The 72,089-nt window shown below is 35.8% G+C and overlaps 1 long non-coding RNA gene across 1 annotated transcript; it reads right to left on the bottom strand.

Annotated features, from left to right (window-relative positions):
* Positions 1-43,772: 43,772 nt before the first annotated feature.
* On the bottom strand, positions 43,773-52,227 carry LOC105375372 (uncharacterized). The gene is made up of 3 exons (XR_927708.2): positions 51,898-52,227; positions 50,783-50,904; positions 43,773-43,927 (listed from the first exon to the last, which is right to left on the bottom strand). It is a non-coding gene; the product is annotated as an uncharacterized LOC105375372 (long non-coding RNA).
* Between the last annotated feature and the right edge of the window lie 19,862 nt (positions 52,228-72,089).

Raw genomic sequence — 72,089 nt, 5'->3', positions numbered from 1 at the left:
CATAGTTAAAATTATGCCTTTATTACGCAAAGAAACTACAAAACAACTAGAAGAAAATATGGATGAATATCTTTATGGTCTTAGAGTTGGTAGAGGTTTAATGAAAACAAAATGAAGAACCACACCAATCATAAAAGAAAAATAAGTCCAGATTAGATTAGATTAAATTAGATAATGAAATATAATACTAGGTTAAAAGTCAAGCAATCCATTAGAAAAAGTTTACTGGCATATGTAGCAGACAAAGTAATGTCATAAAAAATATATTTTAAAAATTCCACAAATACATTTTTAAAAAGACATTTTTAAATATAAAAGTGAATGATATAAAAAGGAATTTAATGGAAAAAGAAACTCGTAAGGCCAATAAATATGTAGGGGAATGCACAAACTTAGAAAAATAAAAATACAATGAAATAAAATGCTCTAATCACTATATTGACATTAATTGGGTTGATTAATTAATATTAATGTTAATTAGCATTATGTTAATTACTTAAAGTTAATATTAAAAAGTCTGGTATCATTACAGTTTGGAAAGAATGTGAGTAAATATATATTTTCTAGAAATAGTTTTGAGATAACAATTAGTTCAACTATTTTAGAGAGAATTTTGGCAGTAAAATATTAAAATAGTTTATACTTTATGAACTAATTAGTTTCTTCTATATATGTGTTACAATTTTTTTTTTTTGGGGTGGAATCTCACTCTGTTGCCCAGATTGGAGTGCAATGACATGATCTCGGCTCACCGCAACCTCCGCCTCCCGGGTTCAAGCAATTCTCCTGCCTCAGCATCCCAAGTTGCTGGGATTACAGGCATGTGCTACCACGCCTGGCTAATTTTTGCATTTTTAGTAGAGACAGAGTTTCATCCTGTTGGCCAGGCTGGTCTTGAGCTTCTGACCTCAGTTGATCCACCAGCTTTGGCCTCCCAAAGTGCTGGGATTACAGGCATGAACCACCATGAAAATTTCACAATATTAATTGAAGAATTAGTCATAAAATCAAATAATTTCAAACAATCTTCATACATATTGGAAAAGAAATGGATGTACAAGCTGTTACATAATGGCAAATGGAAAACATAAATAATATTCTATTTCTCACATGTATTTCTCACAAAAACATAATGCTGGATTGATAAAAAGTGTTTTATAGAGTGTATAATCTTGTGTATACTTTAAAAAACATGCACACAAAAAATGCTATATTTAAAGGAGAAGTATGAAATGTGTGTTGGAAGGACACATCAAATACAAGATAGTATGTCCATGGGTTGGGAAAGGGACTAGGGCACAGAACAGAGATAAATAAGACAAAAATTAATAATGCCATAGTTGGATAATTACGTACCACTAGTATGGGACTGTGAAATCATATCTATCCAACTATTAAGATTCTATGTGCAGAAAAGAAGAAAGAAAAAACTAATTCAATGAAACTATATATTCAAAACAGTGTTTAGAATATAAAGGACGTACATTTTATTTTATTTCATACCATTTTCTATAAAATTTGGTTGAATTCAATTCTAACCTAACGTTCTTCAGGTTCGTAAGTTAATATTTTCCCTGTTCTACACAGAATGTGCATGTTACACTGATGCTGTAAACTAGTGTAAGTGGGAAATATGGAATGGGAAAGTCTTCACACTTTTGAAGGGTCAGAGTATTTACCTGTGTGAAGAATTTCCCATTCCATTGAAGATCCTTCTAATTTGGTAATCGCAGCTCTCCAGCTTTTGGTTTCTATGACCGTAAGCTTCCTTAGTCAGTCGTCCACCCAGGGTAAGTGAGTGAGATGTGTAAGGGATGGTTATTTGTAAGCATATTGGGCCAGTGTTGGGGAAAAAATACTTCCTTACATCCCTTCTGTGTTTTCATCATTCAGGTTTAATAAGGAATCTCTTTCCTGATTTTTCTTCTATGTTTAATAAAGAATCTCTTGATCTGTTACAGAAATGGCACAGAGACAATTCCTACAGAGTATGAGCATACTCTGAGATACCTGAAAACCTTTTAAGAGACACAGAGAAGAAAATATTAATGCTTTACAGTAAAGAACTTACTATACATTTCACACATTTACACTCTCATACAAAATTGGCTGTGTCCCAATAATACTATATATAGAATTCTAGTATTTTATCCTTTAGACAATTTAGGCAAATGTTTATATTTAACATACGATGAAACCTAAGTCAAGTTAATAAAGATTACATAGCATATCTCTAAGATTTCTGATCCAAGGTCCAGTAATTTTTCCATTTTTTGAACAACATTCCTGACATTTTTGCCAGGAATAGTGTTTGGCTGGGGGATTAAAAAAGCTGAACAGAATATACTACTTTATTGGACAGAACATAATTCTTAATCTAGAAGTCATCATCTTTAGCCCACAATATATATATATAAATATCTACATAGGGAAGTTATTGTTACTCAGAGAACTATCTTCTTTTATCACAAACTTTACTGCTATGCAGACCAGCTGTCCTAGAAACCATTTCCCTTTGGTGATAAAAGAGAAACATAAAAATATTCACATCTCCACTAATTTAAAAAATTTATTGAATTCTCATATTTCAGGCATTGTGCTTGACATTTGGGGGATTATTAATGAATGAGGCACATTAATTTCTATGTTTAAAAACTGCTTATAACTCTGAGAGACTGACATAAAAATATTTTTAATGTAGAAACAAGAAAATTTGATAAATTTTAATTCACTAAAATAAAAAACCAAGCTGCTAATATTTACACGAATAACATGCATGTCAACCAAAATTTCTAGGGAGATAGTACGACCAGGAGTGTCATGACATTCAGGTGAGTGGTGCTGAATTTTAATGTCATTCTTCTCTCACAATTTTGCTTCCCATTAATCCTAAGAAAAATCTTAAGTGTTTCAACACAAAACTAGCTTGGATGTAATGGATTTTTGTATTTGACATACCTGTCTTCATGTTTAAATAAGATTCAGAATATTCTACATTGATATTTCCATATTGAAATATGTAGAGATACATACCCCTATCAAAATTAGAACTAATGAAGCAAGATAAATAAGCACATAATAGATAAATAAATAATGACAAGGTCTTCCATTTTTAGTAACATGATAGATTATATTACACAGTTGTTCCCTCTTATCCACAGCTTCTTTTTCTGTGGCTTCAGTTACTCATGGTCAGCCACAGTCTGAAAATATTAAATGAAAAATTCAGAAATAAATAATTCGTAATTTTAAATTGCATGTTCTAAGTAGCAGGATGAAATCTCCTGTCATCCTGCTCTATCTCACCTGGGCTGTGAAATAATGCCTTTGTCCTGCATATCCATATTGTATATATTATCCACACATTAGTCATTGAATAGTCATCTTGGTAGTTATCTGATTGAAAAATATAGTATATACAGATGGTCCCTAACTTATGATGGTTTGATTTAATAATTTTTGACTTTTTGATTGGTTTATCAGGATGTAGCCTGATGCATTTTGATCAATTATATTTTCAATTTATGATGGCTTCATCAGGACATAATCACATCATAAGTTGAGGAGTATCTGTATAGGGTGTGGTACTATCCACGGTTTCAGGCATTCACAGGGGGTCCTGGAACATATCCCCGTGGATTAGGGGGGCACTACTCTATGAAAATATTTCCAGTAGAAAACACTTAAATGCTGTATAAATTGTAAAACATTGTTGTAAATGAATAGGAGCTTGAAAGAAAGAAATCTTTAGGATCCAAAAACAAAGGGAAACCTGAAGACTAGGCTAGTGATCTCCCTGCTCCGGAGGCATTCACTCATCTTGAGTTAAAAGCGGCTTGTGTTTTGAGTCCATGTGGAGCCAGGAAATAAAGCATTAGGTTTAGGATAGATTGGTGTTTGGACTGAAAACCCTGGATAAAATCGAGGCCCACAAAGGGCCACAGTGAAAAGTTCTGTTAAGAAAAAGTGACCACCAAAAATGGGAGTCTAAGAGAAAACTGATTTGCCTCAACCTGAACCATGGAATGGGGATAAATGTTTTTGAGAGTTTGTGGACACCTTCCTGTTCTCACATCTGATCTTTGTCAAACCTGAAAAAACAAGAAGTGGAGAAAGGATTCCCTATTTAATAAATGGTGCTGGGAAAACTGGCTAGCCATATGTAGAAAGCTGAAACTGGATCCCTTCCTTACACCTTATACAAAAATTAATTCAAGATGGATTAAAGACTTAAACGTTAGACCTAAAACCATAAAAACCCTAGAAGAAAACCTAGGCAATACCATTCAGGACACAGGCATGGGCAAGGACTTCATGTCTAAAACACCAAAAGCAATGGCAACCAAAGCCAAAATTGACAAATGGGATCTAATTAAACTAAAGAGCTTCTGCACAGCAAAAGAAAGTACCATCAGAGTGAACAGGCAACCTACAGAATAGGAGAAAATTTTTGCAATCTACTCATCTGACAAAGGGCTAATATCCAGAATCTACAAGAACTCCAACAAATTTACAAGAAAAAAACAAACAACCCCATCAACGAGTGGGCAAAGGATATGAACAGACACTTCTCTAAAGAAGACATTTATGCAGCCAACAGACACATGAAAAAATGCTCATCATCACTGGCCATCAGAGAAATGCAAATCAAAACCACAATGAGATACCATCTCACACCAGTTAGAATGGCAATCATTAAAAAGTCAGCAAACAACAGGTGCTAGAGAGGATGTGGAGAAATAGGAATACTTTTACACTGTTGGTGGGACTGTAAACTAGTTCAACCATTGGGGAAGTCAGTGTGGAGATTCCTCAGGGATCTAGAACTAGAAATACCATTTGACCAAGCCATCCCATTACTGGGTATATACCCAAAGGATTTTAAATCATGCTGCTATAAAGACACATGCACATTTATGTTTATTGCAGCACTATTCACAATAGCAAATACTTGGAACCAAGCCAAATGTCCAACAATGATAGACTGGATTAAGAAAGTGTGGCACATATACACCACGGAATACTATGCAGTCATAAAAAATGATGAGTTCATGTCCTTTGTAGGGACATGGATGAAGCTGGAGAACATCATTCTCAGCAAACTATCGCAAAGACAAAAAATGAAACACCGCATGTTCTCACTCATAGGTGGGAATTGAACAATGAGAACACATGGACACAGGAAGGGGAACATCACACACTGGGCCCTGTTGTGTGGTAGGGGGAGAGGGAAGGGATAGCATTAGGAGATATACCTAATGTTAAATGATGAGTTAAATAGGTGCAGTACACCAACACGGCACATGTCTACATATGTAACTAACCTGCACGTTGTGCACATGTACCCTAAAACTTAAAGTATAATAATTTAAAAAAAAGATAAAAATTTACATTATTTACATTGGCTGAGGTACCACAAGCTGAGAAATTAATATTAAGTGGTCACATGTAACACATTTGGGTGCATCTACAGGAAAACAAGCTAAGAACACAAAACAGAAAATTACAAAACATCTCAGGATATAAGCCACCATAAGCAAGTGTTAGCAAAAACAATAAAGAGCAGGATAAGAACCCTAAGATTTCAAGCAAATAGAGTTTCAGTCTAGAGACCTACTGCCCAGTAAAAATATGATGTAAAACACATATTTAACTTTACATCTAGTTAGTAGCTGTATTAAGAGTAAAATAAAAAAAAGATTAATTTTAGTAATACAATTTATATCAAATATGAAGAATGTTATTTTAACATATAATCCATAAAAATGTTAAGTAGATATCTTATTCTTCTTTCTCATACTAAGTCTTTGACATTTTCAGTACATTTCAATTCAGACTAGTCGCATTTTAGGGGCTGACAAGCTTGAATGTGACCAGTGGCTACCATACTAAACAGAGCAGATATACACTACAAGTGTTGTTAAAATTATTAAATATGCAAAACATGAAATAAAATATGAAAAAGAAGACAAAAAACAAATAGAAACGTAGAACTTTAAGGCATTACAAATAGAGCCAGGCACAGTGACACAAGCCTGTAATCCCAGCTACTCCAGAAGTGGAGGCAGGAGGATTGTTTGAGCCTAGGTGCTCAAGACCATCCTGAGCCACATAGTGAAATCTTTTTTCCAAAACAAACAAAAAATATACTACAAATATATTAATCAAATTTAAAACCCAGTAACTTTGAAAAACAACAGATTAGACACAGCCAAAGAGGGAAGGGTGAATTAAAAGACTGCATAGAAGGAGGAGAAAAAGAAAAATCTGAAAAAATTACAAGATAAGGAAGATAGAATTAGAAGATCCAAGATACAGCTAATTGGAATCTTAGATGTGGAGAATATTAAGTAAAAGAAAGGGAATACATGGAAAGATCTTGCCTGAGTATTTGCCAGAATTAATGAAAGATGAGAATCCTTAGATTCAGGAATACGATGAGTCTCAAATTGAATAAATAAAATTCTATGCCTATACATATCTAGTGAATCTACAGAACAAGAAAGAGAAAACTAGTAAACTAAGAGATAAAGATAAATTACAGTTATCTTTGTTATTTACAATAGTTATATTCTGTAAAGTTACCGTGAACACTGAATTAACAAATAGGAAACCATTTTTCCTAGGGGAAATACAATGTTAGGTTCTTGTAAGTTTTGGGTCACAATATTTTCACCAATTGATCAATATATAATCTTATTTTCTATGTGTTCTGTTTAAAGCCACACTGTTTAATGTAAATATTTCTTACAAATGACTAACTGCATGATATTACAATGATTTCAAGTCAGAAGCATTGGAGGCCATTTGTGTTATACAGGCTCATTTGCTAACATTCTTATTAAAGATTCCAGTCTCATCAGCATCAAAAACCTGTTTTCCTTATAACCCCTTTTCTGTATTTAAAAAATTATTTCACAGGCTTCTGAGCTGCAGAACATGCCTCACCAGCAATTTTAACATGTTTTACTCCTATTGCCTTTTTTTTTTTTGAGATGGAGTCTTGCTCTCCACCTCCCGTTCACGCCATTCTCCTGCCTCAGCCTCCCGAGTAGCTGGGACTACAGGCGCCCGCCACCACGCCCGGCTAATTTTTCTGTATTTTTAGTAGAGACGGGGCTTCACCGTGTTAGCCAGGATGGTCTCCATCTCCTGACCTCGTGATCCGCCCGCCTTGGCCTCCCAAAGTGCTGGGATTACAGGCGTGAGCCACCGCGCCTGGCCTCCTATTGCCTTTTGAAACGTAAGCTAGACAGGACTAGCTGAGAAGGGTTTTACATTCTCCTGGCCTTTAACAAGACTGGAAACTTCTTTTGCTTTCAGTCTCACAACAATGCTATTCACTATTTTTTTTTAATGTGGGGGATTTAGTCTTACTAGATATTAAAACTTATTTCAAAGTTACTGTAATTATGTAATGTAATATACCAATTATTCAGTGGAGTAGAAAAAGCTCACAATATTTACAGATAATCAGTATATTTAAATTGTATGGGAAAGAATATTTTATTTAATAAACTAATGCTGGCACAATTGACTAACAGGCATCTGGAAAAAAAAGAGTTGAATATTTACATAACACGCAAAAACAAATTACAGATGGATTTAATATATAAATGTACAAAAATAATATTTTAGAATCTTATTAAAGGTAAAACATTATATCTGTAATTTAGAAGTGGGTGAGAATATTGTTATTAAACTCATAAATTGAACTTCCTAGTTCCATATTTACAGACTAGAGAATTTTCAAAGATCAATTCTGGTCTAATGGGGGTTTCTGGTTTAGAGTATTACACTTTATCTCCAACCTCTATCACCTTGCATATACCTAACTGTATTGTAGTTAGACTGTAACCCGTCTCAACTAGCTATCTGAGCATCTCCTGAACAATGTGTGGCTGGTCCAGGGCCCTTATTGTTTAAAATAAAATTATCCTTTTGGGCAGCCTTTTGGGGTAAAGGGTGGTTAAAGATCTGCTCATGCTTTTACAGTATTAAAATGCCTTTGTATTGTTCTTGGTATTACTGGAAAAAGAATAAAAGATGATAGATCTAAAGCTTTAAGACATGACTCTGCCTACTTGCCTCAGGAAACAAGTGTTCAATCTTGGGCAGTAAGTACATGCACCATCTACCTCCACACCTACTGACAGGAGGATATCTGTGCTGATGCTGTCAGGCTTGGAATTAATAAAGAACCCAAAGACTAATGAAGAAAGAAACATAAAGTAGCCAATGTAGACCTGTGGATAACTTTTAAAAATTTGTGCTTTTAAAATGTTTTGATAGAAACAGTTGACTATCAAAAGAGTTTAAATATCTGGAAGAATTGTATATGCAAAAAACATGATTTTATTTTTGGAGAAAGATACAACATGATCGAGTTTTCTAGTTTTTATGCATCAAAGTTCATATTAAGAAGTAATTAATTTCCTAAGAACAGGTAGAAATACATTTCTTTTATTAGGAGCTCCCTTTTAAACAGAGTAATGCTGTTTTCTCATTAAAATACAGTATAGATATAGACATTCAGCCAAAAAAGTTTTGAAAAATTACTCTCAGTAAATTAATACTGAGTGTGATTACTTGAGCTGACAGGAACATAAAGAATGAGTGATGAGAACATCTGATCATTTAGCAGTACTTAATGAAACAGATGCCGGATGCTGCAAAGCTCATCTACAGGAGAACTTTCGTCTTGGCAGAGGAGTCAAAGGAACTTAGTTTTTTTTCTCCCCCAAGCCTCATGACATTTAATTTTCAACATATAAATCCTGGAGTATCATAATTCCAGATACAAATAGTTCTCGTCAAACAATTCTGTAAGGCTTGCTTACCATACGTGCCCATTGAGCACCAGATCCTAATTGGATAGGATTGATCCAGTGTGATTAATTTTAAATAACAAATTCTAATAAGATGTTTTATGAAAGCAATAAATGATTTGATGACAAGGACTGAAAAGATAATGTGAAATTAGAACTATCTGTTTCTGCTATATATGTAAATTAAAGTGTAATTAAATACTCCAGACCAAGGTATTTAAATTTGATATCTTAATCAAGAGGCCATTTAGGGATTAGAATTCTACCTCAGTTTAGGATTTCTGGAAAATAAAACCCACTCCTGGATCCTGAGTTATTGATTCCTCCTTTCAGATATGTAGATTATCTATTATAGATGCCTAAAAAGTGAGTCAGGAATTAATTGGATTTGTTTTCTAGGATAAAAACAGTTTTTATTTCTATGTAACTAAGGTAATGTAATTATAAATTATCAAACAATTCAGAAAATTACATCCATGCTCCCAATATTATGGTGACCGGCCTTGCAAACATTTCATTATGTGTATGTCTTCATCTGTTTCTATTGCTATAAATAAATACCTTTTATAAAGAAAAGACATTTTTAAAACTCATTGTTCTGCAGGCTGTACAAGAAACATGGCACTAGCATCTTCTTCAAGGTACTCAGGCTGCATACACTTATAGTGGAACCCAAACAGGGAGCATGAGTGTGCAGATCATACGGCAAGAGAAAAGAGGCAAGAGACAGGAGGAGGTGTAAGGCTCTTTTCAATAATAAATTCCTGGGGGAACTAACAGGGCGAGAACTCACTCATTGCTACCAGGACAGTACCAAGCCATTCATGAAGGTTCTGTTCCTGTAACCCAAACACCTCTCACTAGGCCCCACCTCCAATACTGGGGATGAAATTTCAACATGAGATTTGGAAGGAACAAATATCCAAACTATATTAGCATATAGGTATATATAGACAAACATAAAATTTTACATGAATGAGAACATTATTTTTGTCTCAACTTTTGTGGGCAACAAAAGTCCCTATACATATATCCTTATCTTCTATTGAGATTTCACGGCCAAGGGATCTGTACAATCTTAATTTTAATAGATGTTACCAGTTTAAATCTCAAAAGTTTGTAACAATTTATCTTTGTATTCACAATATTTGAGATTACATTTTCCTCATATTTTGGGGTACCACTATTTTAAAAGATGAGAAATAATAGCTCAGTAGTTTTATTTTTCACTTTGTATTTACCTAAATATTAGTCAGGTTGTCTTTTAAAGACATGTTCATTGGATATTTGAATTTGCTTGTTTTTAAATTGCCTATTCATAACTTTTGTCATTTTACAATTTTTTGTTCAATTTATAAACTTCATATCTGTTTACCTATCTATTTTAGACATGAATCTTCTATGAGTCATGTACTATGCAAATATTTTACCAATCTATCTTTTAAAATTTATATGTATATCTTCTGCAATTCAAAATTTTAAGATTTTTTACGGAATCAATGTTTTCTGCCTCAGTTAGAATATTCTCAAAAATTCTAAATTATAGACATAATCTTTTACAACTTTAAAAATTGTGCAACTGTGGACGGGTGCCGTGGCTCACGCCTGTAAAACCGGCACTTTGGGAGGCTGAGGAGGGCGGATCACCAGGTCAGGAGATGGAGACCATCCTGCCCAGCATGGTGACACCCCGTCTCTACTAAAATACAAAAATTTAGCTGGGCGTGGTGGCTGGCGCCTGTAGTCCCAGATACTCAGGAGGCTGAGGCAGGGAAATCGCTTGAACCCGGGAGGCAGAGGTTGCAGTGTGCCGAGATTGCGCCACTGGACTCCAGCCTGGCGACAGAGCAAGACTCTGCCTCAAAAATAAATAAATAAATAAAGTAAAAATAAAAGAAAAATGTGCCACTTTTAAACTAGAGTTAAACTATGTGAGCCTTAATCGCTGTATCTGTTAAGTGGAGATGGCATTAATATATAATATCACCTACTTCGGAGGGTTGTCATTGGATTAAATCAAATAAAATATATGACGAAATGCTTATCACTAAAGTTCAGCCGCTATCATTATAACAACAAATTACTTAGTATATTACCCTGATGTAAGTTTGGTTCTCTTCAGTATTTTACCCAGTTTTAATAGTACTTTTGTATTTTGCATTTTCAGTAAATTTTTAAAGGCATACACAAAGAACTATGCTTATTAATGTGGGATATGACTTTCGTGTGACAAAGCAGAGAAATAAAATGCAAACCTCAAAAATGAAAACACAAGTCACCAGTCTATTCAGTTTATGTTATGAATATAACAGGATGTTCTGCACAAATTTCAGGTAAGTTAATAGCTTTTTTCCCCTACAAAATACATCTCTATCATAACCACAATGAGCAGATACAGTACATCTTCTACCCTGCAAACATCCTACTGAATTTGAAAATTCAGATAATATCATTATCCAATGCTTTTTATTCTATACAAGAATGTCAGTGTTGTAATCTCAGGTTTTATTTCAATGTGCTATCTTAATTTTCAAATAATACACAATATTTGGTTTTTCCAGAGGTGAGAGGTTGAAGATTAAAAGGGTATCGGTAAAAAAAAAAAAAAAAAAAGATATGGTATCTGTATTGTTATGAAGGCATTTGCCCTCAAAATTGCTGTATCTACAGCAATTATGTCAGTGTACTGTCCTGCTATTTCCAACATATTATTTTCTTAATTGCCTTGGGATACCTCAAAAATAAAAGCCAATTTTTAAAAAGTAGATAAAGTCACACAGTTATATTTTAAATATCTAAAAGCTAGTTTAAAGTGAACTGTTAGGATATTTACAAGACAAGATTACTTATTTGAAAAATAGGTGATTTTTTTTGGGGGGGGGATTGAAATAAATATGGTTTAGATCCAAGTTTATAATGTTCTATCCTTGTTATTTATTGCAGCTTTTCATATTTACAGGTAGAGTAGTTGAATTACTATATACAGAATATACAGTCATGCACTGCATAATGACATTTTGGTCAATAACAGACTGAATTTATGATGCTGGTCTCATAAGATCATAATGGAGCTGAAAAATTACTATAGCCTAGTGACATTGTAGCTGTTGTAACATTGTAGAGCAATTTTTAAAATCTAAATTTAGACCAGTAGTGTTTATAGTCTACAGTATTGTACTGTAAGGTCTTAAGTACTTCACATTCCCTCACTACTCACTCACTGACTCACCCAGGGCAATTTCCAGTCCTGCAAGCGCCATTCATGGTAAGTGCCCTATATAAATGTACCATTTTTAATCTTTTATGTCATACTTTTACTGTACCTTTTCTATGTTTGGATACATAAATACTTGTTGTTAGGTTACAACTGCCCACAGAATTTAGTACAGTAGCATACTGAACAGGTTTGCAGCCTAAGAACAATAGGCTATACCCTGTGGTCTAGGTGTATAGTAGCCTATACCATCTAGATTTGTGGAAGTAAACTCTATGATATTTGTAGAACCACAAAATTGCCTAACAATGCATTTTTCTGAATGTATCCTTGTCATTAAGTGACATGTAACTGCAATATTCGGCTTCCATACTTCTCACTGTTCTGTTTTCTAGGAGAAAATGCATACGCACCACAGCCAAAAAAGTTAAAGTATGACCTGGTATTAAAAAGCATATGGTATTAGGGTTCTCTAAAGGTACGGAGCTAATAGGGTAGGTGAATATCTGAAGGGGAGTTTACTAGGAGAACTGACACACACGATCACCAAGTGAAGTCCCACAATAGGCCGTGTGCAAGCTGAGGAGCCATGAAGCCAGTCTGAGTCCCAAAACCACAAAAGCCGATAGTTCAGCCTTCAGTCTGTGGCCCAAGGCCTGACAGCCCCTGGCAAATCACTGGTGTAGGTTCAAGAGTCCAAAAGCTGAAGAACCTGGAGTGTGATGTTCAAAGGCAGGAAGCATCTAGCATGGGAGAAAGATGGAGGCCAGAAGACTCGGGCCGGTGTAGTCTTTCCACATTCTTCTGCCTGCTTTTATCCTAGCCACACTGGCAACTGATTAGATGGTGCCCACCTGGATTGAGGGTGGGCCAGCCTCTTCCAGTCCACTGACTCAAATGTTAATCTTATAGGCAACACTCTCAGAGACCCACCCAGGAACAATACTTTGCATTCTTCAATCCAATCAAGTTTATACTCCACATTAACCATCACACATACTAAAAATAGTATAGTATCCTAGAAAAGCTATAAAATGATCAAAATAATTTAGTGTAAGATTTGAAATGGAAACCATGTATTTCTTAAACATAAAATGAGGAAAAGAGTTTGTGTCATTCAGCAGGTTTCATCACACTGGGTTCAGTGATTCAAAGTTAACTACATTTAATATATCATTGTTAACTGGTCTTCTCACAGTGAAAAGTAGTTCAGATTGAAATCACATGTCCCATAATTATGGTTCAGATCATTATTTGGTGCCGAAATATTAATTTACCTGTTCTATTCACAACTAGCACAGTAATCAAGCATCTATCTTCTTAATTTCCAATGCATTTAGAAACTTCAGATATAGAAATAATTAAAATGCTGAGATATTAGATTTGTAAGAATTATAGTTTTTAAAGTGATTTTAAAGCTTATTTGAGTTAAAATGTCACAAAAATGCACTGTTTTTTCTTTGTAATTAGTCCTATTTAAAAAATTCATTTCAATGAATTGGCTCCAGATTTAAATCCTGAGCTAAGTAATAGACTTTTCATCTCAGGTGGCCTTCTTGAACTGCTATGAGCAATCCTTTATGTGTAAAGAGTTCAAATATGTTTCTTCTGAAACAGCAGTTATAGTACATTGTGGTAATTATTTATTTAACTGCCCACGTCCTTCAGGGCAGTACACCTTCTTTTAGAGCAGGTACTATGTCTTTTAGTCTCTCTTTGAATCTCCAGTGGCAACTATAATGTTAGGTGTATACTAGTTGCTCATTTTTCTCAAACCATTTTATTGTATGAATGGCTGAATGGATTCACTCACTTGCACTCACTCTTTTGTAATTGCCTGTTCATGCCCTTTGACTGTTACGCTTTAAACATTTTGCTATAGGTTAAGCTTATCTTTTGCTGAGTGATGACTTTCTTTCAATATTAAAATATTAACAAAATTTTAAGGGTATAGTATGCTCTATTTTTAAATTTTTCTTTTTTATTCTTAGGAAGTATGAGAACATCTAGTTATATAACTATATTTTTATAACTTTTAATTCTTTTTTCCTCAGAAAAGAATTCCAAATTTTGATAAGCATTTGGAATAAAATTCTGTTGCTTTTTCCTTCAGTTTCTCTATATCTTTCCCAAAACTAGTCTCTTTTAACTAGAAAAGTAAAATTTGTGGATCAATTTGGACAAAACTTTGAAAATAAATTTCACCAATTTCGGGAATACCGGAAGAGCTATTTTACTGTTCTGAAGAGATTCTGAATAGCAAGACATTTTCTGAATACAAATATGCTGTTGATTCTCATTTATTTTAATAGTTAATGTAACATACATTTACTCCGTCATTGTTATGTCTATTCATTTGGCACCATTACTTTCTATTCTAATATAATGAGACCTTTCTTGTGCTTTTATTGTTACTTTTTCTATTTTTAGAAATGACTTTACTGATATCTAATATATTTGAACCTAATTATATACATTCAGAACTTCATATAAATTTGGACTGGAGTTGTATACAAATTTATTAAAAAGTACAATTAATTAAAAATGAACTTAATATAAAATATAGTAAAAATAATTTGAGATAAATTAGATTATGCTTATTTTATTAGGTGGTATTAAGTAAACTCATTAATGAACATAGATAAATTTGACTTATCTGTAAACTTCTTACGAATTTGTGACAGAGAATAGCTGATAAGGTTAAGAAACACATTTTATTTTTCTCCTCTGTATACAGCTAAACTACATTCCCAAATCTTTCAAGTTAGGAAACATGTCACTAAGATCTGGCAAATGCTAGTAGGCATGAAATCATGTATGAGTTCTAGACCTGGCAACAAAAATGTCTCATAAAGAGTCTCTGTTCTCCTTTCATGACAAACATCAACTTTCATGTTGATGTTGGTGGTGACATTACATGGAAGAATTCTTTGTGCCTGAATAACTTCATGGAACCAGCTCTCCCCTGACCCAGGCAACCATAACAGTGGATAATAAACTTTAATTGTGTTAAACTGAAATATGGGTATTGTTGCAGCAGATATGCTATCCTGATTTATGTCAGAACTAGGAACAGCAGAGGCAGTATAATAAGTAAGAGTTTGAATTCCAACATCAGAGTATATGGAGTCTGTTTCTTGCTACTTATGACTTTGTGCAAATCACTTTATATTTTCAATTTCCTGAAGATAGTGGGGAGTATATTAATAATGCCCAACTGAATGCAGTTGTTGAATCAAGTAGATTCTCAAAAATATAAGCTATTAATATTATTTCACACTTGTTACTAAATTTCTAAGATATTTAGTCAGTTGTTTCCAGAAATTTTTTTGGATGAACATAGAGCATAAAATCCTAAATCTCCTAAGGAAATACTATTGGTTTACATAGTATATGCTGAAATACATAAGCACACATAAAGGATAATGGAAGTCACTATCTTCTAGTTGAAGAATCATAAAGATAGTTCCTAACTCAGGTTTTATGGAAATAAACATTTAAAAATTAATAAAATGAAATTAATTTTTTCAAGATGATATCATAGTAATATGTGTCTCTAGTCAAAGCTAATTAGATGTTTTGGGTGCCATAGGAATGAATTTTATTAGCATTTTTTTGCAGAGTAAAAAATAACACATTAAAATTTTCAGATTTTTTTGTACAAAGTGTTCAAATGTCATTCTTCATTGTGATTATATATCGTAGGGATGTACTTTAAAATATTTTGTCAGCCTAAAGAGTTGTGGTAAATAAAAAACTTAAAGATGATTTTTCATAGTAAACTAAGAGTTTTAGGGTCTATGTAAAAATCAATATGGTACAAGATTGCTTACAGATATGATATATGGTACACAAGTCTATTTAAGTGCTTTAATGATAATGTTATTCTAAAAAAAGAAAGGCTTTTTAAAAGATGCAATCCTCATAATTTTCAAACAGGCACAGAGGAATTATGCTAAGTAATTGGTTTCTATGTCTGCCAGCACACGAGTAGAAGTCATTTTTTATTATGTTGGGGAAAGCATCATACTGTTGTGACTTTTAAAACTTTAAGGGTTTATAATTTGTTGAGTTTTTATCAGTAAACTCCTAGGATTTTAAGCCTTTAATCATCTTAGTGTGTAACTAGTATGGTTGCTAAGGAGTTATCAATAATATTTTTCAGATGTGCTGTTTCCAATTAAAACTCCAGTAGTTCCAAAGATACTGCTGACAAGATTGGCTAATGTTGGTAACTGTAGAAGTTGGTGATGGGTACATCATTCCATTCTCTGAGTTTGAAAATCTCATTAACAGAAAGTTCAAAAATAATGAATCTGCATATGAATTTTTGCTTCTGTTTGTTTTTTGAATGTGTAAGATGATGGGAAAAAATAGTGAAGAAGAATGCAGATAATGAACACACTCTTGAACTCTAACGTTCTCCAATCCTCTGAATCACTTAGGGATGTTGCATTATTTTTAGGGTATGGTTTATGTGTTTATACCTTTTTTGAGACTTTTTTGAAACAGGTTTTGGAATTTTAAAAATGAGAATGAGTAACAGCTGATTAAGATTTTTTCCATTACCAGTCATATTTAGGTAAAATAGTAGGAAGCTCATTTTCCCTTCGTTAGTCAGCAAGTAGAAAGTATCTCCCCAAAGTATAATTTATTTCATAGGAAATTTATCTAAATTTCTAGAAATTGTCATAATTATCAACACATTATTATCATGTATCTATAATGGAAGTGGTGGAACTATTTTTTCTCTTAAAACATATGGTAAATATTTAGTTATGAAGAAAGCAAGAAAATCATTGTTGATGTTAGCAACCTTTCTGAATTTTCAAATATTTCTGGAATAGAGAACTTCTGCTTACAATGTCTGATGGTGATATTTCCCAAAATTTGTGCTAAGGATAACTAGTTCTGAAGGACATATGAGAAAAAGTGTTTTTTTGTGAACAATAAGTTTGAAAATGACAGTATAAAAGAGACTCTACAGGACGTTTAAAATACATTTTAGAATATTAAGAGTGCCAAGAAGCTCTCCAATAGAGAATTTTCTAAAATTTCTTGAATTTATTTATCCACAGGACCCTTTTATGTCCCAATAATAGATATTAACACCCAATAAAACTAGTTTCTATAGAATAAATTTTGGGAAACTCTGATGTGTAAGGAGAGGTTTATCCACTTTTTAATTGAGTTTTGTTATTGAAGACTTGTCACCTGTTCCAAAGTCAGATATTGGGTACATAATAATTGTCACACTGTTTCGATTCAGCATGCTCCTCTATCAGGAATTTCTGAGGATTCATCCAAAAGTTGGGACATGTCTCAAACCTTTTTTTTTTTTTTTTTTTTTTTTTTTTGAGACGGAGTCTCTCTCTGTAGCCCAGGCTGGAGTGCAGTGGCTCCATCTCGGCTACTGCAAACTCCGCCTCCCGGGTCCATGCCATTCTCTTGCCTCAGCCTCCTGAGTAGCTGGGACTACAGGCGTCTGCCACCATGCCTGGCTAATTTTTTATATTTTTAGTAGAGACGGGGTTTCACCATGTTAGCCAGGATGGTCTCAATCTCCTGACCTCGTGATCCACACGCCTCGTTCTCCCAAAGTGCTGTGATTACAGGTGTGAGCCACCATGCCTGGCCTCTCAAGACTTTTGATAATAATCTATTATATGTATTTTATCTATGAATTTATAATGTTTCTATTATATATAGTAAATATAAGCATGAAATAGTTTCTTTCCCCAAATTTTAGCATCAAAGAGAAAGGATTTATCCTGGCTATTTCTTCATGGTTATTCTAAATAACTTTAGCTCTCAGTCACTGCCTTTGCATGTACGAAAACATTTAGCTTTCTAGTCTATTAATAAAACTGTCCTTCTGTTAATCTTTTTTCTCCACCGTCCTTCATTTCTGCTTTTTTTCTTTCTTCTTTTCTTTCCTTCTTTTTTTTTTTTTTAACAATTCCATTTTCTCTTCTGCAAGGAGTGATGATCAGAACTCCACATAGATTTTTCATGTGCAGATGCATATGTTTGTATGGGGGTGGCAAAATATTTTTTAAAATTTTTTTCCAAAGTCCAAACTATTTCCTAGCAGCAATGCTTTATTGAAAATTTTACATCATATTATCAGTCAATGTCTGATTCATTTCCTGGGTAGTAACAGACAACTCATATTCTATTACATTGGAGTTAAGGTTTAGACTTTTTTCCTGAATGAATCATATGGTATTATTTACATTGAGTTTCATTATCTTTTCAAATTGTTAAATCTATTCGTGATTTTTTTTTTACAAGAGAAATAAAGATCTTGTGATTAAGGGTCCTCTATAGCACTCCCTCATAATACATGTGTAATCATTTAGCCTTATCCTATTTTAATAAATTCGTATGTAGAGTGTCCCTGCATCTGCAAAACATGAATTAAAGGGGAGAAATGTGGAGGCTCAAGTCTTTATGCCTAAGGGCTGGATGACAGGTCTTTGAAATGACCCCTTTAATCAGTAAAGGAAGATGCCAGATGTTTTATTATTCCAGCAGCCACTGCTAATGACAAGAGAAGGTTTTGGTGTTTGTCAGCTGAAGCTTTCTTACTGCTGGTCTGATGAGTTAGAGCAAACCAGCATCTGTTCAGAGAATGTGCAGAGAATCATAGACCTAGAGAATGTGTTTAAGTTTGAAGTCTTGAGTGATTAGGTGTTGAGTTCACTCCCTTTACATTTTCGTAGCATGAGTTTCTTGGAAAGAATGAGGAAAGTATGGAGATTTTCAGAAAGAATCAATTAAGGTAATCAGAAGGGATTTTGTCAATGCTTCTGCAAATTACTTTTTTCACAATGCATCTCTACTCATTCAGAAAGACTTAAGTGGATGGACATTACTGTTACTTGTCTCCTAAATATGTCATTGCTGGATGTAAAAAAATATGCTCACATTTTTTATTTTACTAAAAAAATTTCAGGGAAATATTAAGATTTAAAAGCTACATAAGCTCAAAATAATGACTGCAGTCTCTCTGATTCTTCACGCCTATTTCATTCAGTTTGATGTACTCTTCACAAGATGTGAGAGTGATTTTGCTACCTTGGGGAAATATTTCTGACAGCAAATATGATATTACATTAGTTGCCTTTGGGCCCCAGATATCCCTTCCTCAGTATGTACATTAAGGACCAGGCAGTAACAGAAAGACACGTTATAGAAGGAGTACAAGGAAATATTTGCAAGATTGAAAACATACCAAAAATAAATGGAAACACTTGCTAAATTACAACTTCAAAACAAGAAAACTGAAGCAGAAGGCATAAAGCACTCTGGCATGGTTCTTTATATACGGATGTTGCTCCCTTGTACAGGGAACATATACCTCAGAAATCTTTGAGGCACTTAATAAAAATACAGTATCCTAGGATTCCTATAAAATTTATAGAATCAGAAAGTAGAACCAAGAATTACATGTTTTACCAAATGCCTCATGTGTGGTTTTAATACATACAAAGGCATAAACCACTGATACAGGGTAATAAGAAAGGGCATTTTGAGGGTAAAAATTAAAAAGACATAGTTGATTTTCAAAATTTATATTACAGTCTGTGTGAACTTTTTGCTGTCTCTCCGCATATGAGGGTTTAACAAGTAATAATGTTTTATCATGGTTTCTATGAAATAAATGCTGGATGCATCTAATGTTTTGGACCAAGTATGGGGTAGGTGGGAAGGCTATACTTGATTCACATTGGATCCAGTGAGAGTACAGTGGGCTTTCTTCCAAGCCCTAAATTCTTAGATTTAAGAATAATACTTGATCATGAAAAATTATCAGAAATATCTTTAACAAAGCAGACTTTGATCTGCCACACTTTATTTTATATATGTGTCTGTTGATAAATATTTTCATTAGGCTCATCTTAATTCAACAATTCCTATTCTACAAAACAGAACATTTCCAACATTCTAAATAGTAATTTTCCACAAACTTTACAAAATGAAAAGGGAAAATAACTAGTAGTTTATATTCCAAATACATTCCAACATTTTTTAGGATTTACAATGTATTACCTTCAAACCTGTACTTCCTATATTATTTGTATTAGTTTTATTATTAATGTTTGTTAATGGCATCATTGGTCATTCAGGAGTTTGTATGAGAAAACTCAGAGTTATCTTAAATTTCATTTCCTCTCTCTTCATTCCCTCATAGTCAAGTAGTTGCCAGATTCACCTCATTCCACATATTTCATATCTCTTTGACCTTTCACCTCCTCTAAGTTCCACTGCCAGTACTTTGGTAGATAAAGGCCTCGATGCCCTTGGCTAGATAACTGGACTCTTTTAATTGGCATCTCAGTATTTATTCTGGACACCTTCTAGCACATTCTTTAAATTGATGTCCAAGATGTCTTTTTAAAACAAAGAACTGGAGATGTTGCTTTTCTGATCAAAAAAACATTTTCTGGTTCTTATTTTCATTCAAGATAATGCCCAAACTTCTTAGTATGGCATAAGTCTTTTCACAACTACCCTTGGCATATAATTCCAGTATTTTACAACTCTATCCCACAAAAAGTACACACATCCCTCCTGGATTCTTAATGTATCTGTTTCATTCTCTATCAAAAGGCCTTCTTATTTCCCCAGTCTACACTTATACTTCCCTGTTTTTCTTTCTCATAGCATCTTCTTTATTTAGTTTTTAGTTTTTTTCACTATACCCTTCAGTCTCATCAAGTGGGCTCCACCTTCTATGAATACTGTTTTCCAAAATTGGTCTACAATATTTGTAATCTTTTTATAGCCAATGCCTGAATTTTTTGTAAATTATACAACATGGACATTTCCTTGGTATTTCTAAATTTTCCAAAATGTTTTCTGTGATATAATACTCTTTGGATGCTCTTAAGAATATTTTCATACCCCAATACATTTGGAAATCCTGCATACCATGTTCACTTTTGGGAGATTTACATAATATATATAGAAGCTCATTGAAGGTTCGGTAAAGTCATACTTTTAGAAAATTATTGAACCCTGAGATTAACCTGAAGTTTCTCTAATTACATGACTAATGTTCCATCGTAAAAAATATATTAGTAAGATAAGTACTGGAGCTAAAAGTGATATTCTAAGGAAAGAGACAGCAAACTGTGACATATGAATCAAATGGCACATCCCCCTCCCTGATTTTGTAAATAAAGCTGTGTTGGAGCGCAGTCATACCCATTTGTTTATATATCATCTAAGGCTGTTTCCTGCTACAAAGCAGGGTTAAGTAGTTGCAACAGAGATCATATGGTTTGCAATGCTTAAAATATTTACTTTTTTCTCCTTTACAGAAAAAAAGAAGCTATATAAAAAAACCCTATATTAAAGGAGGGAGAGAACACATACAATGAAGTAGTATAGGGGACAACAAAATGTAACAGAAGTGAAAAACAAGGGTTGCAAAAAGATTTCATTTTAACAAACAAGACCACCAAAACTTTTTTGCCTATTCCTCAGCCACAGGTTAGCTAACTAGATTGCCTGCTGTTCCTTTTTTTTTTTTTAGCAATGTTTAATATTCAAATGCCAATCTATCTTTATTTAGATGAATTAATTGGGTGTAACCAAATCTACAAAACACACCTAAAAGAATCTAACTGTTCCCATCTCACAGATAAGAAAATAACTTTTATCATCATTTTATTAGTTTTCACTTATCTTTCATAACAATTCTATAAATCATATATTTCAGAGTAGGATAGGTTATATATTCCACAATATAGAGGGAAAAGTAAGTTTGAAAAACTAGCCTTTCCAAAAAAAAAAATCACTGTCTCTCAGGTTTAATTTCTTCTAGTCAGGCTTATCTTTTATATCACATATTTGCCAAGAAAATTTCAGTTTATTTTAATGAAATATTCCTTTACAGAGAAAATTGTGATTAGTGTTTTATCCTGAATTCTACCATGGTGATCAATTTAAAATTATCAAACTAATGATACAAATCAAAGCAATTCCTGTATAAGACCTGAGGGTGAGAAATATTATAAAATACCAAGAAATTTGTTTTAGGAAAAGCATCAGCAAATATTTTTGTTTTTTCCTTCTTCAGCCCTATTAATATCTTGATTTTAGCCTTAGTAGATACATTTTTAGATTTCTGATCTCCAGAACTATAAAATATTAAAATCGTTTAAACCACTAAGTTGGTGATAATTTGTTACAGCATCAATAGGAAATGAATACACCTTATTTTCTCTGGCGCCTGACATAAGTTGATGTGCATTGCCTAAGTCATCTCATCCTGTTCTGACTTTCCCCTCACTTCCATACTCCAGCTAAACCTGACTTCATTCAATTCCTCAAGCATATCAAGCTTGTTCTGAAACTGCCTTTGGAAAAAGTATAACTGGGAAAATTATTACAGTGAAAGAGTTCTGACCTAAACGACTCCATCTTCCTTCTAACCTCCAAGCTGTCCTTGTTCATTCCTGGGTATAGGCGGAATTCACTTTGAGAGGAACTTAGTTGATAGTTTAACTTTGAAACTAAACTAAGAGCCCTTTCCTAAAACAAACCCCCTTCCTGCCTGGACTTTGCAGGACTAACGAATTAGCCACAAGATTAGAAATCATGGTTTAGGAGCCAGGCAGCTGGAGGCTGCAAGATTCTGAACCTCCCCAAATTGCTCCTGGGGATAACACTGAGAGGTGACAGCGTGCTGGCAGCCGTCAGAGCCCTCGCTTGCTCTCGGTGCCTCCTCTGCCTGGGTTCCCACTTTGGCGGCACTTGAGGAGTCCTTCGGCTCGCCACTGCACTGTGGGAGCCCCTTTCTGGGCTGGCCAAGGCCAGAGCCGGCTCCCTCAGCTTGCAGGGAGGTGTGGAGGGAGAGGCGCGAGCAGGAACCGGGGCTGCGCGCAGCGCTTGCGGGCCAGCTGGAGTTCTGGGTGGGCCTGGGCTTGGGCTTGGCGGGCCCCGCACTCAGAGCTGCCGGCCGGCCCTGCCGGCCCTGGGCAGTGAGGGGCTTAGCACCCGGGCCAGCGGCTGGGGAGGGTGTACTGGGTCCTCCAGCAGTGCCGGCCCACCGGCTCTGCACTCGATTTCTCACCGGGCCTTAGCTGCCTTCCTGTGGGGCAGGCCTCAGGACTGCAGCCCACCATGCCTGAACCTTCCCCCGCCTCTGTGGGTTCCTGTGCAGCCCGAGCCTCCCCAATGAATGCCGCCCCCTGCTCCATGGCGCCCAGTCCCATCAACCGCCCAAGGGCCGAGGAGTGCAAGCGCATGGCGCGGGACTGGCAGGCAGCTCCACCTGCAGCCCCAGTGCAGGATCCACTGGGTGAAGCCAGCTGGGCTGAGTCTGGTGGGGAGGTGGAGAGTCTTTATATGTAGCTCAGGGATTGTAAACACACCAATCAGCACCCTGTGTCTAGCTCAGGGTTTGTGAGTGCACCAATCGACACTCTGTATCTAGCAGCTCTGGTGGGGCCTTGGAGAACGTTTATGTCTAGCTCAGGGATTGTAAATACACCAATCGGCACTCTATACCTAGCTCAAGGTTTGTAAACACACCAATCAGCACCCTGTGTTTAGCTCAAGGTTTGTGAGTGCACCAATCGACACTCTGTATCTAGCTGCTCTGGTGGGGCCTTGGAGAACCTTTATGTCTAGCTCAGGGATTGTAAATACACCAATCGGCACTCTGTATCTAGCTCAAGGTTTGTAAACACACCAATCAGCGCCCTGTGTTTAGCTCAAGGTTTGTGAATGCACCAATCGACACTCTGTATCTAGCTGCTCTGGTGGGGCCTTGGAGAACCTGTGTGTTGAAACTGTATCTAACTAATCTGATGGGGATGTGGAGAACCTTTGTATCTAGCTCAGGGATTGTAAACGCACCAATCAGCGCCCTGTCAAAACAGGCCACTTGGCTCTAGCAATCAGCAGGATGTGGGTGGGGCCAGATAAGAGAATAAAAGCAGGCTGCCACAGGCCACTCGGCTCTACCAATCAGCAGGATGTGGGTGGGGCCAGATAAGAGAATAAAAGCAGGCTGCTGGAGCCAGCAGTGGCAACCTGCTCGGGTCCCCTTTCACACTGTGGAAGCTTTGTTCTTTGCAATAAATCTTGCTACTGCTCACTCTTTGGGTCCACGTTGCTTTTATGAGCTGTAACACTCCCTGCGAAGATCTGCAGCTTCACTCGTGAGCCCAACGAGACCACGAGCCCACCGGGAAGAACGAACAACTCCAGACGCTCTGCCTTAAGAGCTGTAACACTCACCCCGAAGGTCTGCAGCTTCACTCCTGAGCCAGCGAGACCACGAACCCACCAGAAGGAAGAAACTCTGAACACATCCGAACATCAGAAGAAACAAACTCCAGACGTGCCACCTTAAGAGCTGTAACACTCACCGCGAAGGTCTGCAGCTTCACTCCTGAGCCAGCGAGACCACGAACCCATCAGAAGGAAAAAACAACGAACACATCTGAACATCAGAAGGAACAAACTCCAGACGCCACCTTAGGAGCTGTAACACTCACTGCGAGGGTCCGCGGCTTCCTTCTTGAAGTCAGTGAGACCAAGAACCCACCAATTCTAGACACAACACCACTATTATAAAACTTAAGATCAGTGCTTGAGATATTTTGCAGACCTTGCACGTGACGAATCAGCTAGCACCGCTCAGATGAATAAACTGGCTCAGCTGGTCCTGTGGCCCCCACCTAGGAACCTACTTAGCACAAGAGGACAGCTTCAACTCCTTATGATTTCATCTCCCACCAGACCAATTGGCACTCCCCACTTTCAAACCCCCTACCCACCAAATTACCAGGGAGACTGATTTGAGTAATAATAAAACTCTAGTCTCCCGTACAGCGGGCTCTGTGTGAATTAAACTCTGTATTGCAATTCCCCTGTCTTAATAAATCGGCTCTGATTAGGCAGCAAAGACAGCCCACTGGGCAGTTACAGCTCTGGTTTTGATCCTTCGCGGTAGCTCTTTTCTCATCCAAATAGTTCACAACAACCTTCAGATCTTTATTCAAAGGTGAACCCTATCTGAGGAATTCTTGACCTACCTGTTTAAAATTGCATCTCCTCTTCCCCACCTCCCATTTCTTATCATTTTTACCATGCCTGTTATTCATGTCTGTACTTATAACAATGTAACATATTTTTACATATTAAAAAATGTTTTTGAACATCTCTTAGAAGCTCTATTATGGGATTTTTTTTCTTTTGTACTCACTGTAATATTTTCAGCCCCTACAACAGTGCCTGGCATATAATGTGTTAAATGGCTTGATCAATTATGTTGACTCTATAAACCAGAGAAAATGAGAGGAAAGAATAATTGTCTCAAAATATGTAGAAAGACTATTAAATAGGCCAGGCGCAGTGGCTCACACCTGTAATCCCAGCACTTTAGGAGGCCGAGGAGTGCGGATCACCTGAGGTCAGGAGTTCAAGACCATCCTGGCCAACATGGTGAAACCTCGTCTCTACTAAAAATACAAAAAATTAGCTGAGCGTGGTGTCAGGCACTTGTAATCCCAGCTACTCGGGAGGCTGAGGCAGGAGAATCGCTTGAACCCAGGAGGCGGAGGTTGCAATGAGCCGAGATCACGTCATCGCACTCCAGACTGGGGGACAAGAGCGAGACTTCGTCTCAAAAAAAAACAACAACAAAAAAGAAAGACTATTAAAGAATTGGATGTATTTAAAGTTGGAAAGGAATACATTGTAAATTAGGGAAATCTATTATTGCAGTATTTCAAGCAAAGAGGAGATGTCAGGTTTTCTGCAGAGGGAGTACTGATAGTATTTGGAAGAAACTGATCTTTTTCCTAAACTGTGCTACTATAATTTTCTCCAGTGAAAAGAATTTTATTTCTTGATGTTTTCTATTCAACATCTGTGTTAATAGGAACAGTTGGAAAGAAATTGAGGTCATTGGGAACTATAAGATAAACATTTAGATGACAAATAATTGAGTTTTTTTTCTAAAGTAAAAGTGCTTTTATAAAAAGGTAAATAGAATCCTTCGTGGACAATTTATGGATGAAAAATGTGAAATTGGCTTTTTCTAAGCCATATATTGATTTGATGTTTATAAACACTGTGTCTTGCCGATACAGTATGATCACTGCTCAATCTTTATGAAACTGCAGAAGACTTAACTACCAATTAAATTGAAGTGAAACATTATGTTTGGTATATTAGCATTACAAGATGAGCTTCTTTGTAAAGTTTGAACAAAAATGTCATAGACAGACATTTTCTTGGTGCTTTTTCAGAATAATCTCATCAAAACAAACATATTTTATGTCACAGGAGTTTATCAAATTTTATTATTTGTGTTAATTATAATGAAAATTATATTATGAAAAGGATTTTGACACAATATAAACATTACAATAGTTGCATGGAATCAATAAAAAAGTACTTGACTTTTATGTAAAACTTGCTATATGCCAGGCCCTGTGTTTTAAATAATTAACTAATTTATCAGATAAATTTGATGAGTCATTATCTTTAATTTTATAAGCTCAATACTTAAAAATATTCTCTTAAAATATATATTTTATATTTTTTAAAAAATTACAGAATAAAAAGTTTAAAAACTGTTTGAAAATTAGTCCTTTAAGCCAAACACTAAGAGAAAATCTTTGCAAAATGCCAATCTGATGAAGAACTGGCATCCAAAGTACACAAAGAACAGTTAAAACTCAATAAGAAAATAAACCACCCAATAAAAATATAACCAAAAGATCAAAATATATCTCATCACATAGGATATATAGATGGCATATAAACATATGGAAACCCATGGTTAACATAATATGTCATCAGGAAGTGCAAATTAAAACAATGAAGTACTGCTATACACCTACTAGAATGGCCCAAATCCAGAACACTGACAAAGCCAAATGCTGACAAGGATGTGGAACAACAGGAACTGTCATTCTTTGCTCGTGGGAATGAAAAATGCTACTGCCATGTGGGAAGACAGTTTGGCAGTTTCTTACAAAACTAAACATGCACTTAACATATGATCCAGCAATCACATTCTGTGGTATTTACCTAAAGGAATGGAAAGCATGCCCACACCAAGGCCTGAGCACAGATGTTTATAGCAGCTTTATTCATAACTGCAAAAACTTGAAAGCAAGCAAAATGTTCCTCAGTAGGTGAATAAATAAACTATGGTATATCCAGACAATGGAATATTATTTGGCAATAAAAGGAAATAAGCTATCAAGAGACAAAAAGATATGGAGGAAACTTAAATGCACATTGACACATGAGAAAGGTCAATCTGAAAAAGGTATTTACTGTATGACTCCAACTATACGAGATTTTAGAAAAGGCAAAATTATGAAGATAGTAAAAAGATCAGTAGTTGCTTAAGGCTTGGAGGAGAAGATACAGGGATGAATAAGTGGAACATAGAATTTTTAGAGTAGTGTAACTATTCTGTATGGTATTGCAATGGAGAATATTTATCATTATGTATTTCTTAAACCTATAGAATTTACAACACAAAAAAGTGAACCATTATATAAACTATGGGCTTAAGTTTTTACAAATGGATAAATATTGGATCCTCAATTGTTGATAAATATATCACACTAATGCAAGAGGTTAATGATGGAGAAAACTGTGTATGTACTTGTGTTTTAAGGGGTTGTGGTATATGGAAACTGCAGTTTCTGCTAAATTTTTCTGTAAATCTAAAACTGCTCTAAAAAATAAAGTCTATTCATTTAAAAAATTAGTCCCAAGTTTAGTTAAAGCAGAACTATAATACCTTAATGCTTTTATAACTTAACATTTTCTCTTAGTTAATGAAATGAAACTGGTGATTTCTTCTGAAGTGTGTGACCCTGTTTCATTGCTGCCCACTGCAACTTCTTAGCTACTTGAGAGAAACCTATTACTGTCCATTCTAAATTTTGGAATATCCTAGGCTTGCTTTATTTAAATGCCCCCGAGGCCAACATGACAGAAGAGTGACAGAGACTAAAGTACCAGAACTTTGTAGTTTCTAAAACCAATTCAAAGATGTATATTCAGCATTCCCCTTCAGATCTTTTGCTAGAAGATTCTCTGGAGCTAATTCTTGCAAGAGGAAGAAGCATCAGGCAGGAATGGTTCTTATTTGAATTATCAAGATAGCTTCCCTTTTTAGGGGTTGTGGAAGGAAACCTGCGAGCATATGAATGTTCGACATTTGCTTTTGAGGCAGGTACTTAGCTATATGCTGACCCTCATGACATCCTCTGTCAAGTCCAGCAGAATGATTGATGTTACTGGAGATAAACTAAGAAAACGAAGAAAGTGTGGTGAAAAAAAGCTGAGACCAGATTAATTTCTGAATTATTTAATTCTGAAGATGAGCCTTTTGCTATTCACGGTAAAATTATTAGAGTGAATTGCAATTAATATAAATGTTTAAAGAACTACTAGATCAGGCCTTCTAAAACTAATTGATAATATAATTCACAAACATTTACTTGAATATCTTGGTTCAAAGTATACATTAAAAGAATTTTAGACTGAGGTTTTACAACTTAATTATATACTAATGTATTCCTAAGGCCATAGACTCTTAGATTTAACTAGAAAGTAGAATTTAGGTTCTAATATGCATTTAAATTTCAAATTAAATTTAATATGTTGGAAGCAGGTCTCAGATATGTACAGTGGCAATACATCTTCTATACAGATAATTCCAAGTGAATGATTAGAATTTTCAAGAAAAGATGTTTAATAATAAAATTTGGAATAACAGTGATAAAACATTGGATATCTACTTCCTAATATTTCGAGTATCTTATAAGCATTGCATTATGTTAAAGACATATATACCTAAAAGAAGTATTTAATTACTTTCTTTCCTACTACCCTTAAAAACTGTTCCTCCATCACTGCTCATGACATATACACTGGAAAGATGAAGCAGAACAATTAAAACCTAAGGTTTAAGAAAATAACTTCCAATGTGTATTAAGGTAGAATAACTTTTCTCTAGCAAACAGACATACACTTACAAACAATAAAACTAAAAATCTCAGTGACTGAAATCACATAAGACATTTATTTTTGTTCAGATCAAGGGTCAAATGTTGGTGGGTCAAGAAGCTCTGCTCACCTATTTATCGAAGAACCCAAGGTTCTTTTACCCTAGGACCTTTTAATACTCCGTCGGATCCTCCACACCTTGACAGAATTCAAGAGAAAAGAAACTGCAAGCATGGAGGATCCCATAGAAGTATTTTTAGATACTTATGCTGATCACCAATTTTGCTCAGATTTTACTGACCAGAACTTCGTCCCATGGCTTTACCTGGCTTCAAGGACACTGAGAAATGCAGTCTAACTGTGTACTCAGGGCTTTGGTAAGAGAAAAACATTGTCTCTGTTGCTATTATAGCAGTAAAATTAATTATTTTACCGGACTCTGGTTTCTCTTTAAACTTCATTTTAGTGTTCTTGAGAACATGTAATACGCAACAACTGGAAGATGTCTGCTCTGAATTTTCAATTAGATTTTACTTAATTTCAATTGAATTCACTTTAAACCAACTCAAATTGTATTAAAATTGCATTAAGCACTTATAGTGTGCTAGAAATGTTACTAGACACTGGAGATCCCTGCCCTCAAGGAACTCAGGCTATGAGAAGAGACTCCATTATGAAGGTGGTAAGGGATATAATAAAAATATGAACTATGAAATATGAATATGCGAGAGACACAGGAGAGCACATGGCTAAATCTGCCAGGGAGAGTTGTAGATGCCTTCACTCATCTGAAACATGAGCACGGCATTATCCAGTGGAGAAAGGGAAAGTTTATTCTAAACAGAGAAAGTAGCAAAAGTAAGGGTATGAAAAAATGAGTGATGCAAAAAAAAAAGGGAAAGGAGTGAAATATTGATAAGGAAACACATATAAGGGAGATAAGGCAAGTGAAGTAGGTTGAGGATCCATATAAAATTTGCAGGTGAGAACCAAATATTTAATTCAGTACATACTAGGAACACGATTCCTGCTTCATGCTTTCAGGACTTAAAAATGATGGCTATTATGGTTGTTATCTTAATCTGCACTTGCAGGAAATTTGTGATCTCTGGTGGTAAGAAAAGGTGCAAATGAGGAAGTGCTAAAAAATATTTTAACTGCTCAATGGGTAAGAGAAACATCATGTAGTATTCCTATTCATTGATAAATAGGATAGTATAGAGCAGTATTTCCCATGCTGTGAGACCTATACCACTAGGAGCATTTACTTGATTTTAGGTGAAATGCAAAGTAATTTTCCTTTCATTAGTTATGTTTTAATTTTAATGTGTTTTCAGAAATGTAACTATTAAAGTGAATGAATTTGGAGAAAAATATTAAGTAAATAGTAACAGAGAAGAAATACAGGTATGGCAAAATCTTGAAGGTGGTCCAATACAATTGTTGATGTCCAATAGACAATAACTGTTAATATTTAGACACCATAGATCTCAGGTTGAGATCTATGTCCTTCCTATCTCCTGCTGCCCCTTCTAAAAAATGACATGTTGATAGGAGAGCAAGGTGACAGGAGAGTGTGTCAATGAGAGAGAGAGAAGCAAATATATAATTGCCACCAAAAAGTATGCAGCAGAGGTCCCAGACCACACTACGCTCAGGCTCATGAGTTAGGTCTTGTATCAGAAAGTCAAAGTCATATCATATTCTCTATTTTCTTGATAATTAATCAAAATCAATTTGTCATTTGATTTCTTCTTGACCTGTGGCAACTATTTTGCTATTTACATGAAGAAAATAAATAAGTCCTAGATTTAACTTTAAATTTAGTGCTACACTATTTCTGAAAATGTGTGTCCTATTCCAAATTTAGCATTAAATTCATTTTATTCATCTAAGACAATAAATAAAACATGATTCTAATTGCAATGCAAGAATACTAGACATATACAGAGAATAAAACTACAGAAAGAAATGAAAAAGAGGAGATAATAATTATAAAAAACAACTCTAATTTTGAACCAAATACAGTAAGAACAGAAATTCATGTTCTTTGTATCAATTTCCAAGACATTGGATTGTGTACATTTCTGAGATGAAGATTATTAAAGAACGTATTTCCTCTTTGGAGATTTGTCATTGAGTTTTCAAGGTGAAGATTCACTGTTAGGGCTGGGTATGGTGGCTCACGCCTGTAATCCCAGCTACTCAAGAGGCTGAGGTGGGAGGATCACTTGAGCCCAGGAGGTGGAAGTTCCAGTGAGCCAAGATCGTGCCACCACACTCCTGGGTAACAGAGCCAGCACCTGTCTTAAAAAAAAAGAAAAAAAACAAAAACAAAAAGATTCGATATTGAAGGAAACAATTGATAAAATATTATCTCATATATTTAACTAGCACCAGTTTTCTAATGAAGGAGAAACATGTGATTTGACTGTCTTATACTCCAGAGACTTGCGGAAACATCTACAAATAGGGCTCAGAAAAAAAAAAAAAAAACTAAGGGAAGATTAAATTCTTAATGATACTTTAGATTACTCAAGATTGTTGTATTAGTCTGTTCTCATGCTGCTATAAAGAAATACGTGAGACTGGGTAATTTATAAAGAAAAGAGATTTAATTGACTCACAGTTCTGCATGGCTGAAGAGGCCTCAGAAAACTTAAAATCATGGTGGAAGCAGAAGCAGGCACCTGCTTCACAAGGTGGCAGGAGAGAGATAGTGAGTCCAAGCAGGAGAACTGCCAGACACTAATCAGATCTCATGAGAACTCACTCACTATCATGAGAACGCAGGGGGGGAAGCCATCCTGATGATTCAATTGCCTCAACAAGGCCTCTCCCTTGACACATGGGGATTATGGGATTTATGGGGATTACAATTCAAGATGAGATCTGGATGGGTACACAAAGCCTAACCATATCAATTGTAAAATTAATGAATTATAAAAAGGCTGTCAATTCAGGGAGGAAAACAAGAGTCATTTTGAAATTTTGCAGGTAAAATTATGTTATTCATGGAGCTTGACTTAAAAAAATTTTAAGTTCTGTTGTCTTTGTAAAACCCAAAGTCAAGTTACTTTTCTGATAAATAATAATAGCAATAATAATAATAAATACTATTTACTCTTCTATTTTATGTGTTCTTAACATATTTAAATTTTCTAGTTGCACAAAACAACTAAAAGGACCTACTAGTAGATGAATGTGTGATGATGTAATTCTCTTTCTATTGCTTTTAGTTCACCCACTGGTTGAAGGAGTTTCTGAAATGCTATGTGTTAAGCCTTTATAAAGGCCAAAGGAAAATTCTTATGCAGATTCTCTATGTGCCTCACATGAGAATAGGACTGTATTAGTTATGCATTGCTGCGAAGCAAATTACTCTGAACTTTAGCAGTTTAAAGAAACATAGATTATCTCTCACTGTTTCTTAAAGCCAGGAATCTGGCTGCGGCTCAGCTGTGGTCTGGCTCAGAGTCTCTCATGTGCTATAGTAAGGTACTTGCTGGGGCTGCAGACATTTGAAGGATTGACTGGCAGGACGTTACACTTCCAAAATGGCACACTCCAATGGCTCTTGACAGAATGCCTTGGCTCTTGTCTTGTGGGCCTCTCTCCTGCACTGCCTGAGCATCCTGTGATGTAGAAGCAGGCTTTCCTTGAAATGAATGACTGAGAGCAAGGAAGAAGCCTCTGAAATAGCATATTGGCAATTCTGATGTATTCTAGTGGTGACATCGACCAACCCTCATGCAGTAGGTGAGGGGACTACACAAGGGTGTGCACTCCAGGAAGCAGAGATTATTGCAGGTTAGCTTGGAGGCCAGCTACCACAAGGCTAAATTGATTGTGTTTGAAATAATTTTTGAAATAATTGACCAGTCTTTGGAAATAAGATTTAGTTAATTCAGCACTTATAAATAATAGCCAAAAGCATGTGGCATTGAATGTACACAACTACCTTTTTGTTCACACTTTGTAGCAATACAGTAAAACTTGAAAATGTAAAGGCAAATATAGTTTGTAATTGTAATCTTCTTAGATTCATTTACACAATGGAGGTATTTTTTAGAGAAGATACTTTTTCATTAGGAATGTAATTGAGAACATCTACTCACTTCACACACCAAGGAGTTTACAGATGAAAGTGCATTAAGATCATTGTTAACCCGCACTGTGTAGAAGTTTAGAAGTGACAGGTTTAAATTAAAACCTCTTCCTTTTAGATTTTAAACTTTCTAATTTCACCTGATAAATGTACTCAATCACAGAAAGAAGAAAAGATAACTAACTTCTTCTAGGATCACTCAGCAGCACTTTTACATACTCAAATAAATAGACATTTCCAAAATAAAAGAGAAAATATTAACAATCACCACATTTTGGTAGTGAACAATCATCACAAAAGTCATATTGCGATATTACAGGGTCACAGAAGGAAGCACAGAGTGTAACATTTATTTTACTGTTTTGGGTATGGTATATTCTGGTATTTCAGGGCCCAGTTTCATTAAAACTCTTCCTTTAGGTTGTTATTGATTTCAAAGTCTTACTTAATGGAGGACTTGTGACATTTTACACATGTAGTCTATTTCATATTCAGTAATTTATGGTTCAAATTACTGGCCCTCATAACAAAATTGCTTGACTGAACCCTTCCTTGGCTCAACATCAAAACATAGTTCAAATAAGAGCCTTGGATGAATTTGAAAGCAGCTGTAGGCTCTGGATACTTCAGCATTATATTCCCTGTTCTTATACTCATCATGGTTTGGTAAAACTTACATAATGTTTATCGTGAAAAAGGAAAAGATGAATGTTCTGTACCTTTATGAGCCATGGAAGCTTAAACATTCAAGCTAACTTGGTTTCTTCCCCAATGAAGTTTTTGATAAGAAAATTTGTGTTTAAAATTTTATTAATCTTAAAAACAAGAATAATTGATATTCAAAATTTAGAATATAAGTTTCTTTTATTTCTGCCTTTTTTGTAAGAGAGTAGATGCAGTTACTGTATTATCACCTACTGTTTCCTACCTCAGCACACCTGAGGGTCATGGGCCAAGAAAGATATTAGTGTCATTAAATATTGCACTTTAAATTGGAAACATAAAAAAATACTAAGGATCGTTATGTTGCTCATGATCCATGATAGCTTTTTAGGAATTCTTGCGTAGAATGGAAAAAGCAAACCTCCTAGACTTACGTTATGTCTTGTAACACGTGACTCTTTGAGACGTAGGATTGGTTCTTTCAGGAGTATTTAGAATTGAAATAACTTTCTAGATTGGGAGCTTGACCTGTTTTTCTTTTGTGATTCTTGATTATACAATAGCATTCTCATTGTTCATTCACCAAAGCTGCAAATGCTATTTCTGGAAGAGATGTTGGTCTAAGAAGAAAACTGAGATAAACAAAGGAGTGTACAACTATACTAGTGTCTATTCTACCTAATTTTAGTTCTCAATGTGGAATATTCTAGTGAGAATACTTTTTCTTTCTTCCTTGGAATACATTTTGTGGGATATAAAGCAGAAAACAGCTAAAGCAAGCAGAAAAATCAAGTAGTTTGGTGTTGATTCTGAGTTTGGTGAAGATTTGAGTTAGAGTCCGGGACTCTGCTCTGATCAGCTTTTAGATTAGCTTAAGCCCCCATCCTCTTTAAGCGTATGTTGCTAGGCATTAGCACAGTATTGCAGAATTAGGCTGAAGCCAGACAGCTTAGGTTCAAACCCCAGACTTAGCCTTCTCTTGCTTAATGACCTCGTATGTGAAAAGAGGTTAGCTAGTAGTAGCTGACTTCCAGGGTGTTGGGAAGATTGCATTAATATGTAAGTGCAAAGTGCCAGGGGCTAAACTCTGCAATTATTAATTATTATCGTTATTTCATAGTCTGTAACTTTAGTAACTAACTTTTATATAACTCAAATAATAGAATACACAAAAAGTATTGTTACCATAAAGCACTATTAAAATATGAGAGATGATTATAATATTTAATAGGTGGTATAAACAATGGGATCCATAGATAGGCTGAGGAGCAGTATAAAGTAGAGATTAGAAAGTGAAATGGGGCAAACGACAAAAAACAACGGCAAAAAATTGTGGAATTTATGAAAGAATTTGAGCTACCAAGAAACAGAATTCAGGAACTATGTAATTGTAAGGTGTCTATAGTAAAATTGTTACTTCTATGTTGGATAATCAATAGCGTTTAACTTTTCTTCATGAATAAAATGTAATTGATTCACGTGTTGCACATGTGGTCTAGGTTTCCTCACAGGACAATCCATGGGACATAGCTGCATGGCAATTCCACGGTACCACTTCTCCGCTTCAGAATGCTTTAAGTACATATCTACATGGTTATTGAGAGAGAACACAAAACCTGAAATTCTCAAAAAGAACCATTTCTATTGCCTAGATGGTAAATTTGCTCTTTAAAAAAAGCTTTATTTAATGTTGATGGTATTTAATCAAGATTCTATGCAGATGGGATTGCTAGATAAAATATAGGACACTCAGTTAAATTCAAATTTCAGATAAACAACAAATATATATATATATTTTTCTGAGACTGGATCTTGCTCAGTCATCTAGGCTGATGTGCATGACCATAGGTCACACAACCTCAAACTCCCAGCCTCAATGGATCGTCCAACCTCAGCCATCCAAGTAACTGCAAATACATTTTTAGTATAAGTATACACTGTGGAATATTTGTTATTTAAAATTCAAATTCAAGTAGACATTCCATATTTTTATTTTCTAGTATGGCAACCTTATTCCAAGCCAGCTTTTTTGGGACAGCAACTTGCACATGTCTGTCTACTGAATGTTGCATAACAATGATACTTGTCAAGCATCTACTACGTACAGTGATTCAATCACTGGTTTCAAGTAATGAAGGTCAAGGACATATCAAGGTATTGGAGACTCAAAGTAGTGAAAGAGCTATAGTCCTCTTCCCTTATGTGATTCAAAATAAAAATATCTCCAAGCTGTAAAACGGATGTAAGAAAATTCAATTAGGTTGTGACTTTTTACATTCTGACTCCTGCTTTTTTGAAAAACATCAAATGTCAACTTTTTGCAAAAAAGATTTTTTTTCTCTCTTCTGAGTGTGTTTTCCCTGCCCTAGGTTTGCAGGCATTCCAAACTTGAGTCTCATCTGATTATTAAGTAATTCATGATTGTACACAGTACAGAGTAAGAGCTCAATGATTATCTTTTGAATAAATAAATGAATGGATGAATGAAGATGGGATATAGTAAAGGGAAGATAAAAAGACATATAACTGTGGAACAGGCAGAATATAGATTCCAAATTACAGATACAAACAAAATCCTTGGAGGTCCATGGGAATCATCCAAGGTCATCATAGTGTATGAACGGAATAAAGGGAAACAGGAAGATTTTTGACAGAAACTTATGGGACAGGAAAGTATTACATGACTATGAGTGAAGTATTTTACTAGGATATTATATTATTAAAAAAAGGCTTCTGCTTTCATGTTTGGGTTCCAAAATCTAGCACAGTGCCTGGTTCATTTTTAGTAATAAAAATCTATTTAGAAAGAATATAAGAAGAAAAACATAAAGAAAAGGTAAAAGAAAAAAGAAAAAAGAATGTTAATTAGTAATTGCTGGGAATAGGTGTAGAAATAGGAATTTGCATAACATATTAAAGTAAGATATGTTATGCAAATTCATAATAGGATATATTAAAATGAGTCAAATATAAAAATAGAAATTAAACTGCATCCAGAATATGCAGCACTTTGAAAGCAATGGTAGACAAGAAGATACTTTAAAACTTTTTTGTATGGCATTGTAATACAAAATTTGCATAATTAAGTGTGCTACTGTACAGAGATTGTATTAATATCAAGAGGGTCTTTTTGGTCATCCATTATAAAACAGTAGTTATTGAGGCATTTGGAATATATGCATATTTACTCATCAAGCATATACATATACTACAATAATAACATTATTTTATAATTGACAAATAAATTTGTATATATTCATACAATGTGATGTTTTGAAATATGTATACATGTGGAATGGCTAAAGCAAGCTAATTAACATATGAATTACCATACATATTTAACATTTTTTTTGTGATGAGAACACCTAAAATCTACTCTCTTAGCAAGTTTTAAGAATAAAAAAAATTGTTATTAACTATGGTCACCATGTTGTACAATAGATCTCTGGAACATATTTCTCTTATCTAACTGAAATTTTGTATCCTTTAACCAATATCTCCAGAACCCCCATAACTACAATAATAACATTTGGTACATTTTAAAACACATGCAAAAGTAAAAATTAGGTGTTTTATTTCATCTATTTTAATTTCTACTTTTGTGTGTAGAAGTTTTAATATTTGTCTCTCATGCTCTACTGGCTTATCGTGAGCAGTCATTAGAACGTATGAATTTCGCTTTGGAAATCTCCATAAAGGAGCTAGGAAAATCAATGGCATGATTTGGGAAATAACTAGGACAGAGGTATGAGAACCAGATTTCTATCTGTGATTGAGAAACTGTAAGGTGTAAAATATGGGCAAGAATCATTTCAGAAATAAGAATTTGTAAGTAATTAGATGTAGTGGGTAAGAAAAAGGAAAAAGTTGAGAATGAATGACTTCAGGGTTTATGACAAAAAGAACAATCTAATTGCTAATGAAAACATGAAGATCAAGATTATTTAATGACATTCATTAAATAATCATGTTCTAGGGACTGTGTCAAATCCTTCAGAATTTACTCCTTACAACACAGGATGGGCATAATTACTAGTTCCACCCGTCTTGAAGATGAGAAAACTGAACCCTAGAGAAACTGAGTTAATTTTCTCATGGTCCCAACTGTGGTAAATGTTGGAGCCAGGACTTGAGCCTGGGGTCAGTCTGATTCCAGAGTCTGTGCTCTTAAGCACCAGATTCTTCAAATTAACAGGAAAGGGTGAGGGAAAGAGAGGGTGGATAGAATGAAGGGATAGTAAGTCTGGTTTAGAAATGATGTGTGGTGAAAAATAACTTTAGACTTAGACAAATTTGAATTTAACCCCTCTTATCAACCAAAAAATAACATCTGAAAAGACTCCTCGTTTGAAAAATGGGGATAGTAACAAATATCATGAAATGTTATCAAAAAGATCAAAAGATACAGTGCTAATATAGTGCCTGTGACTAGTTATAGACTGATTGTTAACCCGAGTTACCATAAGCTATTTTTACTATTAGAACAGCTTGCGTAATTAAAAAAACAAAAAACAACCACCCAGAAATCAACTATAAATTGTTCATAGGCTGACACAGAACATAACTAGTGACTGCTATCTGAAGCTTCTAGTACTCAGTCTAAGGCAAATTTGAATAATGTTAATTATGTAGAGCCAAGGAGAATTTCATATTTTTATTATTGTCTAAAAATTAAACACTCGAGAGCTTAAATTTATTAAGTCCAAAGGGTGGTCTCTGAAGTTCAAGTAAGATGTCTATCTATTAATCTATTATTCTATCTATCTTGATGTCTATGAGGTTCTGATTCTAGTCGTGACTGAGAGAAAGCATTTCAAAAAAACCCTCACCAACACTGAGCAGTCCCGGTTACATTCAGGAGGTAGAAAGTAGTCTTAAGATTTGTAAATTATTATGGTGTGACAGTGCACCTTTCCTTTATCTTATTTATTTAATTGGCTTAACTAGGTTCCAGATGCCAGGCAGCTTCACATTAAACCCCCATGTTAGACAGTAGGACATCAAATAATTGGCTATTACAATTGTTCCCTCTTCCAAGCGTCCCCACTTAGTATGTGGAATAAATGGTTGACTCATGAAAGTAAGCTAGGTCGCTAAGCCACAGTCACTACACATCCAGGTATATACCCGATCAACACATGACTTTTCTAGTATAATTGCATTGTACTATCTTTCCCTCTTTTTTTCTAAACTAGTTCTCTAAATACAATCCAGGCCAAGATTAATGCATTTAAGCTGCTAGAACTTTCCCCATACCATTTCCCTATTAAAAATTAAGTGTCCAGCTGAAGTCCATCTAGAAAATGAAACCTTCCTTATGATCTTTGCAGCAAGTGACTTGTCTTCTGAACAACGGAAAAATCTTCTGTATTTAAAAATCCAAATATTTGATACTTAGTGTAAACTATCTTCAATTATGAATTGTAGGCTGGGCGTGCTGGCTCACACCTGTAATCCCAGCACTTTGGGAGGCTGAGGCCGGTGGTGGATCACTTGAGGTGAGGAGTTCGAGACCAGCCTAGCCAACATAGTGAAACCCCATATTTACTAAAAATACAAAAATTAATTGGGCATGTTGGCTGCACCTTCAGACCTACCTACTCTGGAGGCTGAGGCAGGAGAATCGCTTAAATCTGGGAGGTGGAGGTTGCAGTGAGCCGAGATCATGCCACTGCACTCCAGCCTGGACCCATAGCGAGACTCTGTCTCAAAAAAAAATTATGAATTGCATTGTTTTTGTTTTTGTACATGAATATGCCATATCTTTCCAATTAGATTTTATTCTTTTTAGGGCAGAGAATTTTTATACTTTTTTTACAGCCATGGAACAACCAAGTGCTTTATTTTATTGTTTTTCAAATTTTTGTGGATACACAGTAGTTGTATATATTTATGGGGTACATGAGAAACTTTGATATAAGCATAATACTCACACCATGGAAAATGGGATATCAATCCCCTCAAGCATTTATCTTTCATCTTACAATCACAATTAGACTCTTTTAGTTGTTTTTAATTGTACAAATAAATAATTTTGACTATAGTCACCCTGTTGGTTTTATATTTATTTATTTATTTAGAGGCAGAGTCTCGCTCTGTCGCCCAGGCTGAAGTGTGATTGCATAATCAACTCACTGCAACCTCCACCTCCTAGGTTTAAGTGATTCTCATGCCTCAGCCTCCCAAGTAGCTGGGATTACAAGCATTTGCCACCATGCCCAGCTAATTTTTGTATTTTTGGTAGAGATACAGTTTTGCCATGTTGACCAGGCTGGTCTCAAACTCCTGGCCTGAAGTCCTGGCCTGAAGTGATCCACCCACCTCGACCTCCTAAAGTGCTGGGATTACAGGCGTGAGCCACAGTGCCCGGCCTGCAATCAAAGCATCTGTAACTCTTCCGAACAGTTTCTTCGTAGGTGTTTTGGTTGGGGTTCTTCAGTTGAAACAGAAACTGACCCGACTGAAGAAAAAGCTGATGGAAAGACAGGAAGAGTGCAGTCTGACTTATAGATAGGCCCTTCCAGGAAGATTAATCTTAATATTCAGTTTCATCATTTTCTGATCTTGTGCCACTCACTCAAGATTTAAATTTTTATGACCGAGATTTTGATGGACCTATTTTGTGCCATTTGGGTATTCCCTTGATTTCCAGTTCCACAGAGATGACGTTCCCCCAATGAAATCCTTAAAAACAAGGAGTTACCCAGAAAACTGGGGGTAGATGCTGGAGGGGTACGAAGAGCAGGTAAGTCCTACCCCTTATTTCACAAACAGGGATGCTATACTTCTCTACCTGAAGATGATAATTCTGAGTTAAAGAAAAATGCCAATAGCTTACACACACAGCTAGACATGCAAATTTCCTTTGGAAACCAGACAACCAAATCTGGGATCTGAAGTTCCTAGAAGATTAATCACATTGAATATTAATATGCTGCTTTCTTAATCAGAATTAGACCTGTACTTATTTAGAATGAGTAGACCTGTTAAATAACCTTGGACAAGCTATTTAACATTTTTGAATGCAGCTTTGTAATTTTTGAAATAGGGATGATACTAATGTACTTAAATAAGTTGTTATAAAAATTAAATAAATGAATACCCAACGCATAATACAATATGCTAGGCTATAATGATTTTTCAACTATTGTTAGCTACAGCCATTATGAGTTTCAAGGTTGCAGATTCAGTTGATCAGTTCATCCAGTATTTCTTATTTATATCCAAACACCTTTCTAATTGGCTTATTTGCATTCAAATTAAAGACACGCCTAACCAGTGATCACATTTAAATACTGCTCCTCTTGAACATTAAATTACTTTTCTTAAAATCAAAACTTAAGGAATTATAAGTTTAATAAATATTTTTTATACTGCTCAAGGCTTTTTTCATTTTAATGCAGAGAACTACAGAAAAATATTAATTTCAGATAGTTTATTTAAGTGATATTAGAGAAACTAACAATCAGTTAAGGGTCTGAGAGCAGAGAAGACAGTTATGGTCGGATCTAGTTAGAGCTTTATGAAGACCCATCAATGCAAAAAATTAAAAATGTTCTCAACATAAAACTGAAAGATCAGATAAATCGAAATATTTGGAAGGTTATGTTTGTAAATATTTGAGGGACTGAGGGGAGTGGAAAAGAATATACTTACTTTCATAACATATAGATAAGATGGTAGAGATCTGAAGTTATAAAGCCTTAACATTCATGATAGGGAAGTATGCTTCAGTTTGATTTAAGCAAATGCTGAACAAAAAGGTTTAAATTGACCATTTAAGACAATTTAAAGGTTTAAATTGTCTCATATTCTTTCAGGTTATCCTAGAATGGCCAGAAATTTGATTTATTTACTTTATTCCCAAATAATCATATTGGAAAGTTTGCTAAGTTTTATAACTTTGGGATCCTTATAGCTTTCTTTTGGATTGTGGAAATAGGAAATAAAATAGAAAAATAGAAAATAAATAAGAATGTATATTTTTTTCTCTGTTTATATACAATCTACACTATTTAGGATTTCAATATGTGTTCTTGTGTAATGACAAACCTCTTTGGATATAACATGATAGGAAGTTTTGGAGAGATATTGGAGAAACTTATATATACTGGTGCTGAAGCAATCTTTACAAAAGTTTTTTTCTTTTTGACTAGGACGTTATTGCCTAAATCCCAGGGCATGGTGGATGCCAGGTGGTCTCCAAAATGTTTTGAATCTAAATGCCTTGTCATTTCCTAAGATAAATGAAAAATCTAATTAAATTATTCTAAAATTCAAAATTATTCTAAAAATGATTCTAAAGTACATAAAAATTATTCTAAAATTATTCTAAAAAAATTATTCTAAAATACATAAAAGCATCATGGTGAGTCTATTTAAAATGCACCCTCCTGTGGTCCATCTTCAGAGATTCTTATTCAGTAAAACGACAGAGAGTCTCAGGAATCTGGAGCTTTGTAAAGAAACTCAGATGATTTTGATACGGGTTGTTTACAGATTACACTTGGAGAACCAGGGTTTATGGCTTCTCTCTGATATCAGTACCACCTATTTATTATTAATTATTACAAGTTTCCTACTAATAGCTGCTCCTCCAATCAACTTCAACTCCCTGGTGGGGAGAACAGCAATAAAGAAGACCCAAAGGCTTTGTATGTATTATTGAATTGATTTTTGTATTTATATTTGAACGCAAATGTTGATACTTAAGCTGTATCCCCCCAAACCCTAGTTCCATTGCCTGTTAGTAGGTGTTCTACTAGAACAGAATTCCATAGTCAAACAGATTACTGTGTAATAATACTTTGTCTTCTCTTAGAGTTATAGACACATACCTCCATACAACATTATTTAGCTTTGTTTTAACCAGGCTTTCCATGATTCTAACTCTGGAATCTTCCTAGCAGAAGACAGCTTTACATCTTGCAGAAATACTGTTCCTCATTACAGAGAGTCTAAGCTCCGTCTTGCTTTCTTGCGGAACCTGATGTCTTTTTGACAATTCACACTACTGCTTTGATCTAAAAGCTCTTTCTGTGGCTCATTTGAAGCATACATGGAGTAAGATTAGTCAGAGACAGCAGTGTGAACAGAGCAGCAAACAAGGTTTCATCCAAAAGTAAATCTGATTTCATGGACTAAAGGATTCTTTATGTCTAAGGATGTATCTACAGGTAGTATAAGATGCTCCTCCGAACACCTCTTTTTAAAGGATTTGGAAATGGCATCAGGTAGATTTTGTGAGTAGAAAATGACTCAACACTTATTGGATGAAAGCAAAGACATGGAAAATCACATATAGTGACTACTGGTTTGGACCACATTGTGATCAAACAAATTTTATAAATATATTTGAAGGGGGGTTTATTTTTCATCATAGGGACCTGGAAAAAAATGAACAGAACAATAATTGTCAATATGCACAGCATCAGGTAGGAGACAGAATATTTTGACCAAAAACCAGGGGTAATATTGCTTAGGAAGGCTGTGTCTTTCTGGGAGAAGAATGGCCTCAGCTGAGAAGCTGCCTAGGATGATCCAAATTCCTGGTATTGATTCCTTGAATAATATTGTATTTTAGTTTCCATGTAGTTCTGCCTTAGAAAAAGCATATATTCATCATGGCAGTGAGTGCCCTCTGGTCCGAATAAAGTCATAATTCTTATTGTAAATGAATAAATTGGTATTCTGTTTTACATTCTAGTCTCTCATTAATTTAATTTAGAGTAAGTTAGTATCCCTGAGTCTGATCACATCTGAGGAACTACACAATTGATTTTCTGGGCAAAGAACTTTCCAAAAAAATACAGACTGCAACAAAATCACCATTATGATACTACCCTGTGAGGCTTTTGTAGAACATTACATAACACATTCTAGGTAAACCCTTATTTTTCTATTTGTTTCTCCTGAAAATGCAGCATATTGAATATAAAGATTTGTATGAAAACGTGAGCCTTGTTTCTAATGAAGATATTTTTGTTGTTTTGAGAAGAAAGAAGTAAATTTACTCCTCATCACTTGCCGTTGGTGTTGTTTAGCAGGCTCTATAGAAGAAATTATTCGCTTGAGAATTGATGTCTTCCTTTATTGCTTTTTCTCATAATCCTGCAAAACAGAGGAATAAAAGAAAATTACACTGGGCAAATATCTTATATGCTATTCTTAAATCTTGCAAATATAATTCCCAGTTTCTTTCATTTCAAATCATGAGGTTAAACTCAGCTCAGTCATGCAGTTCCAGCTGAAATTTGCTGGGACTTAACCTGCATAGCTAAATGTTCAATTTAAAAGTTCTTCTTGCACCTAATTTTCACCCAGTGAAAAAATATGTAGTTATTATGGGCAATTGTAATGTGAATTAAATTGTGCATAATTTTTAATACTTTCAACTGTGAGGTCTTTGAGGGGGCTTCCTAAATGAAATAATAAGCTTTTTTCTGATATTTACCTCTAACCCAACATTTAAGATTTTATAAAACTTTGAACATTTTTATACATGTTACAAAAACATTAACCCTTCATATTTTCTAGGTTAGAAAAATCTCCTCACATGTAATTGCAGAATCTCAAACTGTTTTTTTTTTAAATTTTTATTTTAGATTCGGTGGTACATGTGCAGATTTGTTATAAGAATATGTTGCATGATGCAAAGTTTGGGTTTCTACTGATTGTGTCACCTAAATAGTGAACATAGTACCCAATAGGAAGTTTTTCAGCCCTTGTCCCCTTCCCACCCTCCCTCCTTTTGGAGTCCCTAGTGTCTGTTGTTCCTGTCCTTACGTTCATGTGCACCCAAGATTTAGCTCCCACTTATAAGTGAGAACATGTGATATTTGCTTTTCTGTTTGTGTTAATTTGCTTAGGATAATGGCCTCCAACTGCATGCATGTTGTTGCAAAAGATACGATTTTTTCATATTTTTGGCTGTATAGCATTCCAATGGTGTATACGTACCACATTTTCTTTATCTAATCCGCTGTTGATGGGCACCTAGGTTGATTCCATGTCTTTGCTATTGTGAATAGTGCTGTGATGAACACATATGTGCATGTGTCTTTATGGCAGAATGATTTATATTCCTCTGGGTATATGCCCAGTAATGGTATTGCTGGGTTGAATGGTAGTTCTACTTTTAGTTCTTTGAGACATCTCCAAACTGCTTTCCACAGTGACTGAACTAATTTGCATTCCCACCAAAAGTGTATAAGTGTTCCTTTTTGTCTGCAGCCTCACCAACATCTTTTATTTTTTGATTTTTAAAAAAATAACAACTATTCTGACTGGTGAGACATGGTATCTCATTGTGGTTTTGATATGCATTTCTCTGATGATTAGTGATATTTAACATTTCATATGTTTGCTGGCTGCTTGTATGTCTTCTTTTGAGAAGTGTCTGTTCATGTCCATTGCCCACTATTTAATGGGTTTTTTTTTTTCTTGTTAATTTTTTTACATTCCTTATAAATTCTGGATATTAGTCTTTTGTTGGATGCTTACTTTGCAAATATTCTCTCCCATTCTGTAGTTTGTCTGTTTACTCTAGCGATAAGTTTCTTTTGCTGTGCAGAAGCTCGTTAGTTTAGTTTCATTAGGGTCCACTTGTCAATTTTTGTTTTTGTTGCAATTGCTTTTGAGAACTTAGTCATAAATTCTTTGTCAAGCTGATGTCCAGAAGCATATTTCCTAGATTGTCTTTCAGGATGTTTATAGTTTGAGGTCTTACATTTAAGTCTTTAATTTATTTGAGTTAAATTTAGTATATGGTAATAGGTAAGGGTCCAGTTCATTCTTTTGCATATGGTTAGCCAATTTTCCCAGCACCATTTATTGAATAGGGAGTCCTTTCCCCATAGCTTATTTTTGTGGACTTTGTCAAAGGTCAGTTTGTTGTAGGTATGCAGCTTTATTTCTGGGTTCCCTATTCTGTACCATTGGTGTATTGGTCTAATTTTTTACCAGTACCATGTTATTGTGGTTACTGTATCCTTGTAGTGTAGTTTGAAGTGCAATGATGTAATGATGTGATACCTGTAGTTTTTTTTTTTTTTTTCTTTTGAAATGGAGTCTCACTCTGTTGCCAGGCTGGAGTGCAGTGGGCAGTGGCATGATCTTGGCTCTTTGCAACCTCCGCCTCCTGGGTTCAGACGACTCTTCTGCCTCAGCCTTCCGAGTACTGGGACTACAGCTGCGTGCCACCATGCCCAGCTAATTTTTGTATTTTTAGTAGAGACGAGGCTTCACCATGTTGGCCAGGATGGTCTCGATCAGCTTTGTTCTTTTTGCCTAGGATTACTTTGGCTATTTGGGCTCTGTTTTGATTCCATATGAATTTTAAAATTGTTTTTTTCTAATTCTGTGAAAAGTGATGTTGATAATTTGATGGGAATAGCATTGAATCTGTAAATTGCTTTGGGCAATGTGAACATTTTAATAATATTGATTCTTCCAATCCATGAGCATGGAGTGTTTTTCCATTTGTTTGCATCATCTCTGATTTCTTTTAGCAGTGTTCAAAACTGTCTTTATCCTCTCACACATTTCAGTTCTAAGACTACTCCACAATTCTTTATTCTTAGTCTATCTTTTCTCAGTATCTTTTCTTTTGCTTTCTTGATATTATTATGTTAAAAAGAGAAATGCCCACCGACTTAATTTCTTCAGCATACATCTGAAAATTGGACAATGGAGACTTTACTCTTCTTCATTTCCTTAGCTGAATTTCTGATATTACTACAACAATACCAGAAGCCCTGGGATATGTCTGTACATCAATTTAAATTAACCATTATCCTGCAAGTTGCTCCAACACTATACTGCAATTAGAAAAGCTTTGTAGTTATACCAGTAAGTAGATATCCTCTTGAGTTCCCCCTGCTGTACTCTGGAAGGATAACTTATTTTTTATTTCATGTCAAAATGCAAATTTATAGCTTTCTTATGATATATTATAAGCAATTAAATTTACATAAAATGAAAAATAATGTTTAATTGAGTAGACACATTTATATATATTCCTTAAAATATTAAAATAAAAATGTATAATCAGGTGAAATGTTTCTCAGTATTATTTATCTGGCTATAACAAAATAAAATACCTGGGATACTTTGCCAATTGATAATTTTCAAATACGATAGTTTTTTTTTTTTGAGATGGAGTCTCTTTCTGTCACCCAGGCTGGAGTGCAACGGTGCGATCTCGGCTCACTGAAACCTCTGCCCCCCAGATTCAAGAGATTTTCCTGCTTCTGCCACCTGAGTAGCTGGGATTACAAGCATGTGCCACCATGCCCAGCTAATTTTTGTATTTTTAGTAGAGACAGGAATTCACCATGATGGCCAAGCTGGTCTCGAACTCCTGACCTCAAGTGATCCACCTGCCTCTGCCTCCCAAAGTACTGGGATTACAGGCGTAAGCCACTGTGCTAGGCCAAAAACGATAGTTTTTAAAGAACTTATTTTCTATTATTTCATTATCATTGCTCAAAATCAGTACACGTCTAAGAGATAAGGGGATACTAAATAAAATAATGGTTAGGCTACACAAGTAATCCATAATTCACTTTGATATGAAGTCAAGGGTACTATCTCTTCAGTCAGTTTTCATATTTTGAAATGTATTTATTGAGTACTTACATTAGGCCAAGGGCTAGGTCTGGGGTTATGGACTAGGGATATATTAGTGGACCATGATCTAATGGTTTTTAAAAACTACTGGAGAAGACAGATAATTGCACAATTATTTACACCATTATTTAATTACAAGGCCCTGGGAAGAAGGATCTGCATCTTTTTAAAATTGACAACGAAGAGCATGATTAGATTATGGTGTATGACGAGGAAATGACCTTCTGTGAGATTTAAGGCTCAGGGAGAGGCAGTCAATTAAAACATTTATACCATGTTAGTAATTCTAGAGTAAACCTCCCAAATAATGCGACGTCATTATAAAAATTTAAGTGTGAGAATAATGCAACCTGATCAGATTTACATATTTCCCCCCACATTTTGTTATGAAAATGTTTTCAAACCACTATTTGAAATTATTGTAAACTTCCACATACCTACCAACTTGATGTTACAGTTGTACATATTTTGCTATATTTGTTTTAGCCCATTCATTTTCTTTTCAACTTTTATTTTAGGTTCAGAGGTACTTGTGCAGGTTTGTCACATAGGTAAACTCATGTCACGGGGGTTTGTTGTACAGATTATTTCATCACCCAAGTACTAAGCCTAGTACCCAGTAGTTATTTTGTCACTCAGGTAATAAGCATAGTAACTAACAGGTAGTTTTTCTATCTTCACCCTCCTCCTACCCTCCACCTGAAAGTATGCCCCAGTGTCTTCTTTTCCCCTGTTTGTGTCCATGAGTCCTCATCATTTAGCTCCCACTTACAAGTGAGAACATGTGGTATTTGGTTTTCTGTTCTTGTGTTAGTTTGCCAAAGATAATGACCTCCAGCTCCATCCATGCTCTTGGAAAGGACGTGACCTCATTCTTTTTTTATGGCTGCATTGTATTTCTTGTTGCATATGTAACACATTTTCTTTATCCAATCTGCCATTGATGTAGCCCATTCATTTATCCATTCAATTAGCCACCTATTAATCTAACTTATTTTAAGAGGGTTTTAATATGAGATGTAACTTACATACAATAAAACTTGCCCTTTCTAGTATATAGTTCCATGCTCTGACAAAGCAGAGTCATGGCAATATCACCACAATCAGGATACATAACAGTTTAATCGTATATGTCTAATGCATTTCAGAGTTTTCTTTAGATATCAGTGCATTTCATATCTAAGCATTTCAACATGCATATAATTCATTAGAGCTCAATATTTGTTTATGATTACTTATATTTTTTGAAGTGAATTTTACATAGAATGAAATACATCATTCATAATCTTTCTATGAGCACTGATAAATGCATAAACCTGACCTGTGCAATGCTGAATCTCTACAAAGATATAGAACATTTTCATCATCCCCTCTAAAATCTCCTTCTGCTCTTTTGCAGTCAATTTCTGGTCCCACTTTCCCCTTCACATTACATTAACAACCAGGGTTCTGATTTTTCTTATATAACCATAGGTTGGTTTTGCCTATTCTAGAATTTCAGATAAATCAAGTCAAAGAGCATATGTTCTTTTGTGTAAGTCTTCTTTAGGTTAACATTATATTTCTGAGATACGAACATGTTGGGTATATCATTAGTTCTGTTTAAATTGCTGAGTACTATCTCGTTGTATAAATAGATCATAGTTTGTCTGTCCATTCTTCTGTTGATTGAAACCTGGGATGTTTTCAGTTTTGGCGATTATGAATAAAGCTATCACTAACATTCTTATACAAAGCTTTTAGTGAAAAAGAAGCACATGTTTTTATTTTTCCCAGATAAATATCTAGAATTGGAATTTATCTGTCATGGAGACATTTGCTTAGCTTAATTTTTTTAAAAGCCAGAATGTTTTACAAACTGGCTCATCAGCATAACAGTTTAAAAAACCATGCTGCCTATAGGATGGATAATGGCTTGGGACTAAGGGAAAGTATATCGGGGAAGATAAATTGTAATGTTTAGACTTAACAGGGGCTAATGGATATAGAGGAGAGTTGATATAATTAAGATATATTTACAGGATAGAATAAATGGGATTAGGTAGGAGATAGGATTTGAGGGGAGGGATATGGATTAGTCAGATTTCAGCGTGAACAAATGCAAGATGGTAGTATGACTTACAGAGATGGAGAGCACTGATGGAAATGGGGAGCCATCAGGTCTAGAGGAAAATGCCTGAGCTCCATTTGGAACATATGCCAGTTGGATGTTCTCTCTTTTGGAATAATAATTAGCTGATTTGTGGCAATTTGTATATTGTTAGAACCAGAAAGAAAAATAAATGCAATCTATTTTGCTATGCACCAAATAGACCTGTGTTTCCTAAATTTAAGCTGCTTTACCCTTCCCCCCTTCCCTTGAAATAAAATACTTTTACTTATAATTTACTCTAAAAAAGAACATACATTTTATTTCTTCATGTTTAAAATTATTATAAATGTTAAAATATAACCTATTAAGTTACATTCATTTCTATACCTTCGAATTTGTGACTCTTGTTTGAAAAAAAATCATAGCACTTTTATTGGACAAGGAGATGATTTATTACATAAGATTTAATTAGGATAAATGAGGGATATTATACGGTACAATATTTTCACAGATGGTTGAAATCACATTGGGAAAAGCTTGGATTCAAGTTCGTCTATTTAAGTTGCTTAAGATAATTTAGATAGAATTTGAAGGAATTAAGTTTACCAGCAGTTTAAAGCATTACATTTATATTAAAGCACAAACAAGAATCATAATCCTTGTTAAAGTTACCACAGAATTAAAACTCCTTAACCAATAAAGTCAAATGAAGTTTTTAAAAAGACTTGTATAAGTCTTTTTAATTTGTGTTTTGCTCAAAAGTAATGCCTGCCTAATGTTAATGAGGATCCTAATCAAACTGATTTGGGACATAATTTTAGCCAGAACACCTTTTCCTATTTAGCTATCCTTGAAACAAGACAATGACATTTTAAATAATTACAGAAGTGCTGTGAGAGATAACAAAAATGAAAATAGGCACTATGTATAAAAAAGGGACCTCTACAAGCCATTTAATGTTTAAATATGCTTTTTATTACATGATTTTTTATAAATGTTGAGAAAAACTATTTAAAATTTGTATTGGCAGTCTCAAATCTCATGTTATATCACCTATCATAGTTATGTAAAATAATGTGCTGTCATTAAAATGTAATTAAATATTCACATTTCATGCCAAGCTGTCAACAAGCCTCATTTTGCTTAATTATCTATAGATTTTCTGGACCACCTGTTTTCAGGAGGGCTTTTCATTTCTAGGAGGTCAATGGAAGGAAAAGAAAATGAAGATTTTTGCCAATCACCTTGTTTAGAATGCATTTGTTCCTGATTGAAGAATGGCTCTAGCCTCCCTTAGTGCTTGGTATTTCACTCTTATCCAGAGGTCACGGGCTTTTAACAAGCAGTTGTAAAGCCTGACCGGAAGCTAAAAACAAAAAGCAGATCTATTTAAACAAACACAGTTTAAATATTGCAAAAGCTGGTAAATAACAGTACATTTGTTTTTTGGTCTATTCAAGTCTTCTGAATGTCCTTAACAAAGTTAAATAAAGGTTTTATTCATTCGCAACTCATTGTTTCCTGCTTGCTAATGCTCATCTGGAATATATGAATTGTAATTTGAAAGATTATATTAATTTTCTAATGAGCTACATGAATATATGAAAATAAAGTTTAAAAATAAAAAAATTAAACAGATTATTGTTTACAAGAATGACATTGAGAGAGGATCCCTAAACTTTGTTTAGCAAACATAAAAAAGTAATCTGTAGTGACTAGTAGGTTTGTTCGCTTTTGTTTCATTTTTTTCCTTTAATACATTTAGAGATTTATTGGCATTTAGAGAGCGAATTTTACAAACCTGTTAAATGACACATCATAGTTTCCTTCACATTTTTTAAACTAGTCTGTCTCTTATAGAATGTAATGTAGGACAGTGGTTAAGACTCGGCCTCTAGAGGCAACCTGCCTAGGTTTGAATCCCAGCATTATCATGTGCTGAAAATGACTTTAGGCAAGTTACTTAATCTCTCTGTGATTTAATTTCCTCATCAATAAAATAAAAGAGAAAAACAGTATTGACTTCCTAAAATTGTTAAAAAGATGAAGGGCATGTAAAGTGGTTGTTTCATATAAGAGATAAAGTCTTGGGCTAGGGTAGTAAAATTGGGCATGAAAGTAATCAGACAGAAGAACAGTATATTTTCCAAGTGAAATTGACAGGCTTTGGTGAGCAATTAATGTCTGGTGACTTTCAGCTGCCAGTTGATGTTAAGGTGATTGCAAAAGCATGAGGGATGTTTTTGGAAGCATGATATCTTCAGTGGTAAACACAGGCCCCGGCAGCAGGTCACAGTGATTGTATTCATCATGCGCATGGGTGGTAAGTGGGAAGGGATCACCTCCAAAGCCTTCTTACCTGGAAATACTTTTTCATGGGTAGCATATCAATGAGTACAGCACATTCAGGCAGGAGAAATGGGGCTCAACTTGCGGATCAAAGAAGAGCTAAGGACAAAAATTTTTAAATGGAATTGGAAGTGTCTCATCCCAGTTATGGGAATCTATCCAGAAGAAAGCATCATTGACTTCCCTTTCACAACTCAGCCCATTTATAACCAGCTTCTGCCATCATTTGTCCACAATAACTGCTATTGCCAAGATCATCCGTGATTTTCCTTTACCAAATTCAATGGAGTCTTATCAATGGCTTTTGACAGGAAAATTTTCATCCAAAGATCTAGTTATCTAATTTAAGTTCTATCTATGTTGGTGATCACATTCATTTTCATGGCTTCATTTATTAATTTTTAACTGGCAGTTAAAAATTGTATATATTTATGGTATACAGCATAATGTTTTGATCCATAGCTTCAAATCCCATTTTATATTTGTAATCCCATACTCTCATTTGGATTTAATATCCATATGTCCTCTGATTAATCAAACAATTCTACTTTGGTGTTTTAAATATAACATATCCAGAATCAAACTTTTTATTTCTATATCCAGACATTTTCCTCCCAAGTCGATTAATTTCCAATAATGACAAGACTGTTTTTGCAATTTGCTAAGCTAGAAACTTGAGATTTACCCTCAATTATTCCACACCATACTCATGCTTGTCCTCCAATTTAATCCACAATTCTTATTAATTTATACCTTCAAAATATATTTCAAATCTGTAGATTCCTGTCCATTTCTATTTCTGCATTCTATTGTAAACCATCATTTCTGACCCATTTTCACTTTTGCCACTTCCTAAATAATTCAATCAATTTCCGTATAAGGACTTTGGGAGGCTGAGGCAGGCAGATCACGAGGTCAGGAGATCAGGACCATCCTGGCTAACACGGTGAAATCCTGTCTCTACTAAAAAATACAAAAAATTAGCCAGGCATAGTGGCGGGTGCCTGTAGCCCCAGCTACTGAGGAGGCTGAGGCAGGAGAATGGCATGAACCCGGGAGGTGGAGCTTGCAGTGAGCCGAGATTGTGCCACTGCACTCCAGCCTGGATGACAGAGTGAGTCTCCATCTCAAAAAAAAAAATAAAAATTTCCATATAAGGGATCACATTGATATTTTTAAAACATAAATTTGATCATTTTATTTTTTGTGTTAAATTTTTCAATAGTTCTCCATTGTATTTAGAATGAACTATACAGTCATTGATGCCTACCAAGTACACCCTGTCCCTCACATCCAACAGAATAAAAGTTTATTTCTCCAATCTCATTCCCATTTTCCCCACTTCCCCAATAACCATGTGTCAGCCACTCTCTTCATTTAGTTCCTAAAACCACCCCTAGACTTTTGCACATGTTCTTAGGCAGGTCACTTTTCCCCACTCATCTCTTAAAGTATCATTAGAATGCATGTATCAGTATAAGTGGCTGTCTTTATTAGTTATATCTAAACTAGTTCTCCTCATATTTTCTATCATAGAAAACTTTGCATTTTTTAAATATCATCTTGCACCATGATTTATAATTATCTTTTCTGTATGTTGTATTTGTTTGTTGTCTGTCTTCTTCGCAAGACTGAATTGCCATGAGGTTTGGGATAGTATCTGCCTCATGCAGTAGTGTCTCTCCCCATACCTACCATAATTTTCAATGCACTGGAGATGCTCAAAAACAGGTATTGGCTGAATGAATGCTTTTGTGAGAAATACACATCTGGGGGGGCGGTTCCAAGATGGCTGAATAGGAACAGCTCCAGTCTACAGCTACCAGCATGAGTGATACAGAAGACAGGTGATTTCTGCATTTCCAACTGAGGTACCGGGTTCAACTCACTGGGGCTTGTCGGACAGTCAGTGCAGGACAGTGGGTGCAGCTCACCAAGCGTGAGTTGAAGCAGGGCAAGGCATCACCTCACCTGGGAAGTGCAAGGGGTCAGGGAATTCCCTTTCCTAGCAAAGGGAAGGGGTGACAGACAGCACCTGGAAAATTGGGTCACTCCCATCCTAATACAGTGCTTTTCCAATGGTCTTAGCAAATGGCACACCAGGAGATTATATCCCATGCCTGGCTCAGATTGTTGCATGCCCACAGAGCCTAGCTCATTGCTAGCACAGCAGTCTGAGATCAAACAGCAAGGTGGCAGAGAGGCTGGGGGAGGGGTGCCCACCATTGCTGAGGCTTGACTAGGTAAACAAAGCGGATGGGAAGCTTGAATTGAACTTGGTGGAGCCCACCGCAGCTCAAGGAGGCCTGCCTGCCTCTGTAGACTCCACCTCTGGGGGCAGGGCATAGCCAAACAAAAGACAGCAGAAACCTCTGCAGACTTAAATGTCCCTGACTGACAGCTTTGAAGAGAGTAGTGGTTCACCCCGCTTGCAACTTGAGATCCGAGAAAGGACAGACTGCCTCCTCAAGTGGGTCCCTGACCCCTGAGTAGCCTAACTGGGAGGCACCCCCCAGTAGGTGCAGACTGACAACTCACATGGCCGGGTACCCCTGTGAGATGAAGCTTCCAGAGGAACGGTCAGGCAGAAACATTTGCTGTTCACCAATATTCGCTGTTCTGCAGCCTCCGCTGGTGATACCCAGGCAAACAGCGTCTGGAGTGGATCTCCAGCAAACTCCAACAGACCTGTAGCTGAGGGTCCTAACTGTTAGAAGGAAAACTAACGAACAGAAAGGACATCCATACTAAAACCCCATCTGCATGTCACCGTCATCAAAGACCAAAGGTAGATAAAACCACAAAGATGGGGAAAAAACAGAGCAGAAAAGCTGAAAACTCTAAAAATCAGAGTGCCTCCCCCCTCCAAAGGAACGCAGATCCTTGCCAGCAATGGAACAAAACTGGATGGAGAATGACTTTGATGAGTTGAGAGAAGGCTCAGATGATCAAACTTCTCCAAGCTAAAGGAGGAAGTTCGAACCCATCACAAAGAAGCTAAAAACCTTGAAAAAAGATTAGACGAATGGCTAACTAGAATAAAAAGTGTAGAGAAGTCCTTAAAGGATGTGATGTAGTTGAAAACCATGGCACAAGAACTACATGATGCATGCACAAGCTTCAGTAGCTGATTTGATCAGCTGGAAGGAAGAGTATCAGTGATTGAAGATCAAATGAATGAAATGAAGTGAGAAGAGAAGTTTAGAGAAAAAAAGTAAAAAGAAATGAACAAAGCCTTCCAGAAATATGGGACTATGTGAAAAGACCAAATCTACGTCTGATTGGTGTACCTGAAAGTGACAGGGAGAATGGAACCAAGCTGGAAAACACTCTGCAGGATATTATCCAGGAGAACTTCCCCAACCTATCAAGGCAGGCCAACATTCAAATTCAGGAAATACAGAGAATGCCACAAAGATACTCCTCGAGAAGAGCAACTCCAAGACACATAATTGTCAGATTCACCAAAGTTGAAATGAAGGAAAAAATGTTAAGGGCAGCCAGAGAGAAAGGTCGGATTACCCACAAAAGGAAGCCCATCAGACTAACAGCTGATCTCTCAGCAGAAACTCTTTAAGCCAGAAGAGAGTGGGGGACAATATTCAACATTCTTAAAGAAAATAATTTTCAACCCAGAATTTCATATCCAGCCAAATTAAGCTTCATAAGTGAAGGAGAAATAAAATCCTTTACAGACAAGCAAATGCTGAGAGATTTTGTCACCACCAGGTCTGCCATACAAGAGCTCCCGAAGGAAGCACTGGACAAGAAAAGGAACAACCGGTACCAGCCACTGCAAAAACATGCCAAATTGTAAAGGCCATCGATGCTAGGAAGAAACTGCATCAACTAACGAGCAAAATAACCAGCTAATATCATAATGACAGGATCAAATTCACACATAACAATATTAACCTTAAATGTAAATGGGCTAAATGCTCCAGTTGAAAGATACAGACTGGAAAATTGGATAAAGAGTCAAGACCCATCAGCGTGCTGTATTCAGGAGACCCATCTCATGTGCAGAGACACATATAGGCTCGAAATAAAGGGATGGAGGAAGATCTACCAAGCAAGTGGAAAACAAAAAAAGTCAGGGGTTGTGATCCTAGTCTCTTTAAAACAGACTTTAAACCAACAAAGATCAAAAGAGACAAACAAGGTCATTACATAATGGTAAAGGGATCATTTCAACAAGAAGAGTTAACTATCCTAAATATATATGCACCCAATACAGGAGCACCCAGATTCATAAAGCAAGCCCTTAGAGACTTACAAAGAGACTTTGACTCCCACACAATAATAATGGCAGATTTTAACACCCCACTGTCAACATTAGACAGATCAACGAGACAGAAAGTTAACAAGGATAACCAGGACTTGAACTCAGCTCTGCACCAAGCAGACCTATTAGACATCTACAGAACTCTCCACCCCAAATCAGCAGCATATACATTCTTCTCAGCACCATATCACACTTATTTCAAAATTGACCACATAGTTGGAAGTAAAGAATCCTCAGCAAATGTAAAAGAACAGAACTCACAACAAACTGTCTCTCAGACCACAGTGCAATCAAACTAGAACTCAGGATTAAGAAACGCACTCAAAACTGCTCAACTACATGGAAACTGAACAACCTGCTCCTGAATGACTACTGGGTACATAAAGAAATGAAGGCAGAAATGAAGATGCTCTTTGAAACCAATGAGAACAAAGACACAACATACCAGAATCTCTGGGACACATTTAAAGTAATGTGTAGAGGGAAATTTATAGCACTAAATGCCCACAAGAGAAAGCAGGAAAGATCTAAAATTGACACCCTAACATCACAATTAAAAGAACTAGAGAAGCAAGAGCAAACACATTCAAAAGCTAGCAGAAGGCAAGAAATAACTAAGATCAGAGCAGAAATGAAGGAGACAGAGACACAAAAAAACCTTCAAAAAATCAATGAATCCAGGAGCTGGTTTTTTGAAAAGATCAACAAAATTGATAGACCACTAGCAAGACTAATAAAGAAGAAAAGAGAGAAGAATCAAATAGATGCAATGAAAAATGATAAAGGGGATATCACCACTGATCCCACAGAAATACAAACTACCATCAGAGAATACTATAAACACCTCTACGCAAATAAACTAGAAAATCTAGAAGAAATGGATAAATTCCTGCACACATACACCCTCCTAAGACTAATCCAGGAAGAAGTTGAATCCCTGAATAGACCAATAACAGGCTCTGAAATTGAGGCAATAATTAATAGCCTACCAACCAAAAAAAGTCCAGGACCAGACGGATTCACAGCCAAATTCTACCAGAGGTACAAGGAGGAGATGATACCATTCCTTCTAAAACTATTCTGATGAATAGAGAAAGAGGGAATCCTCCCTAATTCATTTTATGAGGCCAGCATCATCCTGATACCAAAGCCAGGCAGAGACACAAGAGAAAAAGAGAATTTTAGACCAATATCCCTGATGAACATCGATGCAAAAATCCTCAATAAAATACTGGCAAACCAAATCCAGCAGCACATCAAAAAGCTTATCCACCATGATCAAGTGGGCTTCATCCCTGGGATGCAAGACTGCTTCACCATATGCAAATCAATAAATGTAATCCAGCATATAAACAGAACCAACAACAAAAACCACATGATTATCTCAACAGATGCAGAAAAGGCCTTTGACAAAATTCAACAGCCCTTCATGTTAAAAACTTTCAATAAATTAGGTATTGATGGGACAGATCTCAAAATAATAAGAGCTATTTATGACAAACCCACAGCCAATATCATGCTGAATGGGCAAAAACTGGAAGCATTCCCTTTGAAAACTGGCACAAGACAGGGATGCCCTCTCTCACCACTCCTATTCAACATACAGTTGGAAGTTCTGGCCAGGGCAATCAGGCAGGAGAAAGAAATAAAGGGTATTCAACTAGGAAAAGAGGAAGTCAAATTGTCCCTGTTTGCAGATGACATGATTGTATATTTAGAAAACCCCATTTTCTCAGCCCAATATCTCCTTAAACTGATAATCAACTTCAGCAAAGTCTCAGGATACAAAATCAACGTGCAAAAATCACAAGCATCTTATACACCAATAACAGACAAACAGAGAGACAAATCATGAGTGAACTCCCATTCACAACTGCTTCAAAGAGAATAAAATACCTAGGAATCCAACTTAGAAGGGATGTGAAGGACCTCTTCAAGGAGAACCACAAACCACTGCTCAACGAAATAAAAGAGGACACAAAGAAATGGAAGAACATTCCGTGCTCATGGATAGGAAGAATCAATATTGTGAAAATGGTCACACTGCCCAAGGTAATTTATAGATTCAATGCCATCCCCATCAAGCTACCAATGACTTTCTTTAAATAATTGGAAAAAAAATACTTCAAAATTCATATGGAACCAAAAAAGAGCTCACATTGCCAAGTCAATCCTAAGCCAAAAGAACAAAGCTGGAGGCATCATGCTACCTGACTTCAAACTATACTACAAGGCTACAGTAACCAAAACAGCATGGTACTGGTACCAAAACAGAGATATAGACCAATGGAACAGAACAGAGCCCTCAGAAATAATACCACACATCTACAACCATCTGATCTTTGACAAACCTGACAAAAACAAGAAATGGGGAAAGATTCCCTATTTAATAAATGGTGCTGGGAAAACTGGCTAGCCATATGTAGAAAGCTGAAACTGGATCCCTTCCTTACACCTGATACAAAAATTATTTCAAGATGATTAAAGACTTAAATGTTAGACCTAAAACCATAGAAACCCTAGAAGAAAACCTAGGCAATACCATTCAGGACATAGGCATGGGCAAGGACTTCATGTCTAAAACACCAAAAGCAATGGCAACAAAAGCCAAAGTTGACAAATGGGATCTAATTAAACTAAAGAGCTTCTGCACAGCAAAAGAAACTATCATCAGAGTGAACAGGCAACCTACAGAATGGGAGAAAATTTTTGCAATCTACTCATCTGACAAAGGGCTGATATCCAGAATCTACAAAGAACTCAAACAAATATACAAGAAAAAAAATAAACAACCCCATCAAAAAGTGGGTGAAGGATATGAAGAGACACTTCTTAAAAGGAGACATTTATGCATCCAACAGACACATGAAAAAATGCTCATCATCACTGGCCATCAGAGAAATGCAAATCAAAACCACAATGAGATACCATCTCACACCTGTTAGAATGGCATTCATTAAAAAGTCAGGAAACAACAGGTGTTGGAGAGGATGTGGAGAAATAGGAACACTTTTACACTGTTGGTGGAACTGTAAACTAGTTCAACCATTGTGGAAAACAGTGTGGTGCTTCCTCAAGGATCTAGAACTAGAAATACCATTTCATCCAGCCATCCCATTACTGGGTATATACCCAAAGGATTATAAATCATGCTGCTATAAAGACACATGCACACGTATGTTTATTGAGGCACTATTCACAATAGCAAAGACTTGGAACCAACCCAAATGTCCAACAATGATAGAATGGATTAAGAAAATGTGGCACATATACATCATTGAATATTATGCAGCCATAATAAATGATGAGTTCACATCCTTTGTAGGGACATGGATGAAGCTGGAAATCATCATTCTCAGCAAACTATCACAAGGACAGAAAACCAAACACCGCATGTTCTCACTCATAGGTGGGAATTGAACAATGAGAACACTTGGACACAGGAAGGGGAACATCACACACCAGGGCCTGTCATGGGGTGAGCGGAGCGGGGAGGGATAGCACTAGGAGATATACCTAATGTAAATGACCAGTTAATGGGTGCAGCACACCAACGTGGCACATGTATACATATGTAACAAACCTGCACGTTGTGCACACGTACCCTAGAACTTAAAGTACAATTAAAAAAAAGAGAAATACACGTCTAGCTCTGTGTGGGTGAATGTTGCATATATATGTGTGATCTAAATGGACTCACATTAAAAGGATGTAAGCCTGAATTCAGAATGTTCTTGCTAGTTCTTTGATTGTTTTAAAGAGAAGTTACTGTAAGTCAAGAGATGCCTTTTTCTAAAGTGACTTCTGTCCTTAGTGCTCTTTGAAAATCATGTCTAAGTTTCACTGAGTATATATTACAAAATTATCCTGACTAAATGTAAGTGGGCAAGGAATAGACATAGTCTGGCTGCTGCTTTCCACTAAGAGTCTTAACTATATATTTGAGATCACTTGGGATGCACATTCACAGCCGTAGTTATTCAGTGTTGTTCTGTGGCACTGGTTGAGAATATAAACAATAAAGAGACCCAAATTGTAGTCTCTCCAGAAGGAAACCGGCAACTTCAAGTCTCCTTAGTAAGCACAACACTTGAAAATTGTTCCCCTAGAGAAAGCAGATGCTCAGAAACACAAATTGGTTATCAGAACAGATTTATTGGAAAACACATGTACAGTGCATTTATATACACTTAGATGTATGAGTAATCATAAACCCACTAATAGTTATGTCTGACAATCTATTTTATCAAGTTCTCAACATTTTGATATTCAATGATTGAGATCTTAGCTTTTTTTTGTTTGTGGGCAAGTGTTTCTTTTATCTTGCATGTGGCTGAAGTGGAATTGATTTTTTATAAGTGCTCACAGAAATGAACAGATTCTGAGCAACAATAGGTAACTCATTCGGTCAAAAACATTAAATACATTATTTTGACTTAAAATTTTCTTCTCATTTTTTATTGTATGGCCTGGTGAACAGAGATTAACTGAATGGAAAATCGTTGTCTGCAGCTAGCTTTATGTCTGTTTCTCAACATAAGTGGTGCTCCCAAATTTGTTTTTCTATTATTCACTTGGCCTGAAACTTATCCTAAAAACTTAGAATAAATAAATGTATTGTTTTGCTTAAAGCTTTCCCTAAACTTCAGATCTGAGTTAGGCACTTATTTCTCAGTGTTCCCTAATGTTTTTGCTATACAGTATATAATATCTTGTTATGTTTAATTCTTAATTTATTTCAGAAAACTCAATATTGTAGATATGAATCTATTTTTGCATGTAATTAGTATCACTACAAATGAACTAAACTCATCAGTTAATAATAAAAAATTGTACACAAGATTTTTGAGAAAAACAATCATATGATACATGCAAGAGGGTGATTAAAATAAAAGAAAGCAGAAATGCTGAAGCTAAAATGATGTTTAAAAAAAACCGTGGGACTGTAAACTAGTTCAACCATTGTGGAAGTCAGTGTGGCGATTCCTCAGGGATCTAGAACTAGAAATACCATTTGACCCAGCCATCCCATTACTGGGTATATACCCAAATGACTATAAATCATGCTGCTATAAAGACACATGCACACGTATGTTTATTGCGGCATTATTCACAATAGCAAAGACTTGGAACCAACCCAAATGTCCAACAATGATAGACTGGATTAAGAAAATGTGGCACATATACACCATGGAATACTATGCAGCCATAAAAAAGGATGAGTTCATGTCCTTTGTAGGGACATGGATGAAATTGGAAACCATCATTCTCAGTAAACTATCGCAAGAACAAAAAACCAAACACCGCATATTCTCACTCATAGGTGGGAATTGAACAATGAGATCACATGGTCACAGGAAGGGGAATATCACACTCTGGGGACTGTGGTGGGGTGGGGGGAGGGGGGAGGGGTAGCACTGGGAGATATACCTAATGCTAGATGACGAGTTAGTGGGTGCAGTGCACCAGCATGGCACATGTATACATATGTAACTAACCTGCACAATGTGCACATGTACCCTAAAACTTAAAGTATAATAATAAAAAAAAAACCACCAATTTTATTCGATAAACTAATTTTTGAGGCTTAAGTTATTATGAGAGATAACATAAGGAAGAATAACTGTATTACCAGAAAAATTGTCAGGAAGAATTCCTTTTAATTGTGGTTTCTGCCCTACAAAGCAGATGCCAAATAAAGTTTTTATATATAATGATGGATGAATAATATTTTCATAAAGTGTTTTATTTTTAAAAACTCATTTATATTCTTTATTTTTTCACCAGTGTGCAATAATATATACATTTTTAACTGAACAGTATTTATATATTGGGTGAGAAAATGAAACTAAGAAACTCTCTAAGCATGTGAATAAATAATTTACATAAAAAATTACTGAAGTCTCAAAGTTTATAAAACAAGAACAAAGAAATATAAAACAATAAATACACACATAAATACACATATACACATAAATACATATATATTTATGTGTGTATATAAAACCTATCAGATTGGTAGTTTTTTAAATTAAAAAATGCTAGAAAATATGTAGTAGATACTATTATCAAACTCTGTTGGTAGACATAGATTTTTTCCATCATTTTTAAAACAGAAATTTTGTAATAAAAATTGAGCAGAGATAAGTGCAAAAATTAATGTTCAAGGGTATTAATAGTATTTATTATAGTAAATACTACTTAGTGGGGGAAAATTTTAAATATACAACAGGACATATGATACTCTACAATTAATTTTAAAATGAAGCATATGTAATTATTTGTGTGTGTGTGTGTGCATGTATGTCTAATGTGTCTATTGGTACAATTTCTAAAAAAAATTATATTAAAAAAACTTTCTCATTCAAAATGTCAGAATAATTTTTTCATTTATTATTGTGCCCCCATGACAATTTTAAAATGAAAGTAAAGAAAGTATGAAGTGTAAATTTAAAAGACAAAATGTGAGAAGGAAAGACAATAGACAAAAAATATTGGAACATAGAGGGGTATGAACCCATAGGGTTTGATTGGACAAATTTGAACTTTTGTCAATATGACAGATGAGTTGCTCAGAGGCAACCCTTTGTAATGGAAACAATTATATCCTTGATATGATATAGCCTTTTTTGATAGATTGCTGAATTTCTCCAAAGAGAACCATCCTCCTCTTCTGGGAAAACATATAAACAGACAAACATAGCCAACAAATCAATGATCTGGGGCTGAGGTTGGGAGCAGTAACTAGATTGAAAAAGCAAATATTTCATGAAAGCTGATAGCAGCAGTGAGAGGTAGATGATGGGCCTAGAGCAATGGTGAAATGGTTGAGCTAGACATTTTCCTCCCATAGTGAGGTGGGACCTTTGAGTAGTTGTAGGGTCATCGCAGGCTGGTGGCATTCCCTGGTTCTTGACAGAAGATAACCTTGCCAACTTAAGATCAAGAGAAGCAACCAATACACTGATAATCAAAAAGCACCAATGACATGAAGAGCAAGATGACCACAAGTGAGAGTCAGAAGACAATAAATAACAGATTTAGACACTCACATTCTACTAAGTATATTGGAATTCAGAGCTGTAGAATGTAGAACACATAAGTAAGAAATGTTTAAATAAGTCAAAGACAGAATCTCAAAGGTGAGGAGAAAGGCAGGTATGATCAGATAGTTAAAAAACTAAAAACTAATGGAGTCTCCAGGAATGTAAAACACAACTGGTGATATTGTAATCTTAAAGAATGGGTTAAAAAGGCTGGGTGCGGTGGCTCATGCCTGTAATCCCAGCACTTTGGGAGGCCTAGGCGGGCGGATCGCGAGGTCAGGAGATCGAGACCATCCTGGCTAACACGGTGAAACCCTGTCTCTACTAAAAATACAAAAAATTAGCTGGGCATGGTGGTGGGCGCCTGTAATCCCAGCTACTCGGGAGGCTGAGGCAGGAGAATGGCATGAACCCGGGAGGCGGAGCTTGCAGTGAGCCGAGATAGCGCCACTGCAGTCCGGCCTCGGCTAAAGAGCAAGACTCCGTCTCAAAAAAAAAAAAAAAAAAAAGAATGGGTTAAAAAGCATATTTAATTCTGCCAAAGAAAGAATTCAAGACCTGAAGATATATTTGAATATATAAATCAAAATTTACAAACTGGAGAAACAAGGATATGGAGAATATTAAAGAGAAATTAAGAGACATAAATAATTGAATGAGAAGGTCTAATAGGCATCTATCTAATAAGAATAGACAGAATGTTTACAGTTCTGACAAGGATGGACTGAACCTACTACAACTTTTTTTTTCCAGTCATTATCATGAAAAATTCCGGATAAAATACAAAATGTAACTACCTAGAAACTATGAAAAGTAAACAAAATTTGGCAGATTGTTGAGGAGAATCCAAACTTGGAGAAACCACTTTTGTGGGAGTGAGTTCCTCGTTTGTTTTTCTCTTCTGTAATAGCTTTCCATGAGGGTGGAACTAGGTACGGAGCTAAAAACAACACATATTCATTGTCTCACAATTTTCTATAGATAAGAAATCTAGGAATGGTACAGCTGGATTCTCTCCTCTGGGTTTTGCTGGGCTAAAATCAAGGTGTCAGCCATCCTGGGCTCTTTTCTGGTGGCTCTGGCATAGAATCCACTTCTAGGTTAATTCAGGTAGTTGCAGAATTTACTTCCTTCTGTTGTGATTATAGGACAAATATCCCTGTTTTCTTACTGGCTGTTGGCCAGGGATCATTCTGTTTCTAGAGACTGCCTGCTTGCCTGTACATGACACATGCTCCACTCCTTCTTCAAAGCCAGCAATAGCTCATTGAGTCTTTTTAGCACTTCAAATCTGAAGTCCTCTTCTGCTGCATCTCTCTGCCTTTTTCTTCTGCTGCTTTTTTTTTTTTTTTTTTAGATGGAGTTTTGCTCTTGTTGCCCAGGCTGGAGTGCAATGGCGCAATCTCGGCTAACCACAACATCTGCCTCCAGGGTTCAAGCGATTCTCCCTCCTCAGCCTCCTGAGTACCTGAGATTACAGGCTTGAGCCACCACACCTAGCTAATTTTGTATTTTTAGTAGAGATGGGGTTTCTCCATGTCAGTCAGGCTGGTCTCGAACTCCCGACCTCAGGTGATCCTGCCTTGGCCTCCCAAAGTGCTGGGATCACACCTCCCAAAGAGGTGTGAGTCACTGCGCCGGGCCTCTTCTGCTGCTTTTAAAGGCTCATTTGACTACATGGACCTGTCTAAATAATTCATAATAGTTTTGCTATTTTAAGGTCAATTAACTAGTAAACGTAATTACATTGAACAGCTTTTGGGAATTGCACCATGGGATTTTTGGGAAGCCATCTTAGAATTCAATGTGTCACATTTAATGAAACCGTTAAGAGACAATTCTTCTACTCTCTGAATGGGTTTGTGTAAGATCACAATGAACTGTTTCTTGAATATTTCGTGTAGCTCACCAGTAATAAATTACTAATCTGGTGTTTTCTTCCTGGGAAGACAGAAACTATGAATTAAATTTCTCTAACATTAGTAGGGTTATTCAAGGTTCCTATTTGTTCTTGAATAATTTTGGGAATTTATGCTTTTCTAGGAATTATGCATTTTTTTAGTTTTTCTAATTTGCATAAATATTTTATTATGTTATTGAACTATCCATTTCTGCTGTTACTTGATTCGTTACTAATACATCATTCTATTTATTCATTATTAAAGTATCATGTAATACACTTGTCTTTTCATAATCCATTTTGCAGCTATTTATCAAATGTATTAATCATTTTAAGACGTCACTTATTAGCTTCTTGGCTTATTTTTATTTTATCTTTCTTTCAGAATTAACTATTTTTTTATTTCCTTTCTTCAAATTTCTTTTGATTTATTCTGCTATTCTTTTTCGAACTTCCTAAGATGGATTTCATTTTTTAAAAAATTTCAGCCTCTTTAAAAAACATAATAATATGTGTCTGTTACTTATTTTCCAGGTTTTTTTCTTTCTTTTCTTTTTTTTCTTTTTTTTTTTTTTTTGAGACAGAGTCCCTCTGTTGCCCAGGCTGGAGTGCAGTGGTGTAATCTCAGCTCACTGCAACTTCTGCCTTCTGGATTCAAGTGATTCTCCTGCCTGAGCCTCCCAAGTAGCTGGGATTACAGGTGCCTACCAACACGACAGGGTTTCGCCATGTTGACCAGGCTGGTGCCGAACTCCTGACCTCAAGTGATCCGCCCACTTAGCCCCCCAAAGCGCTGGGATTACAGATGTGAGCCATCATGCCCAGCCCAGCTTTTAATGGGAGCCGGATCCATTCCTCCTCACTGGGTCCTTCCAGCTGGGGCCTCCAGCCACCCTCGTCTGTGTTCTCCTGCCAACAGTGTTCTAATTTCTCCCTGGGATGGAGTGCCGAGGGGGCAGGGCAGGCTGCCACCTTTGATGTTTGGGCATCTCAGCTAGTATAGCCTGTGGGCCTTGGAGAACCCAAACTGATTGCGGGTTGAGGTATCCCCAACACAGCACAGCCGCTCTACCAAAATGCAGCCAGACTCTTTCTGTCTTTTTATTATACTTTAAGTTCTAGGGTGCATGTGCACAATGTGCAGGTTAGTTACATATGTATACATGTGCCATGTTGGTGTGCTGCAACCATTAACTTGTCATTTACATTAGGTACATCTCCTAATGCTATCCCTCTCCCCTCCCCCGACCCCACAACAGGCCCTGGTGTGTGATGTTCCCCACCCTGTGTCCAAGTGTTCTCATTGTTCAGTTCCCACCTATGAGTGAGAACATGCGGTGTTTGGTTTTCTGTCCTTGCGATAGTTTGCTCAGAATGATGATTTCTATCTTCATCCATGTCCCTACAAAGGACATGAACTCATCATTTTTTATGGCTGCAAAGTATTCAATGGTGTATATGTACCATATTTTTTTAATCCAGTCTATCGTTGATGGACATTTGGGTTGCTTCCAAGTCTTTGCTATTGTGAATAGTGCTGCAATAAACATACGTGTGTATGTGTCTTTATAGCAGCATGATTTATAATCCTTTGGGTTTAAACTCAGTAATGGGATGGCTGGGTCAAATTTCTAGTTCTAGATCCTTGAGGAATCGCCACACTGTCTTCCACAATGGTTGAACTAGTTTACAGTCCCACCAACAGTGTAAAAGCATTCCTATTTCTCCACATCCTCTCCAGCACCTGTTGTTTCCTGACTTTTTAATGATCGCCATTCTAACTGGCATGAGATAGTATCTCATTGTGGTTTTCATTTGCATTTCTCTGATGGCCAGTGATGATGAGCATTTTTTCATGTGTCTTTTGGCTGCATAAATGTCTTCTTTTGCGAAGTGCAGCCAGACTATTTCTTTAAGAGAGTCTGTGATTCCATTTCTCCTGACTGAGTGAGACCTCACTACTGGGGTCTCCAGCCACCTCCTACAGGCATGTTCTGGCAGGAAGCAGGTCAGTACCCCTTGGGACAGAGGAAGGAGCAGTCTGCCACCTTTGTTGTTTTGCAGCCTTCACTGGTGCTATCTCCAGATACTAGAAAAAGTGAAGTAACTAGGGTCTAGAAGAGACCCCCAGAAAACTTCTGCAGCCCTGCAGAAGTGTGGCCAGGCTGGTAGAAGAAAAAACAAACAAATAAGAGCAACAACTAAAACCCCATCCAAAGTCAGTAACCTCAAAGATTGAAGGTAGATAAGCCCACAAAGATGAGAAAGAATCAGTGCAAAAATGCAGAAAACTCAAAAAGCCAGAGTGCATCCTTTCCTCCAAATGATTGCAACACCTCTTCGGCAAGCGTTCAGAACTAGGCTGAGGCTGAGATGGCTGAAACAACAGAAATAGGCTTTAGAATGTTCACAAAAAAATAACTTTGCTGAGATAAAGGAGCATGTTGTAACCCAATGCAAAGAAGCTAAGAATCATGATAAAACAATGCAGGGGCTGACAGCCAAAATAGCCAGTATAGAGAGGAACGTAACTGACCTAACAGAGCTGAAAAACACAGAAGAAATTCTGAATGCAGTCAGTAGTATTAATAGCAGAACACCAAGTGGAAAAAGAATCTCAGAGCTTCAAGTCTATCTTTCTGAAATAAGACATGCCAACAAGAATAGACAAAAAAGAATGAAAAGGAATGAACAAAACTTCTGAGAAATATGAGATTATATAAAAAGACTGAATCTACAACTGATTGAGGTAGCTGAAAGAGATGGGGAAAATTAAACCAATTTGGAAAACATATTCAGAATATCATCCAGGAGAACTCTCCCAACCTAGCTGGACAGGCCAACATACACATTCAGAAAATGCAGAGAACCACGGTAAGATACCCCATGAGAAGATCATCCCCAAGACACATAATAATCAGATTCTCCAAGGTCAAAATGAAGAAAAAAATGTTAAGGGCAGCCAGAGAGAAAGGCTAGGTCACCTACAAAGGGAAGCCCATCAGACTAACAGCAGACCTCTCAATGGAAACCCTTCAAGTCAGATGAGATAGGTGGGCCAATATTCAACATTATTAAAAAAATGAATTTCCAACCCAGCCAAACTAAGCTTCATAAGCAAAGGGATATAAGATCCCTTTCAGACAAGCAAATGCTAAGGGAATTTGTTACCACCAGACGTGCTTTGCAAGAACTCCTGAAGGAAACACTAAATATGGAAAAAAAAAAAAAAAACTGATACCAGCCACCACAAAAACACACACCAGTGACAATATGAAGCAACTTCATAAGCAAGTCTGCAAAATAACCAGTTAGCATCATGATTATAGGATCAAATTAACACATAATAGTATTAACCTTAAATGTAAATGGGCTAAATACTGCAATTATAAGACACAGAATGGCAAGCTGGATTAAAAAAAATCAAACCCTATTGTTATGTTGTCTTTAAGAGACCTATACCATGTGCAAAGACACACATAGGTTTAAAATAAAGGGATGGAGGAAAATTTACCAAGCAAATTGAAAACAGAAAAAAACAGGGATTGCAATCCTCGTTTCTGAAAAAAAAGACTCTAAACCAAAAAAAGATAAAAAAAGACAAAGAAGGGCATTACATAATAGTAAAGGGTTCAATTCAACAAGAAGAGCTAACTATCCTAAATATATATGCACCCAATACAGGAGCACCCAGATTAATACAACAGGTTTTAGAGACCTTCAAAGAGGCTTAGACTCCCACACAATATTAGTGAGATACTTTAACACCCCACTGACAAAATTAGATCATTGAGACAGAAAATTAGCAAAGATATTCAGGACCCGAACTCAAGTGGACTTGATAGATATCTACAGAACGCTCCACCTTGGAACAACAGAATATACATTATTCTTATCACCACATGGCACTTACTCTAAAATTGACCATGTAGTTGGAAGTGAAACACTCCTTAGCAAATGCAAAAGAACTGAAATCATAGCAGTCTCTCAGACTACAGCACAATCAAACTAGAACTTGAGATTAAGAAACTCACACAAAACCACACAACTACATGGAAATTGAACAACCTGCTCCTGAATGGCTCTTGGATAAATAATGAAATTAAGGTGGAAATCAAGAAGTTATTTGAAATTAATGAGAACAAAGATAAAAGATGGCAGAATCTCTGGGACACAGTTAAGGCAGCATTAAGAGGGAAATTTCATAGCACTAAATGCACACATTGAAAATTTAGAAATATTTCAAATCAACAACCTAACATTATGGCTAAAAGAACTAGGGAAACAAGAGCAAACAAACCTCAAAGCTAGCAGAAGACAAGAAATAACCAAGATAAGAGGGGAACTGAAAGAGATAGAGACACAAAAATACCTTCAAAAACTCAATGAATCCATGAACTGTTTTTTTGCGAAAACTAATAAAATAGAATGCTAGCTAGACTAATAAAAAAGAAAAGAGAGAAGAACCAAATAGACACAATCAGAAATGATAAGGGGGAGAGCACCAATGACCCACAGAAGTACAAACAACCATCAGAGAATACTATAAACACCTTTAGGCACATAAACTAGAAAATCTAGAAGAAATGGATAAATTCCTGGACACATACACCCTCCCAAGACTGAACCAGGAAGAAATTGAATTCCTGAATAGATCAATAACAAGTTTGAAATTGAGGCAGTAATAAATAGACTACCAACTAAAAAAAGCCCAGGACCAGATGGATTCACAGCTGAATTCTACCAGATGTACAAGGAAGAGCTGGTAGCATTCGTACAGAAACTATTACAACAAAGGAGGGACTCCTACCTAACTCATTCCATGAGGCTTTCATCATCCTTATACCAAAACCTGGCAGAGATACAATAAAAAAAGAAAACTTCATGCCAATATCCTTGATGAACATCAGTGCAAAAATCCTCAATAAAATACTGGCAAACCAAATCCAACAGCACATCGAAAAGCTTATTCACCATGATCAAGTAGGCTTCATCCCCATGATGCAATGCTGGTTGAACATATGCCAGTCAATAAATGTGATTCATCATATGAACAGAACCAGAGACAAAAACCACATGATTATTTCAATAGATGCAGAAAAAGCCTTCGATAAAATTCAACATTGCTGCATGTTAAAACCTCTCAATAAACTAGGTACTGAAGGAACATACCTTAAAATAATAGCTATTTATGACAAACCCACAGCCAATGTCATACTGAATGGGCAAAAGCTGGAAGCATTCCCCTTGAAAAGTGGCCCAAGACAAGTTAGCCCTCTCTTACCACTCCTATTCAACGTAATATTGGAAGTTCTGGCCAGGGCACTCAAACATGAGAAAGAAATAAAGTGTATTCAATATAGGAGGAGAGCAAGTAAAACTATCTTTGTTTGCAGATGACAGGATCCTATCTCTAGAAAACCCTATTGTCCCAGCCCAAAAGCTTTGTAAGCTGATAAGCAACTTCAGCAAAGTCCCAGTACACAAAATCAATGTGCAAAAATTATGAGCCTTCCTATACACCAACAGGCAAGCCAAGAGCCAAAGCACGAAGGAACTCCCATTCATAATTGCCACAAAAATAATAAAATAGCTAGAAATACATCTAACAAGGGAAGTGAAGGTCCTCTTTAAGGGAAACTACAAACCACTGTACAAAGAATTCAGAGAGGACACAAACAAATGGAAAAATATCCCATTCTCATGGATAGGAAGAACAAATATCATGAAAATGCCCATACTGCCCAAGGCTATTTATAGATTTAATGCTATTGCCATTAAACTACCACTGACATTCTTCACAGAATTAGAAAAAGCTATTTTGAAATTCATATGGATCCAAAAAAGAGCCCAAATAGCCAATATAATCCTATGCAAAATGAGCAAAACTGGAGGAATCATGCTACCCAACTTCAAACTATGCCACAGGGCTACAGTAACCAAAACAGCATGGTAGTGGTACAAGAACAGACACATAGACCAGTGGAACAGAACAGAGTACCCAGGATTAAGCCCACACACATACAACCATCTGATCATCTAAAAACCTGACAAAAACAATGGGAAAAGGAATCCCTATTTAATAAATGGTGCCAGGAGAACTGGCTAGCCATATGCATAAAATTGAAACTGGATCTTTTTCTTATACCATATACAAAAATAAACTTAATATGGATTAAAGACTTAAGTGTAAAACTCAAAAGTATAAAAACTCTAGAAATAAACCTAGGCAATACCAATCAGGACATACATACTGGCAAAGATTGCAGGCAACTGCAACAAAAGCCAAAATTGACAAATGGGATCTAATTAAACTAAAGAGCTTCTGCATAGCAAAAGAAACTATCAACAGAGTAAACAGACAACCTACAGAATGGGAGAAAAAATTTGCACACTATCCATCTTACAAAGGTCTAATGTCCAGCATCGATAAGGAGCTTAAACAAATTTACAAAAAATAAACAAACAAAAAGTAGGCCAAGGACATGTACAGACACTTCTCAAAAGAACACATACCTGTGGCCAAGAAACATGAAAAAAAGCTCAATATCACTGGTCATTAGAGAAATGCACATCAAAACCGGAATGAGACACCATCTCACACCAGTCAGAATGACTATTACTAAAAAGTCAAAAAATAATAGATGCTGGTAAGGTTGTGGCGAAAAAGGAATGCTTTTACACTGTTGGTTGGGGGTGTAAATTAGTTCAACCACTGTTGAAGACAGCGTGGCAATTTCTCAAAGACCTAGAAGCAGAAATACAATTTGACCCAGCAATCTCATTACTGGGTATATACTCAAAGGAATATAAGTCATTCTATTATAAAGACACATGGATATGTATTTTCATTGCAGCACTATTCACAATAGCAAAGACATGGAATCAAACTAAATGCTCAATAATGTTAGACTGGATAAAGAAAATGTGGTACATATATATCATGGAATACTATGCAGACATAAAAAGGA

Source organism: Homo sapiens, chromosome 7 (assembly GCF_000001405.40).
Source record: "Homo sapiens chromosome 7, GRCh38.p14 Primary Assembly".
Taxonomy (NCBI): Eukaryota; Metazoa; Chordata; class Mammalia; order Primates; family Hominidae; genus Homo; species Homo sapiens.
This window is presented reverse-complemented; position numbering and strand designations above follow the sequence as displayed.